This window comes from Hyperolius riggenbachi, chromosome 11, assembly GCF_040937935.1.
Source record: "Hyperolius riggenbachi isolate aHypRig1 chromosome 11, aHypRig1.pri, whole genome shotgun sequence".
Taxonomy (NCBI): domain Eukaryota; kingdom Metazoa; phylum Chordata; class Amphibia; order Anura; family Hyperoliidae; genus Hyperolius; species Hyperolius riggenbachi.
The window spans coordinates 24782706-24854794 of NC_090656.1; the positions used below are offsets into that span (position 1 = coordinate 24782706).

Genomic DNA, 72089 nt, shown 5'->3' on the forward strand with positions numbered 1-72089 from the left:
ACACACACCATTCAATTTTCATTTAAATTGATCAGAAAAAGCCAACACTCCCGATCTTGTTTTATCAAATGAAAAAACAAAACAAAAAAAAACACCCCTTTCGATTTTTCAGGACAACCAATTGTATTTATTGAATTGGTATAAAATTAGATCTTTTAATTGAATGGTGTGTGGCCACCTTTAGGGGGCATTCACACTGGTCTGTCATCTTTCAAAAATTTTGGGCCTCGGGTAATATCAATAGTGGAATATCGGCATATCGATATTTTTCCACAGCCGTCCCCAAGCTATCTCTTAGTCCTTGTTCACATTATAAATCGTCAGCACAATAGGAAGCGCTGAGCGATTTGAGTTTTAAGCGCTGTTCCCTCCACTTTGCGCTTAGAAAAGCGCTTTTGCAGAGCGATTGCATTTTTTTCACTTCCTGATGTCAGTCAGGAAGTGAACTCTTTCACCCGGAAATGAATAAATGCAATGTATTTATTCATAATCATAAAGGTGCTCGGGAAATCGCAATACAAAGCACTTTAACAGGCGCTTTGCGATTTCCCTATACCTTCCATTGAGCCAAAGCGTTCAGAAAATGCTACAGGCAGCGCTTTTGGAAGCAGAACGCAATCAAGCTGCTCATAAGTGATCTCTCTCATAGGGAATCATTACACAAGTGCTTTTGGGGCGGTTTCTGAAATCGCCAGCGCTTACAAAATCCCGCAAACCAGCCCTAACACTAACCCTCCCATCTACACTTAACACTAACATCCCCCTACCTACGCCTAACATCATGGATCCCCTGCCTTCCAGCTAACACTACCCTCTTTTCTTCCCCAGTGCTTGGCTATACAATAGCCAACAGTGTTCTCCCCAGAGTCTTTAAGCCGGGCGCTCTGCCTGGCTAATTTCGGTGAGCGCCCGGCTGTCACTTGACTCGGTCTGGACCTTCCTCCTCACTCTTGTGTGGAGCTTGCTGGTGTCCTCCCGCTGCCGGCACGCCTAACGATACAAATGAGAGACATGCTCAGCTCTCCTGCACAAAGATCCCCTCGCTCGCTCGCTGCATTGCATGTGCAGACTGGCAGATCACTCAGCGGTGCCTTACAGAGGTGAGAACGAGCAGTGGCCAGTGACCATGGCACATACAGGAAGTGACATCACTATTCACTTCCTATATTTGAAGTACATGGCGCGGTCAGTGGACACCGCTCACTCTCGTCACCACTGTGAGCCCCCAGCGATATTGATTATCTTCTGGTCTGCATATGCAGTGCAGCGGGCAAGCAAGGGGACCTCTGTGGAGTAGAGCAAGTCTCTCAGCATTGGCAAGCAAGCAGACAGCTACAGAGAAGAGTCAGCCGGCCGCAGTGCGTCTGCGTACGCTACCCTAGGCCGGTGTTGTCTTGTGGCGTAGCAAAAATAGGCCAGATCAGGTATGAAGTTGCACAGGGGAACAAATTAGCAGCTGCACCCAACCTGAGACTAACCCCTGCCCACCATGCTATATGGCATGGGGAAGGGAGAATCTCCCTTTGGGGGGTGGGGGAGGGACATTCTCAGAGTGCTGCTGGTGGATAGGGGTGAGAGAAATCTTACTATCCACCACCACAAATAATCACCACCCACCCTGCAAGGCACCCAGTGTGACCTTACCCACCCTTTTCATGCCACCCGGAAAAAAATTCTGGGGAGGCCAAGCATTCACTACTAACTATGCACCCGCTGTATGTTAATCCTGGCGCTCAGCTATAGCAGTGTTCTCCCCAGGCTCTTTTAGTCGGTTGCTCCACCCAGCTAATTTTGGTGAGCACCCGGCTGTCATCGGCTCGCCTCCTTATCCCCCTCCTATGCTATGAGCAGAGATTTACCAGCTCTGCGTTCCCCCATCATGCCCCGCCCGGCTACTTTTTCATGCCACCCAGCTGGAAAACAATCCTGGGGAGAACACTGAATAGTATATCCATTCCCGATTCAGCACCGAAGCTAACCCCTGATATTTGGCTATACCACAGCCGAGTGCCCATTCCCCATAGCCGAAAGGTGCTCAGCTATACTATAACCAAGCACCCATTATGGGAAAAAGCCATTAGCCAGGGTTCGGCTACGCTACAAACAAACTTCAGCGTCCAAATTTCACATAGGCACCCATTTTACCTCTTTCAAACCCCCCTCCCCCCAAACAAATCAACCAATGCAATCCCAGTATAAAATTGCATGAACAGCTTTGCTCTCCAACAGACCTGAAATCCTCAAACCTCCATCCATTTTAGGTGCTGGTCCAGTTTAGTGGACCCAGCAGGAAACTTCATAGGGACCAGTTCTCCAATCACTGCACTCTCTACAGCACAAAGCGTTGTGATTGGCCGAATAATGTGGACGTAGTTTACTACAACCTATCTGAAACCTAGCAGCTCGAGACGGTGCCGTCCATCCAATCACATTAGCGGAATTTCCCTATGAGGTTTCCTAAACTAGACTAGCGCCCAATTTTGTAAGAAATTTGATAAAATTCATCCAACACAAGCAAAAAAAACAGTTGAAATGTGTATGGCCACAGTCTTAACCAATCTGAATTCCGGGGTGAGAAGTACAGAGCCATGTGTTTAGAGAATTGCATGCATATTTGCTTCTTATGGTGCCCATACATGGTAAAAATTGCATAATTATTTTCGAGGTACCATACACGAACGTTTGATGTGTTAAAAAAAAAATCCAGAAAAAAAAAATGATAGAATATAAAGATTTCCCCAACATCTCCAATTGGATTCTTATTAAAAATACAAAAAAAAAAAAACAAAAAAAAAAACAAAAAAAAAAACCATGGGATTATTGTTAATTTTTCTTGATCAAAAAAAAAAAAATTCATTTTGATTGTTTTGGTTGAATAAACGGGAAAATCTCATGTTTTTCTTGTATCGTGTATGAGCACTATTACACTCATACTTATCACGACCATGTGCAAACCTGCTGCAAGCAAAGCACAAAATGCACAGAAAATTCACAGGAATGATCAACGCAATTTTCTTAGGAGATGTGCAGTTGGCAGAGAGAACAGGGCCGCATGGCCGGGCAACAATATCACATTTCTCTGCAATGCAGGTGGCCACACTGCTTACATAAAAGGACGGCCCCTGTAGAAGTACACTGAATGGGACGGGGCTGTGTTGCGCACCACATGCATGCAGCTGTGTGTGAACACATTGCTGCACAGTGTGCCCATCACACAGTGCTGTCTATGCCTCATGTCCTTGCGTATCGCACTGATCCACGTTACTGAAATCCGCTTCAGTGTCCAGGCTTACCGTGAAAAGTCTGCCTAGACTAGAGACCGGAAGTAAAGGGCAGTCCACATGGATTTCTGCAGGCAGTTAACCACTGTAAACCACTTTTCTGCAACTGAGCAGAAGAAAAGCGTTTGGCATCGGCTCCCATCGTTCACATGTAAATGCCGAACGCAGGGGGATTTTTTTTTTTTTTTTAAAAAGCCAGATAGATACTTAAGGAGCGGGAAGGCTCTGGGGCCTATAGAGCCTTCCAATTACTCTCCTGGTCCCCGCGTTGCAGCGACAGCTCCTCCGCTGCAGGGGACTTTGGAAGTCTTTGGGAGCCGAGTCCTCCCGAAGACAGGCGGCTTCATACTGCGCAGGGGTGAGTGTGCAGGAGAGGGTGCTCACACGTGCGCAGTATGGAGCAGGCGTCTTTGGGAACACTCGGGCTTCTGAAAACTTCCGAAGCCTCCCTTTGGCGGTGGAGACAGCAGCATTTGACCAAATTGGTTGAATGCTGCTGTGGGGAGCCAGTGCTGCAACGGGAACCCAGAGAGTAGCGGGAAGGCTCTATAAGACCAAGAACCTTACCTCTTTTTTTTAAACCACTTCAGCCCTCAGTCGTTTTTACTTTATGCATGCGAGCAATGTTCACCTCCCATTCAGTAGCCTATAACTTTATCACTACTTATCTCAATGAACTGATCTACATCTTGTTTTTTCCGCCACCAATTAGGCTTTCTTTGGGTGGTACATTTTGCTAAGAGCTACCTTACTGTATATGCATTTTAACAGTAAGAATAAGAAAAAAAAAAAAAAAAAACAGAAACAATCATTATTTCTCAGTTTTCGGCCATTATAGTTTTAAAATAATACATGCCTCCATAATTAAAACCCATGTATTGTATTTGCCCATTTGTCTCGGTTATTACACCGTTTAAATTATGTCCCTATCACAATGTATGGCGACAATATTTTATTTGGAAATAAAAGTGCATTTTTCCGTTTTGCATCCATCACTATTTACAAGCTGATCTTTAAAAAAAAAAAAAAATGAAATATTTCATCTTTACATAGATATTTAAAAAGTTTAGACCCTTAGGTAAATATTTGTGTGTTTTTTTTTTATTCTTAAACATTTTATTTGGGTATTTTTGCGAGGGTGGGATGTAAATAGTAATTTTTTTAATATAAATATATGTTTATTTTTTATTTTTTTTATGTAGATGTAGTTTTACTTTTTGGCCACAAGATGGCAACCTTAGGTTTGTTTACATGACGTCACGCTAAGCGTAACATGTACGCTTAGAGGGACGCAGGGGGGCGTAGGAGGCAGAAAAAGCAAGGCAGACGCTTTTTCTGCGGGGGAGAGGAATCAGTGATCGGGCACTGGTCCTGGGCTAGCTCTACGTCCAGGAGGAGAAAATGGTTTAGGCTGCTTTCTCACCAGAATGTTGCATTTAGGGGACGTTATAAGTCGCATAACGTGCCCCTAACGCAACGCCTGGTGGTGGTGGAGGAGGACGACGCTACCAAGAGCAGCGTTAAAAGCAGCTCTTGGTGCGCCTGCTCTGTCGGATAAGCTGCGGAGACCACGTGAGCGGAGCTCTCCGCATCACGTGGTCCCGCCAGCCAATCAGCGGCCGCTCCAGGAAGTAAACACTGCAAGTGCAGTGAATAATAAGTAGCCATGTGCCTGGCTAAGTAGCGGCCTCTCCCCGCCTTCTCTCCGCCCATAAAATAAAAAAAATTCACCCATACTGAGCATGTGCAAACCGTCTAACGCGGCTTAAGCCGCTAGAACGCACAGTATGCTGCACTTCAAAAGAACGTGCAGCGTTACTGTGTAACACAACGTGGGCACTGCGAACAGCCCATTGATTTATCATTGCTGTGCGTTGGGGGTGCATTACAGGCTGCTCTAACGTGCGCCTGTAACGTCCCACTATGAAAGCAGCCTAAAGGCAAAAAAAAAAAAAAAAAAAAAAAAAAAGCCAAAATGATTCCCATTCACTAAGGTAAAAGGCTTCTGTCTCCCTTTCAAAAATTTGTCAGGCCACTGAGTATACCTTACCTGATTCCACGCCGGCCTGGTTACCGTGGATTCCAATGCCTCGCCTTCCTCCTTTCTGTGGCGAGACGCACACACTGCAGATGCTGCAGCAGCTCTCTCCCCATTGTAGCAGGCATGTGACACCACATCAGTACGTTTGTGCCTGTGAGGAGGGAAAAGGCGCCTTGCCATTGCCATGGTGCGCATCTCACCACCATAAAGAAAGGAGGAAGGTGGGGCATTGGAAAGCATGGCAACCGGGCTGGCATGGAATCAGGTAAAGTACATGCCTCCCTGCTGCAGCTCACCAGCACCACCGCAACTGAAGTCACTACCCTACATTACCCAGCGGCCCATGGCCTGACAAATGTAATCTTTTATGGGGTGACAGAAGCTTGGGGGGGGGGGGGGGGGGGCATTAACTCGTAGCCCCAGCTAAAAAAAAAAAAAACCTGAACTGAAAATGAAAAGTAAAAATAAACATACACAAGTAAGTCATACTTACCTCCCTTGTAGTCTACTCCTCAATCCCTTTCTCCTCTCCTGTGTCCTGTTTGTTCACTGTGATCAAGGGAATTCTCTGTCCCCATTTTGGAAATGGTTATTACTTCATAACAGCTTTCTGGTCAGCACACTGTTAAACTGTAACATCGCCCACTTGAACCATAGGGAAACATAGACATTGCCTGGCACATCAGTTGTCCTCTCAGCAATAACTGACATAACTGACAGCAACTGATATATTTCAGTTCTGACAAAATGTTGTCAGAACTGGAAGGGATCATTGTCAGAAGAGACAAATGAGCTTCTACGAGGAACTGATGGCAAGATAAATATGTAATGTTCATTTGAAGCTACCTCATGTGTTTATTTTAAATCATTTTACTCAGTATAGGTTCCCTTTAAGGCCTCTTGCACACTACATGCGATTCCGATTAATATGATCAAATTTTGATAAAGATAAAAAAAAAAAAAAAAAAAAGTAGCAGCATGCAGTGCTTTTTTTAATTGGAATCAAATCGGAATCGCATGTAGTGTGCAAGAGGCCTACGTTTGCCTTGGGGCCCCTTAAACTCGCCATGTGTGTATGCACGAGTGTGTAACACTGCAATTGTGCAGCCGCTAATTCACTCAGCTTTAAGTAGTTCTCATTGCCTGGAAGCCACAGCAGCTGCTTCAGCCATGCTTTGGAATTCCCGGCAATTCCAAAAAGCCAAACAAAGGGAACCCACAGGAGCGATTGTGATTTTCTTGTGATTTCCTGGCGTCAGTCAGGAAGTGAAGTCTTTCACCCGGAAATGAATGTATTTATTCATGAAAGCGCTGGGGAAATCGCTATACACAGCGCTTTTTCAAGTGCTTTGCGCTTTCCCTATACCTTCCATTGAGCAAAAACGCTCAGAAAATGGTACAGGCAGCGCTTTGCTGAGCGGATCAGAAACTAACCGCTCAGATGTGAACTCTCTCATAGGGGAATCATTGCACAAGCGCTTTCAGGGCGTTTTAGAAAATCGCCGGCGCTTAAAAAAAAAAAAAAACGTCCTAGGTGTAAACAAGCCCAAAAAGTGCTTGGGTAATGAAATCCTTTGTGAGTGTTCTCACATGAGCGATACGCTTTCTTTCCAATCGTAAACGCGGGTCCTGCAACATTTTTTGGGCAATTGTGCTTCAATGCAAGGTATAGGATAAGAAAAGAAAATCACAAATAGCTTTGACCAATGGATTTTGTGAGCATTTTTCAAGCAAATTTGCTTGAAAAGACATTCAGTTCCAGGTCAGAGTGCACTTCCTCTTTGCACACACACACACAAAAAAACCTGCTTGCAAAAAACTGCAAATCGCTCTAAAAATGCCAGAAATTGCTTAACAAAAGTGCTTGTGGTGTGAACTAGGCCCGGCTCTTGTAGAATCACTGCCAAAAAGCGCTAGTGATTTTGGAGTGCTTTTATAGTGATTTGGTGTGAAAAAGCCCATAGGATTTCATTATCCAAGTGCTTTTCAAAACACTGGAAAATTCTGGTGATCAGAAAAGATCTTTAAGGGCCCTTTCACACTATAAGAGCTTTTTAAACGCTAGAGATTTTAAAAGCTCTCGCTAATGCAATGCTATAGGTGATTTTTTACAAAATCACATTGCTCCAGTGTGAACACTCACATAGGATAACATTAGCATGAGCTTTTAAAACCACAAGCGCTCAGATAAGCTCTCATACTGTGAACGAGCCCTAAAAAACAGCACTTGTCTATTGTGCTTAGGTCTGATATGACCTAGGGAAAGGCAATTCACTTTTCTCATCTGAGGCCTGGAACCGACTAGGAATAGCTGTAGCGCTTTAACCACTTAAGGACCAGGGCTTTCTGCAGTGATCGGTGCTGCGTGGGCTCTCCAGCCCGCAGCACCGATCAGGATTGAGCCTTGGCGATCAGACTTACCCCCTTTTTTCCCCACTAGGGGGATGTCCTGCTGGGGCGGGTCTGATCGCCGCCGGCTGCTTGTGATCTGCGGGGGCTCTTCAAAGCCCCTCTCCGCAGCGTTTTCGGCACTCCCTCCTTCCCCTTACCTCCCTCCATGGGCTGCGCAGGACGGATTTCCATCCTGCGCATTGAAGGATGGGCTTCAGCCTATCATATGCCGGCGATCCCCGGCCAATCAGAGGCCGGGGATCGCCGATCTACGTCACGGCGCTGCTGCGCAGCAGCGCCGTGTGATGTAAACAGCGGGGATTTCTTCCCCGCCTGTTTACAGTTCGCTGGCGAGCCGCGATCGGCGGCTCTCCGGCTGTTCATGGAGACAGCCTCCGTGAACTGGCATGGAAAGGCCGCTCGATCGAGCGGCCGTTTCCATGCTATACCACTAACGACCCGCCGACGCCTTTCGGAGTTAGGCGGTCGTTAAGTGGTTAAATTTGCTGAAGCACTGTGTGCAACAATTTCTAGGGCGTTTGCAATAGCAAATACCCGAAGCTTGGAGTCGTACAGCGCTTCCGATTCACAATTTTTTTTTCAATAAAACGCTATTATACTTATCAGGCGTCTTTCTTCCGTCCATAGCCCCGCCCCCTAAGGAAGAGGTCATAGGTGCTCCTTTATAACCAATCAGAGAAGCAAATGTGACCTCTTCCTGTAGGGGGCGGGGCTACTGACAGAAGAAGGAAATACAGAGACGCAGTAAGTTTAACCTCCTTAGCGGTAACCCCGTGTGTGACACGGGGTAAGCCGCCGGAGGGTGCCGCTCAGGCCCTGCTGGGCTGATTTAAGTAATTTTTTTTTTTTTGCTGGACGCAGCTAGCACTTTGCTAGCTGCGCCAGCACCCCGATCACCGCCGCTGCGCGCCCGATTGCCGCTATCCGGTGCGGCGCGCGGCCCCCCCCCAGACCCTGTGCGCTGCCTGGCCAATCAGTGCCAGGCAGCGGCGAGGGGTGGATCGGGTCGCCCAATGACGTCCCGCCCCGTCGCCATGGCGATGGGGGAAGCCCTCCAGGAAATCCCGTTCTTTGAACAGGATTTCCTGATCGGAGATCGCCGAAGGCGATCGAAGCGGGCGGGGGGATGCCGCTGAGCAGCGGCTATCATGTAGCGAGCCCTCGGCTCGCTACATGATTCAAAAATTTTTTTAAAAAAAAACTGCTGCGCTGCCCCCTGGCGGTATTTTTCATACCACCAAGGGGGATAATAAAGTTTTTTTTAAGGCTCACTCGGCCCTTCAAAGTGCTGCATAATCGCTTTAATAAGCAATTTATGCATCGCTTATATACTTTGCATTGAGCGCAAATGCTGCATGTCCTGCGATTGCAACCACCTCTAATTGCAATCACACTAATGGGTTCACCCTCACTCACTTTCATTGGCAAAGTGTCTTTGGGAATTGCCGGCGATTGTCGGCGATCCCAAAACACTGTCGAAAACACCCTGGTGGGTTCCTACCCTAAAGTTTTTTCACAGCCACAATACACAAGTCTCCAAAGTTTCAGCTTCATCACCTCCTCCCCCTCCCATGAGAAGCCAAGAATAGTGGAAGAATATATAAAAAGAAAAAAATAAAATACCTGAATGTTGGTGTAAAGATGCAAACAAGACAAACATGCAGCTGCTGCTCCCTGAAGGCACCACTGACTGTGCTGCACTGACTTGTGGGAGGACAGGCAGGGCCAAACTGCTGCTTACCTCCTTACCCAATCAGGACAAGCAAGGGGAATCTTGAGGCTAATGGGAAGGAATTAGCAGGAGGGGGTGTGGCTCCCACTGCAGGCTCCCCAGATAACTGGCTGCATGCATGAGGAAGCTGCACCAATCACATGACTGTCAATGTTTCCAGAACTGTAGTGAGAGGTATATGGAGGCTGCCATATTGATTTCCTTTTAAGCAATACCGGTTACCCGGCAGCCCCGCTGAGCTATCTGCCTGCAGAATCACACCAGAAACAAGCATGAAGCTAATCTTGTCAGATCTGACAAAAATGTCAGAAACACCTGATCTGCTGTATGCTTGTTCAGGGTCTTATGCTAGGAATACATGGTACGTTTTGTACCGTGTAATTGAGACGCTGGATCGATTCCGGCACATCCCCGCAGGCGCCTGGATCGATTCCCGCTCGTCCCCACGGGCGCTTCTTATCTTCTCGTTTTCTTCTATTGTCCTGCCCGCGGTATCGAGCAGGGAATCGATCTGGCGGGTGATCGGGCACGTCGGATTTTATCAATCGAGCCATCAGCAGCTCGATAACACGGTACAAAACGTACCGTGTATTCCTAGCATAAGGCAAAAAGTATTGGAGGCATAGGATCAGCAGGATAGCCAGGCAACTGGTATTGCTTAAAGAGACTCTGAAGCGAGAATAAATCTCGCTTCAGAGCTCATAGTTAGCAGGGGCACGTGTGCCCCTGCTAAACCGCCGCAATAGCGCCGCTAAACGGGGGACCCTTGACCTCTAAAGCCCCCACTGCGACACTTGGTCGCAGACTTGGTCGCTCCTGGAGGCAGGGCTAACGGCTGCAGCCCTGCCTCCAGTCGCGTCTATCAGCCGCGCATCGCCGCCTCTCCCCCGCCCCTCTCAGTGAAGGAAGACTGAGAGGGGCGGGGGAGAGGCGGAGATACGCGCTGACAGACGCGCGTGGGGCAGGGCTGCGGCGGTTAGCCCTGCCCCAACCAGGAAGCGCTCCCCCGCATTACAGAGGGGGATTTAGGGGGGAAAGGGACCCCCGTTAAGCCACGCTATAGCGGCGTTTTAGCAGGGGCACACATGCCCCTGCTAACTCTGAGGTCTGAAGCGAGATTTATTCTCGCTTCAGTCTCTCTTTAGGAGGAAATCAATATAGCAGCCTCCAGAAACCTCTCACTACAGTTCTCCTTTAAGGCATTTAGCTGCTTTATTCATAATCTTAAAAGGGACTCAGAGCTGTAAAATAACAAAGATTTTATATATACCTGGGGCTTCCTCCAGCCACATCCGCTCCAAACACTTCCACACTGTCGTCCGCCTCCTCTGCTGCCCGCAGCTTCTGGAACTGGGTCCCGTCACTGACATAACTTGCGGCCAGCTACGCAGGAGACACTTCTCTTACGCCAGACTGGCTCCGACTGACGGAAGTGCGGGGACCCGGTTCCCGAAGTTGCGGGCAGCAGAGGAGGCGGACGGCGGCGTGGAAGCGTTTAGAGCGGATGTGGCTGGAGGAAGCCCCAGGTATGTATAAAATCTTTGTTATTTTACAGCTCTGGTACACTTTAAGGTGGCCACACACAATACATTTTTTTAAATATCTGTTCAATTAACTGCTGAAAAGCTTTATGGAGATGAAGATTTTATTTTTCAACACAACCTGGCACCTGCTCACAGTGCCAAAACCACTGGTAAATGGTTTACTGACCATGGTATTACTGTGCTCAATTGGCCTGCCAACTCTCCTGACCTGAACCCCATAGAGAATCTGTGGGATATTGTGAAGAGAAAGTTGAGAGACGCTAGGCCCAACACTTTGGATGAGCTTAAGACCGCTATCGAAGCATCCTGGGCCTCCATAACACCTGAGCAGTGCCACAGGCTGATTGCCTCCATACCACGCCGCATTGAAGCAGTCATTTCTGCAAAAGGATTCCCGACCAAGTTCTGCGATGGAACGCACGGAAGAAGGTATGTATCTGCCCCAGTGCTGGGCCGAAATTACGCATGAGCGTAATTACGCATCGTAATTCAATGTAAATTTACGCGTAAGCGCTACGCGTAAATTACGGTCTTACGCGTAATTATTTACGCGTAAGCAGTAGAGTGGTATCGTAATTACACTGTCTACCGTAATTGCTAGGTATGCGTAATTTTACGAACACTTACGCGTAATTTTACGCGTAATTACTAACGTAAAAACTCCCCTTTTCTAAGAGTAGCCAATCAGTCAACATCCTAAGCAACCAATAGTATCTTCTCCCGCCCTTCAGTATAAGCGTACTTTTTGACGCATACGAATGATATGTACGCAATAACTGTCACATTGACGGCTATTGCATACATATCGTCCGTATGCGTAAAAAAATACGCATTAATGGGTATTACAGCACTACGCGTAACATCGTAGTGTAAGCGCCTACATTACAGTATCCTTACGCGTAACTGCGTAAGTTTACGCGTAATTACAGTGATGTACCGTAGATAATTTCCTACGCCGTAACCGTAATTGCGTAATGCGTAATAGCGTAAAATTACGCGTAATGATCCGTAAGCGTAGATTTTTCCATTACGACCAGCACTGATCTGCCCGCCGCTGCCCGCTGCACACTGCCCACACTATATCTAGCTGGAGGGGAGCGCAGAGGGGAGAGCCCCGAGGTGAGGGAGAGAGGGGGGGAACTTCCCCTCTCCCCGCCGACTGTGGCCAAGGCTTTCCCCTCATGCTGCCACCCCTCCAGCCCCCACAAAACGGCTACGAGGGGGGCGCTCTGAAATTCTGCAGGGGGGCCCGGTGGGGTCTAGTTACGCCCCTGTCCCCTTTTCTTATTTATTTCTGCTTCAAACACAATTAGGAATGACAGCTGAATGAATTCTGCGCCCCCTCCTACACTGCGCCCTGAGGCTGGAGCCTCTCCAGCCTATTCCTCGGCCCGGCCCTGATGCTAATTTTTTGAGATAGGAAATTTGGGTTTTCATGAGCTGTATGCCAAAATTATCAATATTAAAACAATAAAAGGCTTGAACTACTTCAGTTGTGTGTACTTGAATCTAAAATATATGAAAGTCTAATGTTTATCAGTACATTACAGAAAATAATGAACTTTATCACAATATGCTCATTTTTTGAGAAGATCCTGTACTACATGGAAGGGGGTAAAATTGGTCTGTGATCTTTCATTTTCAAAAGACTATGGTTTGATGTGTGTATGTGGCCTTACAATCAGTCAGAAAAATTAAGGGCTCTTCTCTTTTCCACGGACTGTTGATAGGCAATGAAATGCCTCTCAAGCTCTCAGAACTGCTCACTGCTGCCTAGTAACTGCTCACTGCTGCCTGGCAACTGCTCGCTGAGCACACAGTTCAGCAGTCTGTGGAAAAGAGACCTAATTGCTATTCTTGATTTGAACAGCTATTTAAAAAATTGTATGGTGTGTGGCCACTTTTAGGCCTCTTTTCCACAAACTGTTGATAGGCAGTGAAATGCCTCTCAAGCTCTCACAACTGATTGCTGCTGCCTGGCAACTGCTTGCTGCTGCCTGGCAACTGCTTGCTGAGCACACAGCTCAACAGTTCATGGAAAAGAGGCCTTATGCTACGTACACATATGCGACAACGATCGTTCGTTGTGAACGACGAACGAACTTTTGATTGACGAAAGAACGACCTAAGTAAAGTTAGTTTTTAAAGGTGTGTAACGATCTGATCGTTAGAGCGAACGTTACATCACGTAAAGCAACTATTGCGCCTGCGCATAAAAATGAAAAGTTCCGTGGAGAAATAGTGAAATGCGCATGTCAAGCCTAGTACGAACGACCGTTTCCAACGATGTACTACTTTTGTTTCAAACGACTATAGTCGCATGTGTGTACGCACCTTTACTCTATTTTCATTGCCAGACTACTTGGATCACACATGGGGTTGGAAATGACATGCAAATAATTCCAAGTGATGATGCAGCAAAATGCAAATTCTTGAATGCAAATGTATGCAGCTTCAAAATGACCCGAATCCCACTTTGGTTTCACTCGATTGGTCCAACTTCAAGCTGCATGAGTTTGCATGATAAATGTGCATAATAACTGCATCTACATGGAATTATTTGCACCTCATTCATCATCCAAAATCATCGCAGCGCTCAGGTCCCAGTGTGAACTTACCTTAGGAATATAATTGCATCACATAATATTGCCCACTGCGTCAGAGCTCATCGGATGCAGTGTGGGAGGAGCCTCAGGCTGGGACCACACTTACCTCCATTTCCCACTGACGATTTTGCACATTGAGTGACCTTAATGTGCACACTGCACTCCACCCACCATAACCCTCATATTTTGTACTTGCCGGCAGTCTATGGTAATCGCATGCCCTTTGAGATTCAAAGTGAACCTAAACCAAAAGGGAAAAAAAGAGTTTCGCCCTACCTGGGGCTTCCGCCAGCCCCCTGCAGCCGCCCTGTGCCCACACCGGTCCTCAACGATCCTCCGGTCCCCCGACTGGCCAGAGGATGGCCATTGCGCCTGCGCGGCCCTGGTTGCGCGCATCCTCGTTCACGCTCCCGTAGCCCAGCGTGTCTTGCGCAGGCGCAGTATGAAATTTCCGAGTACTGCGTCTACGCAGGACGCTCTCGGTGACAGGAGTGTGAACGAGGACGCGAGTGGCCAGGGCCGTGCAGGCGCAATAGCCATCCTCTGACCAGTTGGGGGAAAACGAAACTTAGCCGCGAATTGTGGTAGAAAAATGGTGGAGTTCTGAACAAATGCATGTGTCGCCAGTGGAAAACATTGCGTTGGAGTACGGCCCCGCCTACACAGTCAGCCGGAGCGCCTTGCTATTGCACAGACGCGGCCCTATGGGTACAGCATGGCCGCACACTCACGCATGAAGAGGGGCGGGTAGGGGCGGAGACATGGGTGGGCCTGGTTCACACCTAAATCTTCACATTTCTGGTCCAGTACTGTCCTGTAAGGTGGATTTGCTATTAACCGTTAAAGTCGGTGGGTTTTTAAATGTGTATTTTTTTACCTTTGAAACTTTAAAATCATTTTTCTCAAAAACTATAAGGTCTTTTTGAAAACTTTTTTTTCCTCTTGTAGCCACTGGGGGCCCCTACAAGCTCTGGGGCAATTGCCCCCTTTGCCTCTATGGTAGCACCGGCCCTGAAGATTGGTCTGTGATCTTGCCTTTTCCAAAGACTATAGTCTGATGTGTGTATGCACTTTAACACTGGCAAGTCCTTCAGTTTATAGAGAATGTCAATGTTGCTGTTCTTCCCTGCTGACAGCTGGCCTGCCCTGGCATCTCTGTGTCCTCACAGCACTATTTCAGGAGGACTCGCCCCTTAGCTGTAGAGAGAACGGAGAGGTTTCCGGAAATATAGGCTGCAGCTGTATTCTCAGTCATGACAGTCAGAGGGGAGAGCAGCTGTCATCAGTGTGTGACTGAGATCTCAAAGTCCTCCCAGCATTCAGACTGCCAGGGGAGGTAAGCGTATAACCTGCTACCCTGTAACTTCTGTCTCTGCATGGAAGTCTACTTAGGCCACATACACAAATCAGACCATAGTCTTTTGAAAATGAAAGATCACAGACCAATTTTACCCCCATCCATGTAGTATGAGAGCCCTACCTACACAGTCTATTCTATGGAGCTGAACTCCCCATCAGAAAAAAATCTTTGCAAGATGCTGCACACACAGATGCTGTACAGACACAAAAGATCAGTATCTGCAAAAGATCTGTTCCTGGCAAAGATCCGTTCCTGCAAATTGCATTCACAGTCTATGATATCTGCAGATCATCATACACACCTTGTTTAACTGACATTCATCTGCAGATCTGAAAATCCATCCTGGTGGATCTGATCTGCAGATGAATGTCTGTTAAACAAGGTGTGTATGAGGATCTGCAGATATCATAGACTATGAATGCATTTTGCAAGAACAGATCTTTTGCAGATACTGATCTGTTACATGTGTACAGCATCTTTGTGTGCAGCATCTTGCAAAGATTTCTATCTGATGGGGAGTTCAGCTCCATAGAATAGACTGTGTAGGTATGGCTCTCATACTACATGGAAGGGGGTAAAATTGGTCTGTGATCTTTCATTTTCCAAAGACTATGGTCTGATGTGTGTATGAGCCTTTAAAGTATGCATGAAGTGAGAGGAATACAGAGGATGCCATCTTCATTTTCTTGTAAACAATGCCAGTTGCAAAGGGCCGGTTCTCTCATGAAGCAAGGTGAAACATTTGCATCAGGCACAGAGATTACAGGGGCAGCATGTTTGTACTGTGTTTACACTGACAGCATGCAGTCAGGCCCAGTGCACACCGAGCGGATTTGGATGCGATCCGCCGGCCGCATCCGCCTGTAAATCTGCTTGGCTAATGTATTTCAATGGGCTGGTGCACACCGGCGGTTTGAGGTTTGTAACAAACCGCAAACGTGCCTCCTGCAGCACGTTCGCGGTTTGCTAAAAACCTTAAACCGCCGGTGTGCACCAGCCCATTCAAATACAATAGCCATGCGGATGCGGCCGGCGGATCGCATCCAAATCCGCTTGGTGTGCACTGGCCAAAATTTCTCTCATCCGCACCCAAAACCGCTAGCGTTTTGTGGATCTGCTAGCGGTTTTGGTGTGCACTGGGCCTCAGAGTAGAGTTGGGCGAACTGTTAGCGCAACTGCAGCCGAACTGTTCGGCTGCCCAACCTGTCATGTGGCTGTGGCTCTTACTACTTCCGGGTCGCAATGACCCGGAGTAGTACGTCTGCGCTGGCCCGGCGGAGCGCGTCCTAGATCGCGCTCCCGTTGCCGGGCACTCTCTGTGCATGTGTGTGACGTCACTCATGCACGGTGGCGTAGTGGTTAGCTCTCTCGCCTTGCAGCGCTGGGTCCCTGGTTCGAATCCCAGCCAGGGCACTATCTGCAAAGAGTTTGTATGGTCTCTCTGTGTCTGCGTGGGTTTCCTCCGGGCACTCCGGTTTCCTCCCACATTCCAAAAACATATGGATACGTTAATTGGCTCCCCCTAAAAAAATTGGCCCTAGACTGCAGTACTTACACTACATAATATAGACATATGGTAATGGTAGGGATAAGATTGTGAGCTCCTTTGAGGAACGATTAGTGACAAGATATATATAAACACTGTACAGCGCTGCGTAAAATGTCGGCACTATATAAATACTAAATAATAATAAAAATAATAATAATTGCGACACGGAAGTAGTAAGAGCCACAGCCACATGACAGGTTGGGCAGCCGAACAGTTCGGCTGCAGTTGCGCTAACAGTTCGCCCAACTCTACCTCAGAGTAGGAAGAGAATAGAGGGGAGAGCAAGGTGAAGAGGTCATCACTGGGGAAAAGCAGCTTGTTGTACTGTGTGAGGAGTCTGAGCCAATGCACACCACAAACCTCTAGCAGATCCGCAAATCGCTAGAGGTTTTTAAAGCAGATTTTCAGAGGGATTCTAGGCACGTTAGAGATATTTTCTAAACATGCCTAGCATTTGTTTAGAGCATTTTTGTGTAGCAGATTACAAATATTGTTACAGTAAAGCTGTTACTGAACAGGTTCCGTAACAAAAACGCTTGAAAAACCGCTCTGATCTAGCATTTTACAGAGCTGTTTTCCACTTTCCTATACTTTAACATTGAGGCAGAAACGCCTCAGAAATCTAAAAAATGCTGCAGGACAGGAGTTTGCGTTTTGGGGGGAAAAACAAACAGCTCAGGTGTGCACCATCCCATTCACTTTCATTAGCCAAGCGGTTTTCCCGCTGCAAGCGTTTTAAAAAACGCTCCAGAACCGCTCTGGTGTGCACTAGTGAGTGAGGAGGGGGGAGGCAGGAGTGCAGCAGTGTTTCGGAGGAGGTGGCACTGCTGTCCTGCCTGAGGAGGAATGGAGGACGGCCGACTGGCTGAGGGTGAGCAGTTTGATTGTCACAGACTCACAGCCAGCCAGCTAATGTGTTATTGTGTTGAGCTGCAGCATGTCATGTCTCCCTTGCTGACTAAAAACATTAAAAGAGGCAGAAACATTACATGACAGAATAGCATTACGTATTAAAACCCGCACCGCAGCTACTGTATAACGTGCTGTGCAAATTGTCGGTGCGATTATTCAAAAATCAGGAAGGGGCGCATCCTCACCAATTTGCCTCAGGCAGCAAAAGGTTTAGAACCGGCCCTGCACTTGTTTGCTGAGCTTTTTTTCTTTAGTTGTGTTTGCGTTACACCTGTAACAAGCATCTACCAGGCATGGGCAAACTTGGCCCTCCAGCTGCTAACAAACTACAAGTCCCACAATGCATTGTAGGAGTCTGACAGCCACAGTCATGACTCATAAAGGCAAATGCATTGTGGGACTTGTAGTTCCGTAACAGCTGGAGGGCCGAGTTTGCCCATGCCTGATGTAGCCACTGGAGTCACGCAGCATCTGATCTGCTCATTCCGGGCCAGTAAAGTATTAAAGGCATAAACATCAGCACAGAAGTCAGGAAACCAGCATTGTTTATAAGAGAAGAAAGATGGCAGCCTTTGTATCTGTTTACCTATACAATCTCCTATATCTGTTTTCCTATACAGTCTCCTATAACTGTTTTCCTATACAGTCTCCTATATCTGTTTTCCTATACAATCTCCTATAACTGTTTTCCTATACAGTCTCCTATAACTGTTTTCCTATACAGTCTCCTATAACTGTTTTCCTATACAGTCTCCTATAACTGTTTTCCTATACAGTCTCCTATATCTGTTTTCCTATACAATCTCCTATAACTGTTTTCCTATACAGTCTCCTATATCTGTTTTCCTATACAATCTCCTATATCTGTTTTCCTATACAGTCTCCTATAACTGTTTTCCTATACAATCTCCTATATCTGTTTTCCTATACAGTCTCCTATATCTGTTTTCCTATACAGTCTCCTATATCTGTTTTCCTATACAATCTCCTATATCTGTTTTCCTATACAGTCTCCTATAACTGTTTTCCTATACAGTCTCCTATAACTGTTTTCCTATACAATCTCCTATATCTGTTTACCTATACAATCTCTTATATCTGTTTACCTATACAGTCTCCTATAACTGTTTTCCTATACAGTCTCCTATATCTGTTTTCCTATACAATCTCCTATATCTGTTTACCTATACAAGCTCTCAATGTTTGTTAACCCTCATAATACATGGAGGTGGTAAAATTTGTCAGTGATTGGCTAATCAAAACTGACATGGGCGATCGACCATCCAATTTGAATAGTATAAATCAGTGCCGGCAAGTTCATGCCCGACAGACAAAGCGACCAATTTTGGGATGGAAATTGGTCGCAATGTCGATCGCGCATGCTGCAAGATGTCGGGCCGAAGTTGGTTGGTCAGGTGCGTGGCGGTACGGCGTCCGATTTCAGAACAAGCGATGAAACCCCAGCCACTGCCGCCGCAATGAATAAATGTGTGTGTGTGCATTTATACATTACCTGTCCGGTGTCGGCCTCCACGTGGTTTCCGTCCATCTCACCAGGTTCCGCATACACTCATACATGCTGGCGGCGCGTAGCGTCTGAAGTCAGACACTATGCGCCGCTAGTGTGTAAGTATGTACCCGGCATGGACGATCACCGCGCGGAAGCTGCTACAGGACAGGTAATGCATAGCCGGCCTTTGACCTGGGCGACTGGAGCGCTCGCTCAGGGCGCCAACCTCCAAGAGGGCACCTACAGCTGGTTACCTATACTGAGGGCACTTATACCTGACTTCCTATACTGTGTGTACCTATAGCTGGCTACCTATACTCAGATAGGGGACCAACACCTGGCTACCTATGGGGGTAGACCTACACCTGACTTCCTATATAGGGGGCACCTATGCTTGGCAACCTATATTGAGGGCACCGACACATGAGATCCTATACCGGGGGCCCCTATACCTGGCTACCTACCTATACTGAGTCTGAGGGCATTTTGTTTTCCCACATGGTGCAAATTATTGGTGCTTTGCTATCATTCCAGATTGGGGGGGGGGGCTAACTGCCCCACTGATTGTTTTTATTAATATTCCTGAAAGGTTCTAGCCTTCATTTTTAAGTATATTCAGCATAATGCACTCTTTCCATCCATTTCGTGGTTATAATTAGTATTTTTCTATTATACATATGTGATGTATCACGGAGATCTGAGCATTTGGCGTGATGTGTCACGACTTCAAAAAAAGGTCCTAGGAGGTAACTCAGGAGAAAAGGTGAACATACATAAAATGATGGTAAAAACATTACATTGAATCTATGTATTGATTTTGCCCAATCATGGTCGGAGGAGACCTCCCAGCAGCAGCCATTCAGTCATGCAGCACCCAAACAACGTCTTTGTGCACCAGGCAGTGAAGCATACCCAGGGGACAACCTGCCGTCCAGTTGGATAGCAGTGTCACCTGATGCAGAATTGGTTTGGAAGCCAGCAAATGACTGCTGGCTTCTACAGTATGTGGATGGGTGGGGCCAGCATGGCTTTTTTATATGTGGGCCGCCGATATTTAAAGGTGCAGTGGGCCATATCTATAAGTTATACATTTTGTATTTGGGGACCAGTGAAAAAGCCTCGAGGGGCCGCATTGGGCCTGCGGGCCTTAGTTTGAGGACCACTGGTATAGATGCACACATGGGGGGGGCACATTTATACATTGGGCAGCGGCGGTGTGGACGCGGCGGGCTCAGAAGATTCCCTGAAGATTTCATGCTGAAATCGGATGGGAATCGGTCTGTAGTATATGGGCGGCTTCAACGAAGAGGCAAATTTATATCTAATCAGATTCGATTACAGATAATTTTGTCTTTGTCAAATCTGCCCATAATCTTCAGGTCTATAGGCACCTAAAGTGTATACCAACTTTAGTAATATGAGGGCCAACAGATTTTTTAAACTATGAACAGACTGACTAGGTACACTCTACTACTACATGGAGGTGGTTAAATTGCCCAATCAAAATTGGATGTGTATACGTACGCTTACATTCTCCAGCTCTTTATGCTAAGTACACTCTTTCAATTATAGTTGGTCAATCACTGACTAATTTACCACTTCCATGTAGTATGAGAGCCAGCAGATTATGTACTGGTTAAAGGGAACCTTAACTCTTCAAAAAATGAGTTTCACTTACCTGGGGCATCTACCAGCCCCCTGCAGCCATCCTGTGCCCTCAACGTCACTCCCGGATCCTCTGGTTCCCTCGCCGCCAGCTAGTTTCATTTTTGCCGATTCGAAGTACACAAACAGGAAGTAATGCGTGGATGTGTTATGGTACTTTCTTAGTTAGGGCTCAGCCACACTATGATGGCAGTCCCCCGCCACCAGCTAGTTTTGTTTTTGCCGACTTTGAGTCGGCGGGCCGCCACACGTACCTTTGTACGCATTCCCGCTGGTGCAGGAAGCTATCGCGGACATTAACACGTACACTTTTACATGTTGCAGGTGCAATGCGTAAAAATGTATGCGTTGTACCTGTAAAAATGTACGTGTTAACGTCCGCGATAGCTTCCTGCACCAGCGGGAATGCGTACAAAGGTACATGTGGCAGCCCGCCGACTCAAAGTCGGCAAAAACAAAACTAGCTGGTGGCGGGGGACTGCCATCATAGTGTGGCTGAGCCCTAACTAAGAAAGTACCATAACACATCCACGCATTACTTCCTGTTTGTGTACTTATAGGACGCTAATAGGAAATAATGTACAAGGACATCTTGTGGCCAAATAGTAAAATTACACCTATTTACATTTTTTTTTTTATTAAATAAAAGACCTACACTTACATTTAAAATTAACCCCTTACCTCCCACACTCTCCTATAGTACCCAAATGAAATTTACGCATTAAAAAAAAACAAAAAAACAGTTAGGCCCGGTGCACACCAAAAACCGCAAGCAGATCCGCAAAACGCTAGCGTTTTTTCAGAATCAGAATCAGAATCCGAATCATTTATTTCGCCAAGTACAACGGGAGTTGTACCCGGAATTATTTTTGGCACTTACAGGGTCGGTGATGGTACGGTACAGTATCAGACATACAGTGAATATACACTTGAGTGGCATAATGCATGCAGTGTAGTATACAATAGGCATATACATGGCAGCACAAAAAAAAAACTAGAGGGGTCCTAGTGCTGTGTGAGCGGAGCTGCCTGCCTCCTTGGCGGCGCTCACTACTCTGTCGCAACTCGGGTGCCCCATAATGTCCGACAGTACTAGAGAAGGAGAGAGAAGAAAGGTAGAAAGCAAGGAATAAAGAGAGAGAGAGATAATGAGAAGAAGAGAAATTGTTAAGCCAGAGAGAGAGAGTGTCCATAGAGTTCCTGCTGTTCAGAGTGTTCCTGCCGTCCAGCTGGTAGGTGGTGTGGCCGGTGGATCCCATGGCTGCCCTCAGAAATCCAGCCCCCAGCTTGCGGCCTAGTGGTACTATGTGTAGTGGGAGGTGGTGGGGAGACCTGTTGGTGGTGGTGTTGGAGGGCGGGAGGTTCCCTGGGTGACCGCTCGGGATTGCCGTGCAGACCTTGTGGGCCAGTGACCCTGCGTATGCTTGAGGTGGCTCCCTGTCTTCCCTCGTAGCGGCGGCGGTGGCGTGGTAGAGGCAGCGGCGTTGTCCTGATGCGGGGGTCTGGTCCACGTGGGTGGCAGCGGAGATCGGACCGGCAGGAGGAAAGCAATCCGTGTGGCAGCTTCAGCGGTGAGCCAGCACCAGTTGGCGAGGAGTCCCCAGGCAGGGGGGGCAAGGACCTGCAGCGGTCGGGTTGTCGGCCGAGCCCGACCACGCAGAGAGCCGGACCTCAGCGTGAGTGCTGGACGCTGGAGCTCTGGCCCCCCGCCAGAGCGTCTCTCAATCCGGTGGTGCGGCAGAGCTGGAGGGAGACACCAAAGCTCTCTCCAGTGCAGGTCGAGTGGAGTTGGCGTGGGCAGTGAGCAGTGCTCGGCCGCATAGTGCCCTTCCTGCCCCCCAGCTGTGAAAGTCCCCGCCGGAGCCCAAAGCGTCTGTCATCCTCAAACCGCTCGGCAGCCTGCGATTCACGCCCGCTCCCCAGATAGATAGGGGAGATCGGGCAAGTGCAGCGAGGGTGGACTAGGAGTAAAAGAAGAAAAAAGTCCGGAGCCCTGTGGCCGTGGCGTCCGCGTCCGGCGCCATCTTGTTTTTCTTATTATTTTGAAGCGTTTTGCTAGCGGTTTGCGGTTTTGTGCTGCGGTTTTTGGTACAGCAGATTACACATATTGTTACAGTAAAGCTGTTAATGAACAGCTTCTGTAACAAAAACGCCTGGCAAACCGCTCTGATGTAGCATTTTTCAGAGCGGTTTGCGTTTTTCCTATACTTTACATTGAGGCAGAAACCCCCTTCGCAATCCAAAATCTGCAGCAGCAGTATGCGTTTCTGCAAAACGCCTCTCGCTCTGGTATGCACCACCCCATTGAAATACATTACCCTAGCGTTTCCACATCCGCAATCGGATCTGAAAACGCTGCCGAACCGCTCTGGTGTGCACTAGGCCTCAGAACAAATACATAAATAGTTACCATATGGACTGATTTTTTTTTAATATGTATGTCAAGAGGGTATATCACTGTTATTTTTTTTAAATATAAGCTTGTAATTAGTGATGGATACAAAACTGAAAAAATACACCTTTATTTCCAAATAAAATATTGGCACCATACACTGTACTAGGGAAATATTTTACGTTGTAATAACCGGGACAAATGGGCAAATAAAATGTGTGTGTTTTATCCACTGTAGACCATTTTATTTTAGAGCTATAATGGCGGAAAACTGAGAAATAAGGATTTTTTTTACATTTTTTTTCTTATTATTCCCATAACAATGCATTTAGAATAAAATAATTCTTAGCATAATGTACTAGGTCAGGTCCGATCGGACAGAAGTTTGTAATGTAATTTACCTGTACTGTACTCGGTTTAGTGCTTCTCATAATGTACCAGCCAAAGAAATCCTAATTGGTGTAAAAAAACAAAAAACGAGATATAGATCATTTCGTTGTGATAAATAGTGACTAAGTTATTGGCGAAAGAAAGGGAGAAGCGCTGAAAGGTGACAATTGCTCTGGTCCTAAAGGGGAAAAATCCCTCAGTGGTCAAATTTCTGGTGAATGAGAGCAGGCACATGATGACTCCATGCCTTAATATTATACCACAGCTGAGAATCCAATGGCTCCACTGCTGTTCCCTACCCTGCTGTACCCATCCCCACCCCAGTATCCAGGCTCCTCCTCAATGTTCTGCAGAGTTCTCAGGCGGTAAGCCTGCTGCATATTCCCTCCTACGTCACCAAGAGAAGACACCATCTCTATTCATGTGATCGTTGCAACAGAAGAACAGTGGTTTTGCTCAGCAGGAACCTATGAGTATGCAGTACGCAACTGCCTGGGAACTCTGCAGAACATTGGGAGGAGGATCTAAGCAGGGAGAACCGCTGGTCAAGGAGATAGTCATTGAGAATGAAAAATACTGCTAGTATGGTCTGCACATTGCCAGTGAGGTACTCATGCATGGATGTTTTTGTCTGCGCACGAGCGGCTTTGTGCTACTGCATATCCCGTACTTGCACCTGCACGGTGCAGACACACTTGTACATGGATGGGCCGTGGCCATGAAGAAGAAGAGAGGGCTGGCGATCATTGGTGGAATGGATAAAGATTGGGCAAGCTTCTGGAGTATCCAGAAGCTTCTGTCTACTGTGGTAAGTATGTAGTTTTTTTTTTGTAAGTACCCGCAATAGCCGTTCGAGCCCGCCTGCACATGCGCAGTATGCAGAGCCCCAAGCTCTGTGCTACATCGTATGCGCAGCAATGCTCGCATGTCAACTGCGTGGCCACGCTGCAAGAAGAGGAGCTGATGTGGCTGCATTCAGCGGCGGAGGACACCGGCCCACCGAGTGAAGCCTAAATAGGATCCTGAGGCTTCCCTCTCTTCAGGTGAGCATCTTATTTTGATCCCGAGCTTCCGCTTGGGATCGCTTTAAGCACTTTAGATTTCCTTTAAATCTGCATATCAGCCCGACTTCTCAACATCTCTGATATAATCTCTGCACACTGAGCAGGGCAATACGGGTATAGCTGATCCAATAACATTCCACGGCGTCCCACTGCCAGCACTGAGAAACAGAAAGTGTGTCCGGCGTTAATGAACTACAACGATACACTTTGCTGCTGAATCCAGTGTGTGCTTCTGAGGCTGTCGTGACCTGACCTAGTTAATATGAACTAAAGGAAAAAAAGCCACAACCTTTGATGCAGACGTCACAACAGAAGGGACTGAGGCCTAGCTACGTAAGGCCCTTCCAGCCCGTGGCCAGACACAGGGTGAGTAAAGGCAGCTGTAGACAAGGGGACAGATATGAAGATATAATATAGCTGTGCAAATAATATAGGTAGCAGGGCCGGTTCAAGTAACAATTGGGCCCTAGGGCAAAATTAGCCTGGGGGCCCCACAACAGACCCCCCTTGACCAAAAAGTCGATTAAAGGCCCTTTGTTGCAGCCAAATTTCCCTCCTGAGCTGGCTGCTGACCCTCCCCCAATCACCTCCCAAATTAACAGACTCTGCAGAGTCCCTGGGGAGCAACAGTTAAGATGGGGAGGGACACCTTGGGGGCCCCTACAGGCCCTGGGGCAATTGCCCATTTTTTCCTATGGTAGCTCCGGCCCTGATAGGTAGTGAAATGTATGGAGACCTTACGTAGTTTTTATTTTCTATTATATTGTACATAAGAGGTGCAGACAAGGTCCTGAGGTGTAGTTTTAGGCTATCAGGCTCTTCTGTCTCCTCTAATCACCTTGTACCAGTAAAAACAACAATAACATATTTGTGCCAGTGTAAAGAGCTATTTTTAAAGCTGTGAAGTCAGATAAAAAGGTAGTTTCCCGTGTAACCCACGCTTCCCATAAAATCTCTTGCAGCCATATTCAGAGGCTTCTTATGGTGATTTTGCATACTCACGTCAAGCAATACCTCCAGCGATAGTCTGTGTGGGTGTGGCTTCCCCGCCATCTATAACACTGGGACCCATTCCCAGGTTCTCGTGGCCACTCCCTGTCCATGTATGGGCGTCCGAGCGAGGTGACATGCGCAATAGCACATTTCTGGGCCATGTATAAGGACATCTGGACTGGGCATGCGTAAATGAGGCCCGCACATGCCCAATAGAAGGCATTTATTTTTGCACAGAATTTTTCCCTTCATGCATGAGCAGATTCGTTCTACTGGGCATGCATGGAGCTTGCTCACACTGGCCCAGTCCAGATGCGCGCATCCACAGCCGGAAACATGGGCGGAAGAAACCTCTTCAACTCGCTTACTCAAACCGGTATAGAGCAGTGATAGGCAAACTTGGCTCTCCAGCTGTTAAGTAACTTGAAGTCCCACAATGCATTGCAGGAGTCTGACAGCCACAGTCATGATTCATAAAGGCAAATGCATTGTGGGACTTGTAGTTCCTTAAAGGGAAGGTTCAGGGAGGGAGAAAAAAAAATAAAAATCCATATCCACTTACCTGGGGCTTCCTCCAGCCCGTGGAAGGCAGGAGGTGCCCTTGCCGCCGCTCCGTAGGCTCCCGGTCGTCTCCAGTGGCCGACCCGACCTGGCCATGCCCGGCTGCCAGGTTGGGCTCTTCTGCGCTCCAATCTGCGCCTCACGGGGCGCGCTGACGTCATCGGACGTCCTCCGGGCTGTACTGCGCAGACGCAGTAGTTCTGCGCCTGCGCAGTACAGCCCGGAGGACGTCCGATGACGTCAGCGCGCCCTCGTGGAGCGCAGAAGAGCCCGACCTGGCAGCCGGCCTGGCCAGGTCAGGTCGGCCACCGGAGACCACCGGGAGCCTGCGGAGTGGCGGCGAGGGCACCTCCTGCCTTCCACGGGCTGGAGGAAGCCCCAGGTAAGTGGATATGGATTTTTATTTTTTTTTTCTCCCTCCCTGAACCTTTCCTTTAACTGCTGGAGAGCCAAGTTTGCCTATCACTGGTATAGAGGGAGCCTTCACTGGAAGTGTGGACTCTATAAGAGGAGCCTCTGCTCCATCCAGAGGCTTCCCACTTCTGAGGTAAGCGTCCAACTTTTTTTTTAAGTCACTTCAGGTATCCTTGAGGGCTCGTTCACACTAGGGGCGTTTTCTGCATTTTTGCCAGTGCAGACGATTTTCAAAATCGCCCCAAAACCGTTTGAGGAATGATTCCCTATGAGAGAGTTCACACCTGAGCGGTTTGTTTCTTATCTGCTCAGCAAAGAGCTGCTTGTACCATTTTTGGGTCAATTTTGCTCTAAAGGAAGGTATAGGAAGAGTGCTAAATGCTCACAAAAATCGTTTTATGCCGCGATTGCGTTCGCTTTTTTAAGAATAAATACAATAATGGGCTTGATTCACAAAGCAGTGGTAACTGTCAGCACGCTTGTGAAAAGCCCCGCTTCACGCCTAAACTCAATTTAGGAGTGATAAAATCAGATCGCGCGCAAAGTCCAGTGCGTGCAAAGTTTTGCGCGTAGGACTTTGCACGCGATCTGATTGTCAAAACGGTGCTGACCTAGTTAGCACCCTACTTATCACGCCCAAAGTCTTTAGGCGTGCTAACTAGGTTAGCACCGCTTTGTGAATTAAGCCCAATGTATTTATTCTTTTCTGGGTCAAAGAATTCAGTTCCTGACTGACGTCAGGAAGTGACAAAACGGAATCGCTCTGCAAAAGCGCTTTGCACAAAATCGTAGCGCTCAAAAAATCGAAAATCGCCAGCGATTCGATTTTTGATGTGAATAAAACCTCAAAGTGAGTCTGAAGTGTTTAAAAAAAAAATACTCACCTAAGAAGAGGGAAGGCTCTGGGTCCTATAGAGCCTTCCCGTTCCTCCTATGGTCCCCTCGTTCCAGCGCTGGATCCTCTGTTCGAATCCCCCCCCCCCCCACTGGAGGCTTTGGAAGTCTTTAGGAGCCCGAGTGCTCCCGAAGATGGGCGGCTCCATACTGCGGGTGCGTGAGAGTGGGCGCTCGCGCATGTGCAGTACAGAGCCGCCCGTTTTCAGGAGCACTCGGGCTCCTAAAGACTTCCAAAGCGGCGGAGAGTAGTCTCCAGGGCAGCCAGCAGTGGAACGCGAGGACCGTAGGAGGAATGCTAAAGCTCTACAGGACTCAGAGCCTTCCCTCTCCTTTGGTGAGTATATGTCTTGTTTTTTTTTTTAAAGGTTTCAGACTCCCTTCAAGAACACTAAAAAAAAAAAGAAGAAAAAAGAAGAAAAAAATACCATAAAGAAACTCAATAATGTTTGTGCAGGAAATAGTTTTAGCTAGCATGCAAATTTCATGTAAACTGGAATTGCATGCTAGCTAAAATTATTTCCTGCACAAACATGCTGGCATACCAGTGAGTTAGGGGGCGGAGCTACAACCCACCAGTATGCCGCCATTCTGTGCACCAGACCAGGAAATGGAAAATTGCTGAAGGTGAGTACACAATTTTCCAGGCTAATCCATTGATTTCCAGCAGTTTTTGACATTCTCATCCAACAGTTTCTATTAGGAGCCCTGTGGAATAGTCAAGGCCAAATTTTTACGTTTTGAGCCCCTAGGCCAAGTATGTTGTTGATCCCCTTTTAATTACAGCAGTGCCCCTCTCATTCCATTGGTAGCCCCCTCTTCCATGTGTATAATTCATGTACTGTAGCCCCTCCCATTCCATGTGCAGCCCCCTCTTTCATGTGTGTATCATCCATGTACTGTAGCCCCTCCCATTCCATGTGCAGCCCCCTCTTTCATGTGTGTATCATCCATGTACTGCAGCCCCTCCCATTCCATGTGCAGCCCCCTCTTTCATGTGTGTATCATCCATGTACTGTAGCCCCTCCCATTCCATGTGCAGCCCCCTCTTCCATGTGTATCATCCATATACAGCAGCCCCTCTCCCATTCCATGTGCAGCCCCCTCTTCCATGTGTGTATCATCCATGTACAGCAGCCCCTCCCATTCTATGTGCAGCCCCCTCTTCCATGTGTATCATCCATGTGCAGCCCCCTCTTCCATGTGCATCATCCATGTACAGCAGCCCCCTCTCATTCCATGTGCAGCCCCCTCTTCCATGTGTATCATCCATATACAGCAGCCCCCTCCCATTCCATGTGCAGCCCTCTCTTCTATGTGTATCATCCATGTACAGCAGCCCCCTCCCATTCCATGTGCAGCACCCTCTTCCATGTGTATCATCCATGTACAGCAATCCCCCTTTAATTCCATGTGCAGCCCCCTCTTCCATGTGTATCATCCATGTACAGCAGCTCCCCCCATTCCATGTGCAGCCCTCTCTTCCATGTGTATCATCCATGTACAGCAGCGCCTCCCATTCCATGTGCAGCCCTCTCTTCCATGTGTATCATTCATGTACTGTAGCCCCTCTTTTTCAATAACAGCTGCCTCTGGCCTCTAGTATCCCTTTTTCATATGTAGCTTATCATTTTCAGCCTCTTCTTTTACATGTAGCAACCCCTCTTTAGGTGCCCCCTTGTGCTGCAGCCAGCCAAGGCCCAGGCCTATATTCAGAAATCTGTGTATATGCACAAAAATATAAAGCAAAGAGAAATAAGGTTTGTTATGAATCCCTGAAATATAGTGCTGAGATGAAGTAACTGATAATAGCTTCCATAAACTGGAACGTTATTTACATGGAGAAAGTCAGTCAGTAATCACTAATCTCAGGCAAGACAACAGACGGGCTAGCTGGGGTCCTTCCAGCCGGACAGAAGCTGAAGTTTGAAATAAGGAGAACACAATTTAATATAAAAAATATCTGTTTCAGTTTGATAAAAACAAATTTTTGTTAGATCAAAATTCAGATTTTTTCTGGTAAAAATCACTTCAAACACAAAACATCCATATTTGTCTGAAGTTATCCTTTAATTTCCTGCTTGTCATTGCAGTTCTTCAGGCCATGAAGTATTTGCAGCTCTTCGGGAGGCTGAAGTCCACCGTCATCGGCATGGTGCACCTGCGAGCATTGCCAGGTAGGGGCCGCCTTATACATGAATGGAATTAAAGGGAACCTGATTGAGAGCATTATGGAGGCTGCCATCTTCATTCTCTAGTAAACAATGCCAGTTGCCCGACTTCTCTGCTGGTCTGCCTCTATTTGACATAAGCATGCAGATCAGATGCTGCGTGACTCCGCTGGCTGCATGCTTGTTACAGGTGTGTGACTCAAACACAACTAAAGCCAAAAGCTCAGTATGACAGCCAGGCAACTGGCATTGTTTATAAGGGCATGAGATGCCAGCCCCTGTGCTCCTTTCAATTCAGGTCCCCTTTGAAGTGGACCTGAACTCTTGCACAGGACAGAAGAAAAACATAAAGAAATGCACCCTGTGTGTGTTTAGAGAGTTTAGCCTCTCTAATTCCCCCTCATCTGTGACTAGTGTTGGGCGAACACCTAGATGTTCGGGTTCGCGAACGTTCGCCGAACATCGCCGCGATGTTCGGGTGTTCGACCCGAACTCCGAACATAATGGAAGTCAATGGGGACCCGAACTTTCGTGCTTTGTAAAGCTTCCTTACATGCTACATACCCCAAATTTGCAGGGTATGTGCACCTTGGGAGTGGGTACAAGAGGAAAAAAATTGAGCAAAAAGAGCTTATAGTTTTTGAGAAAATCGATTTTAAAGTTTCAAAGGGAAAACTGTCTTTTAAATGCGGGAAATGTCTGTTTTCTTTGCACACACAGGTAACATGCTTTTTGTCGGCATGCAGTCATAAATGTAATACATATAAGAGGTTCCAGGAAAAGGGACCGGTAACGCTAACCCAGCAGCAGCACACGTGATGGAACAGGAGGAGGGTGGCGCAGGAGGAGAAGGCCACGCTTTGAGACACAACAACCCAGGCCTTGCATGAGGACAAGAAGCGTGCGGATAGCAATTTGCATTTTGTCGCCATGCAGTCATAAATTTTATACAGATGAGAGGTTCAATAAACAGGGACTGGAAACGCTAACCCATCACAGATGTTCATTGTTCATGTTACTTGGTTGGGGTCCGGGAGTGTTGCGTAGTCGTTTCTAATCCAGGATTGATTCATTTTAATTTGAGTCAGACGGTCTGCATTTTCTGTGGAGAGGCGGATACGCCGATCTGTGACGATGCCTCCGGCAGCACTGAAACAGCGTTCCGACATAACGCTGGCTGCCGGGCAAGCCAGCACCTCTATTGCGTACATTGCCAGTTTGTGCCAGGTGTCTAGCTTCGATACCCAATAGTTGAAGGGTGCAGATGGATTGTTCAACACAGCTATGCCATCTGACATGTAGTCCTTGACCATCTTCTCCAGGCGATCGGTGTTGGAGGTGGATCTGCACGCTTGCTGTTCTGTGTGCTGCTGCATGGGTGTCAGAAAATGTTCCCACTCCAAGGACACTGCCGATACCATTCCCTTTTGGGCACTAGCTGCGGCTTGTGTTGTTTGCTGCCCTCCTGGTCGTCCTGGGTTTGCGGAAGTCAGTCTGTCGGCGTACAACTGGCTAGAGGAGGGGGAGGATGTCAATCTCCTCTTTAAAGTCTCCACAAGGGCCTGCTGGTATTCTTCCATTTTGACCTGTCGGACTCTTTCTTCAAGCAGTTTTGGAACATTGTGTTTGTACCGTGGATCCAGAAGGGTATAAACCCAGTAATTGGTGTTGTCCAGAATGCGCACAATGCGTGGGTCGCGTTCAATGCAGTCCTAGGCTGAAGAGGTCATAGCCTAGGGTCACAAAAACCTGTTTATTTGGGCTATTTCAATGGTAGTGATGGTGACGTACATAAATCTCAGCTATGGCCGTTAGCAACGTCTGAATTTCACGAAATGTCTCATGCAGGTAGAAGACATATTGTTAGACTTGGATTCCAAAGATGGGGTCCCTACATCTCTGCAAACCAGAGTTACAGGGGTCCAAAATTGGTAAAATCCCCCATAGACTTTCATTGCCTCCCTATTTCACTTTCCAAAATCTCACATCTTTTCAAAGGGCAATGGCTCAGCAGTACCAAATTTTCTAGCATTGTAGGGACCCTTAGGGGGAACATGACTGGTGAGTTTCGGGTCCCTAGGCCAAAGAGGTCATAGCCTAGGGTCATAAAAACCTGTTTATTTGGGCTATTTCAATGGTAGTGATGGTGACGTACATAAATCTCAGCCATGGCCGTTAGCAACGTCTGAATTTCACGAAATGTCTCATGCAGGTAGAAGACATATTGTTAGACTTGGATTCCAAAGATGGGGTCCCTACATTATTGCAAACCAGAGTTACAGGGCTCCAAAATTGGTAAAATCCCCCATAGGCTTTCATTGGGCCTACTATTTACCGTTCCAAAATCTCACACCATTTCAAAGGGCAATGGCTCAGCAGTGGCAAAACTCACCAGTCATGATCCCCCTAAGGGTCCCTACAATGCTAGAAAATTTGGTACTGCTGAGCCATTGCCCTTTGAAAAGATGTGAGATTTTGGAACTGTAAATCGGAGGCCCAATGAAAGCCTATGGGGGATTTTACCAATTTTGGACCCCTGTCACTCTGGTTTGCAGAGATGTAGGGACCCCATCTTTGGAATCCAAGTCTAACAATATGTCTTCTACCTGCATGAGACATTTCGTGAAATTCAGACGTTGCTAACGGCCATCGATGAGATTTATGTAAGTCACCATCACTACCATTGAAATAGCCCAAATAAACAGGTTTTTGTGACCCTAGGCTATGACCTCTTCGGCCTAGGACTGCATTGAACGCGACCCACGCATTGTGCGCATTCTGGACAACACCAATTACTGGGTTTATACCCTTCTGGATCCACGGTACAAACACAATGTTCCAAAACTGCTTGAAGAAAGAGTCCGACAGGTCAAAATGGAAGAATACCAGCAGGCCCTTGTGGAGACTTTAAAGAGGAGATTGACATCCTCCCCCTCCTCTAGCCAGTTGTATGCCGACAGACTGACTTCCGCAAACCCAGGACGACCAGGAGGGCAGCAAACAACACAAGCCGCAGCTAGTGCCCAAAAGGGAATGGTATCGGCAGTGTCCTTGGAGTGGGAAAATTTTCTGACACCCATGCAGCAGCACACAGAACAGCAAGCGTGCAGATCCACCTCCAACACCGATCGCCTGGAGAAGATGGTCAAGGACTACATGTCAGATGGCATAGCTGTTGTCACAGGAGCCCTAGTGGCTGACCGCACTTAGCCTTCTAAACGGTGCCAGCGCACAGATCGTGCGAACTCTGGTCGCAGTCAATGCGCAGGAACCGTTAAGAATTAGCCGCAGACAACTCAGAAGGGAGCCTGTGAGACACGGGTGATTACAACTTCACCCACTGGTTCAGAGTAAACTGCCACCACCGCGGTTACCATGGGACCGTGGAGCCCACTAACTGACTAGTCCTGCGAATAAAACGGTTAAACACACGATATTCTGTCTAGCCAACAACAAACAAACAGTAGCGTATCTTCAGAGACCCGGGATCAGTTCTGTGTGTGCTGATAAGCAGGGTAGCGGACAGTGAATGACTTGGAGAAAGTCGTTTATTCACGCAATATAAATAATTAATATATACAGACAATTATTAAAATCACAATTATTAAGACAGTAATAGCCAGTATAAAAAATAAAAGAAGGGAGAAAAATACTTAGTTCTTGGAAAGATGTCCTTTTTGTGGGAAAAATCAGAGTTCTGGGTTTCAATCAAGGTTCAGAGTTCAGACCAGGTGGATGCCAGCATATCCTCAAGCTGGCACCGATGAGTTCAAGATGTTTTCAGGGTGGAGGACACTGAGTTTGGCTCCTCTGCCCTTCTTATGCCCCTGATTCAGTAGGAGGGAGTGAGGGCGGGGAGCCACACACCCCCTTAGAAGATGAGATGAGCCCTCCCCTTGTCCTGGGGACTAGAAATCATATCTACCCATATATGGGCTCTATCTCACAGAACCGTACAGGTCAGGGCAGATTTATTAACATTTTCAGGTCTGTCTCGATTTACCCAGCGCCCTGATACCAGACATGAGGGGTGGGACCCCTGTGGTATCATCAGGGCACTTTCAAACTGCCTAACTGGCAGTCCTTACCTCAGAATGTTCTGAAACTTCCTTAGAACCAGCATCGGGACTCATGCTACACTTCCCCCACGTTTGGCGAAGCTGCCATCTCAGGAACCCCAGAAATATGACAGATCTGGGAAGTTATGGATTATGCTAGGTTATTTAGGATGTGTTCTAGCTGCTAACAGCTGACTTCCCTTTGATCTTTACCAGTGAGCAAGGTGTCAAGACCTCCCGGAGATTCGTAGCCTGCCTGGCTGCACCTAGGCATCCTGATCACCCTTTGGTTAATTAACATCTAAATGAGATCAGCTAGGTGTCACCTGGTTCCCAGACCAGAAAGGGAAATTGTGCCTTCCACAGGGAAGATGTTCAAGCTAATTAACACCTCCCCCCAGGCTTTCACTCAGCTAAGACAGATCCCCCAGCTGTTCCTAGGCAGAGGGATACTACACATCAAATCTTGGTTCTATTGATCTGAAGCGCAATCGATGCAGGGAATCGAGTGCGATCGTTCTTTTCTTCACGGGCGGTTCCAGGACGCGCCTGCGGCCCCGCAACCGTCCGTGACAGCCCTCCCCCTTGTCTGCGGCTTAGCCACCCATCCGCAAGATGTGTGGCGGCCCCGCTAACCTGGCTGACGGGTCTCGAGTTGCCGGTACGGCGGGAAAACCTATTGGAGCCTGTGGCTCGGTTCCCCTGGACCGGTCGCGGTCTGCTACCCTCAGGGTTGATTCGACATGGACCGTTCTGGACAGGGCGTTTGCGCCACTGCAGTCGGATGTGGTGTCTGCCGGGACTGCTGACAACGGGCAGTGGGTTGGTTAGGTCAACAGCCAGCCCACGCAGGGTTCCCCTGCTAAGTGGCTGTGGACCTAAGGGAACCCCGCGGGAATCCCTGGACCTTCCCAGCTCCTGACAGACGGCACATGCCCTGCAGTAGTTTGCTACATCCCTGTTCATCCGGGGCCAATAAAACTGGTTCCGAATACCGGCAAGTGTCTTGCGGACACCCGAGTGCCCTGTCAGAGGATTACCATGTGCGGATTTCAGCACATGTCCCCTAAACGCACTCGGGACCACAAGCCATGTGGTATTCGCGTGGGATCTACCTGTAGGGGGCTGTACAGACTCACTGTACAGTCTCCCACCTTCCCAGTACACCTTGAAAGCGGCCCCGTCTGCGAGGGGCTCAGCGGCTTGCTGCCTAAGCATCTCCAGGCTTGGGTCGCTTTGTAGTGCGGCTGTGAGTACAGCGCTGTCAGTTTCAGCCAACTGGCTCATGTCACACGAGGCCAGCGGCTGAAAGGTCTCATCCCTGCGGTCAGAGGAGGGGGAGGAGGCCGGAACCCCCTCCACCTGTTCTGAGCTCGGGTTCTGAGCAGTGCAGCTGCGCGGTACTGCTAGCACAGGTACACTGTCAGAATGGCACAGACGGACATTACACAAATCATCATTGCATGCAGTAATGACATTGACAGGTATAGACATTTTTTCATTACAGACAGGTTGTACAGTAAACTCAGGTACAGTTACAGCATCATCACAACAGACAGTCTGTACCTCAAACTCAGGTGCCTTTGAAGCAGGCACTATTGAACCTGGTACCCTTGAACTGGGCACATTCAACCCACCTCCCCCTGGTGCTCCCCCAAGTGTATAAAGTACCTGGTGGTGGGTGGAGAGTCCGTCTCCTTCCATGAGCGACAAGGCGGTCGTGGCAGGTTCATAGTAGGACACAAGCTTGCCCAAATCAGTCCCCAGCAACACAGGGACTGGGAGATCCTTCATAACCCCAACAACCCTTTCTTGGATTCCTCCCACTCCCCAATCCAGCTTCACTCTTGCGTGGGCTATGTGAAAAAGGGTGCCCTCTACTCCAGTAAGGGCAAGGGATCGGCTGGAGCTGATGCTCTCCTTTGGCACAAGGTGTGAGTGAACTAACGTGATGTCAGCTCCGGTGTCTCGGAATCCGGTGACAACTTTGCCGTTCACTCTAACAAGTTGCTGCTGGTCGGTTCGGTCGCGGATTTCCTTTCCGCGGGCAAACAGGACAAAATCTGATGATCCAGGCTGTGGTTCGCTGGCGGGTTGCCTCTGCTGTGGGTGAGGTGCAGGTGATGCAGATGATCCAGGTGCTGGTGGTGTCTGTCTCCGCTCCGGGCAGTCGAATTTCATGTGTCCGGGCTGGCGGCAGTAGTGACAGGTGACCTCTCCAGGCGCTGCAGGCCTGGGTGCAGCAGCTGCGCTGGGTGGCCTCTGTGGCGGACGGCTCACAGGGGTAGGAGAGTCTGCCAGAGTATTGGGCTGACCTCCTCTCCAGCTGGATGGGACAGTTCTGCGGGTATCAGCCACCCGGGTAGTTGCAAAAGTCTCAGCAAGGTCTGCAGCGACAGTGGCTGAAGCCGGCCTGCGTTCTAACACAAACTGTCGTACATCAGCAGGGCAAATGTTCAGAAATTGTTCGAGGACTATCAAGTCCTCCAGGACGCCATAAGACCCTTTGGTGAGGCCTAGAGTCCACTGGCGGAGTGTGGTGAGCAAGCTGCTGACCACATCTCGGTACGAATCAGAAGACTTTTTCTGCCAGGCCCTGAACTTTTTCCGATAGGCTTCTGGCGTCAGCTGGTACTTAGTAATGATAGCGTCTTTTATAGCAGCATAATCATTATCCTTCTCCGCAGGCAATTCTGCGAAGGCATCAAGCGCTTTGTAGCGCAGCAAAGGTGTCAGATGTCTGGCCCACTGGTCTTGGGACAGACGATACTGACGGCATGCTTTTTCAAAAGACCGCAAAAACAAGTCAATGTCTGTGTCTTTCTCAATATTAGCAAATTTAAATTTTGCACTTATGGGTGCTGCAGCCCCTTCAGCAGGGAGACTGGGCGGTGAACTCCGGCTGGCCTGTTGCACTTTTGCCATGTTTAGCTCATGCTGTCGTTGGTGCTCCCGTTCTCGCTCAGCGGCATCCCTCTCCGCGTGGCGTTCAGCAGCAGCAGCAGCAGCAGCTTGCCGCTCCCGTTCCTCCCGCATTTGGCGCTCTTCACGCATGTACTGCAGGTACTTGTCCAGGTCAGTGTCCATCAGCTTTTGTAATGCCTGCTGCATTAGCGGATCAGTACAAACGGACAGTCCAGTACTGGCCGGTTCTAGGCGAGTACTTTCAGAAACTCTGGGATTGGGGTCCATACTGACAGTTTCTGGCGTATCTGTTGATGCAGGGCCCTCAGGATGCACAACCTCTGTACGCCTAGGATCTTCAGCCTCTGGTTCCCCTCGATTGTCAGATGGGCTGGTATCCACCTCAGCGGACACTCCCGGCTCCCGCAGTTGCTGGGTATCCCATCTGGACAAGTCTGCTATCAGGTCCTGTTGTTTCCTGCGGCCGACGTCAATGCCTCTCGCTTGGCAAAGATTTTGCAGGTCCGACAGGCACATGTTCTGGTAGTTCCCGGACATTTCCATGCCAAATAAAATAAAACTTTTGGGGAGGGGTACTGGCTACACAGTCTCTCTGTATATATAAAAAATATATTGCCTTCCAGCTACACCAACGAATTAGTTCGTTTCTCGATAGCGCTAGCGCTATCGCAGATACTTTCAGCACAACACAGGTCCCAACCGCTGCCTAACACTGTCACAGGAGCCCTAGTGGCTGACCGCACTTAGCCTTCTAAACGGTGCCAGCGCACAGATCGTGCGAACTCTGGTCACAGTCAATGCGCAGGAACCGTTAAGAATTAGCCGCAGACAACTCAGAAGGGAGCCTGTGAGACACGGGTGATTACAACTTCACCCACTGGTTCAGAGTAAACTGCCACCACCGCGGTTACCATGGGACTGTGGAGCCCACTAACTGACTTGTCCTGCGAATAAAACGGTTAAACACACGATATTCTGTCTAGCCAACAACAAACAGTAGCGTATCTTCAGAGACCCGGGATCAGTTCTGTGTGTGCTGATAAGCAGGGTAGCGGACAGTGAATGACTTGGAGAAAGTCGTTTATTCACGCAATATAAATAATTAATATATACAGACAATTATTAAAATCACAATTATTAAGACAGTAATAGCCAGTATAAAAAATAAAAGAAGGGAGAAAAATACTTAGTTCTTGGAAAGATGTCCTTTTTGTGGGAAAAATCAGAGTTCTGGGTTTCAATCAAGGTTCACAGTTCAGACCAGGTGGATGCCAGCATATCCTCAAGCTGGCACCGATGAGTTCAAGATGTTTTCAGGGTGGAGGACACTGAGTTTGGCTCCTCTGCCCTTCTTATGCCCCTGATTCAGTAGGAGGGAGTGAGGGCGGGGAGCCACACACCCCCTTAGAAGATGAGATGAGCCCTCCCCTTGTCCTGGGGACTAGAAATCATATCTACCCATATATGGGCTCTATCTCACAGAACCGTACAGGTCAGGGCAGATTTATTAACATTTTCAGGTCTGTCTCGATTTACCCAGCGCCCTGATACCAGACATGAGGGGTGGGACCCCTGTGGTATCATCAGGGCACTTTCAAACTGCCTAACTGGCAGTCCTTACCTCAGAATGTTCTAAAACTTCCTCAGAACCAGCATCGGGACTCATGCTACACTTCCCCCACGTTTGGCGAAGCTGCCATCTCAGGAACCCCAGAAATATGACAGATCTGGGAAGTTATGGATTATGCTAGGTTATTCAGGATGTGTTCTAGCTGCTAACAGCTGACTTCCCTTTGATCTTTACCAGTGAGCAAGGTGTCAAGACCTCCCGGAGATTCGTAGCCTGCCTGGCTGCACCTAGGCATCCTGATCACCCTTTGGTTAATTAACATCTAAATGAGATCAGCTAGGTGTCACCTGGTTCCCAGACCAGAAAGGGAAATTGTGCCTTCCACAGGGAAGATGTTCAAGCTAATTAACACCTCCCCCCAGGCTTTCACTCAGCTAAGACAGATCCCCCAGCTGTTCCTAGGCAGAGGGATACTACACATCAAATCTTGGTTCTATTGATCTGAAGCGCAATCGATGCAGGGAATCGAGTGCGATCGTTCTTTTCTTCACGGGCGGTTCCAGGACGCGCCTGCGGCCCCGCAACCGTCCGTGACAGCTGTGTTGAACAATCCATCTGCACCCTTCAACTATTGGGTATCAAAGCTAGACACCTGGCACAAACTGGCAATGTACGCAATAGAGGTGCTGGCTTGCCCGGCAGCCAGCGTTATGTCGGAACGCTGTTTCAGTGCTGCCGGAGGCATCGTCACAGATCGACGTATCCGCCTCTCCACAGAAAATGCAGACCGTCTGACTCAAAATAAAATGAATCAATCAGGGATTGGAAACGACTACGCAACACTCCCGGACCCCAACCAAGTAACATGAACAATGAACATCTGTGATGGGTTAGCGTTTCCGGTCCCTGTTTATTGAACCTCTCATCTGTATTACATTTATGACTGCATGGCGACAAAACGCAAATTGCTATCCGCACGCTTCTTGTCCTCATGCAAGGCCTGGGTTGTTGTGTCTCAAAGCGTGGCCTTCTCCTCCTGCGCCACCCTCCTCCTGTTCCATCACGTGTGCTGCTGCTGGGTTAGCGTTACCGGTCCCTTTTCCTGGAACCTCTTATATGTATTACATTTATGACTGCATGCCGACAAAAAGCATGTTACCTGTGCAAAGAAAACAGACATTTCCCGCATTTAAAAGACAGTTTTCCCTTTGAAACTTTAAAATCGATTTTCTCAAAAACTATAAGCTCTTTTTGCTAAATTTTTTTTCCTCTTGTACCCACTCCCAAGGTGCACATACCCTGTAAATTTGGGGTATGTAGCATATAAGGAGGCTTTACAAAGCACGAAAGTTCGGGTCCCCATTGACTTCTATTATGTTCGGAGTTCGGCTCGAACACCCGAACATCGCGGCCATGTTCGGCCCAAACCCGAACATCTAGATGTTCGCCCAACACTACACGTGACCCGTTCGGCCAATCACAGCGCTAGCCGAACGTTCGGGTAACGTTCGGCCATGCGCTCTTAGTTCGGCCATATGGCCGAACAGTTTGGCCGAACACCATTAGGTGTTCGGCCGAACTCGAACATCACCCGAACAGGGTGATGTTCTGCAGAACCCGAACAGTGGCGAACACTGTTCGCCCAACACTATTTGTGACTAATTGCCATCGTAATTTAAACTCAGCTGTGTCAGCTGGCTGCCTCGGCAGATAAGCTAATTTGTAAACACAGGATGTTAACCCTCTGTTTGCTTCCTTGAAAGCAGGTAGTCGTCACACTGCAGATTTATTGAAGGATTTGTGTCAGCCGTGAGAAAGAAATGTTTTTATTTAAAGGTTATTATGCTGTTGCTTATCTTTTAGAGCAGAGAGGAAGGTTGGAGTTCAGGTCCACTTTAAATCAGCCTCATCTCCCCACTCATGCTAATTCTTCTTTATGACACGATCAGGCACTCCGAATGGCGGCTCCCCTGTGCAGCAGATCCTGGAAGAGGCATGCAGAGAAGGGGAACTCTACAAGAAGGCTGGAATAGTAAGGGTTAATGCATCTGTGCTCTGCTCGTCGTCCTGTGATCGCCATATAGGGCTGCACATTGGGCCACAGACAGCGTTCCACGCACATCAGACTTTGCATAGAAAGCTTTATTGCACAGCCGAACGCATTTCTACCCATTTCAGTTATCAGTCAGATAATTGGTGTCAGCATTATAGGGTACATCAATGCAGGTGGCCATGTATTTGCGCTGTATGGCGCAAACGACACCTCACTACTGGTGAGTCAAGATAGTCAATGAAATGTAAATAATATCAGCTTTCATGCAAATTGTATGAATTTTGAGTGCATTTCTCTTAACATTTTTATTGGCCCAATTTGAAGCTTTATATAATTCTTGGCTTTGGAAGGAGGACGAATCGGAATCATATGGAACGCGCTTTGAAGGACTAGTAAATATACTTTCCCTGACCCTGTCCACAGGTTCAGTGCTGATGTGTGGTGTTCGGGTGCATATCGGCTGTAAAATCAGCAGTGCATCCTCAGCCAGATAAACTGGTTTTGCTTTCTATTTACTTTTTAGGACATGGGGCTACATTTGACTTTCTGTTTGACAAGGTCATTTACATAGATAGCAGTTGATGTAAAACACAGAAAATGTACTGCATGCTCCTCACTGGTTAAAAAGTAAGTAATAAAAAGACTAAATATTGCTAATGTGCAAAGGCATCACAGATCCAAATATGCAGCACGGTGGCATAGTGGGCACCACGGGTACGTATTGGTTAGCTTAGCGCCTGCAGCGCTGGGTCCCCAGTTTAAATCCCAGCCAGGGCAACATCTGCAAGGAGTTTGTATGTTCTCCCCGTGCCTGCGTGGGTTTTCTCCTGGCACTCCGGTTTCCTCCCACATCCCAAAAAATATACATATAAGTTAATTGGCTTTCCCCTAAATTGGCCCTTGACTACGATACATGGCACGATACATACATAGACATGACTATGGTAGGGGACTAGATTGTGAGCTCCTCTGAGGGACAGTTAGTGACAAGACTATATATACTCTGTACAGTGCTGCGTAATACTGTATGTCGGCGCTATATAAATAAATAAATGAAAAATATATCACTGAGAACTTGTCAGCAGTGCCAAAAATTACCTCTTTCTGCTAATGCTCTAAGGTTGGTAACTGTCCAATCATTGAAGTGGACCAACCTCCTCCTGCGATGCCTTCTGGGCGAGGAAGGAAGAGAAGGGTAATGGTGCATGCTGTCATCCCCCCCCCCCCCCTGAATGATGGGGGCATGGCACAAGCTGACCCATACCTTCACACACTGCTTTCAACAAAGGGGTGTGGCAATGGCTGTTATATTCCCTCCCATCTGTGTGATCCTGGTATGTGTGGATGGGGTCCCAGGCCTTACACTGCAAAGCATTCTGGGAGCCGATTATTTAGAGAGCAGTTGGTGGTTCTTTATGAGCCAGAGCCCAGCAACTCCCCTCACAGGCCACTGCCACTATTGAGGCTGACAGTATGCAGCAGTCTGTATATTCTTTCGCTTTCCCAGCCTGAAGCAAATGCAGGGCGTGTAAGTTGGCTGCGCACACAGTCCTGCCTTCTGGATGGCTTCACTATAGTGAATAACGGAAAGTTCATTATGTGACCAGAGGGATGAATACATGTATCTGATTGCTGTATAACAACTGCAATGTGGTTTCATGGATGAGGAATCCAGTTGGTTTATATAAGCATGTGTTTCTGGCTTTTCTAGAGCTAGGGCTTAGCACACAAGATGAGGCGTAACATCTGGATTTCGGCTTTCACACATAAACCTGCAAATTTCCGGTCCAGTCCTGTCCTGTCCCGTCAGTTATGTGTTTTCTCTCAGTTTTACCTGACTGGACTGGACATGTACACTTTTTATGTGTGAACACACCCATAGAAACGCACACAAATCTGATGACAACTGTCAAAACCATACAATTTGGTGAATGATTGTTTACGAATGAGAATTCTCATGAATGATCAGAAATGACCGTTTGGGACCACTAACGGACAAAAATGTCCTAACCAATCCCATCAGGTTGACGGGATTGATCCGAAAATCGGATCGATTTCATTAATGTGATCTGAAATTGTATCATTGGTGGCCATCTGACAACTGACAGGACAGGACTGGACACCTTATTATGTGTGGAGCAAGGCTCCCTCTATATCTTGCAGCACTTTCTAATCATTAGACACTTCGAGCTGACATGAGCCTCGGACTAATCCAAGTGTTGCCCCAGTGCTGGGACTGTGACAGGGACATGATGACACATTCTGCCATTGGTATTTTACACTTTTGACTGGTTGTTAAACTACTAAACCCATTTCTTCTTTTACCAGGATGGCGTAATAGTGGAGAACATGCATGACATCCCGTACAGCCTCTGTCCTGGACCAGAGATTACAGCTGCCATGGCTACAATATGTGCGGCGGTCCGGCAGGCGTGCCCCGGCCTTCCTCTAGGCGTCCAGATTCTTGCCTGTGCCAATCAGCAAGCGCTGGCAGTGGCCCTTGCAGCCGGTACATTACACTGAAAATCTCTCTTTTTCTTCCTTATATAGTATTCCCATGGTCTCTCTACATCAGCTGAAATCTTATTCTAGGCTGAGGATGAGTATAGAAGCTAGCGAAGGTCAATGAGATTCTAAAAATTCTGACCAGTATGGAAATGTGAGAAATTGGGAATGCAGCCTATCCATTCACTAGAGACCAGTGACATCACTGAGAATGCAGCCAATCCATTCACTAGAGACCAGTGACATCACTGAGAATGCAGCCTATCCATTCACTAGAGACCAGTGACCTCACTGAGAATGCAGCCTATCCATTCACTAGAGACCAGTGACATCACCAAGAATGCAGCCTATCCATTCACTACAGACCAGTGACATCACTGAGAATGCAGCTGATCCATTCACTACATACTAGTGACATCCCTGAGAATGCAGCCTATCCCATCAATAGAGACCTGTGACATCACTGAGAATGCAACCTATCCATTCACTACATACCAGTGACATCACTGAGAATGCAGCCTATCCATTCACTAGAGACCAGTGACATCACTGAGAATGCAGCCTATCCATTCACTAGAGACCAGTGACATCACTGAGAATGCAGCCTATCCATTCACTAGAGACCAGAGACATCAGAATGCAGCCTATCCATTCTAATGGTGACACCCGGAGACATCATCTTCAGGCTTCTTAGTAGTCTATGACACACCTAGACATAGCTTTTCACGTGGAATGTTTTCTCAATAGTCTGTTTATGTTTAATAACTTAGGCTTCACCAACACAAAGCAATTCTAAACAAAAAGTATATAATGTGTCTAAAGAACCTGTTAGTCTTGTTTAGCATGCATCCTACACGCTTATCCATGTGGAAGACATTGAACAGAGTCCAGGCATCAGGCAGGAAGACATTGTTCAGAGTACAGGCACCCTCCCTGGTGCCTGAACTCTGTAGATTGCCTTCCTGCTCCCTCCCTAGTGCCTGCGCTCTGTACAATGTCTTCTTGCCTGGTGCTTGTACCCTGTACAATGTTTTCCTGCTCCCTCCCTGGTGCCTTTACCCTGTACAATGTCTTCCTGCTCCCTCACTGGTGCCTGTACGATATACAATGCCTTCCTGCTCCTTCCCTGGTGCCTGAACTCTGTAGAATGCCTTCCTGCTTCCTCCCTAGTGCCTTCACTCTGTACAATGTCTTCCTGCCTGGTGCCTGTACCCTGTACAATGTTTTCCTGCTCCCTCCCTGGTGCCTTTACCCTGTGCAATGTCTTCCTGCCTGGTGCTTGTACCCTGTGCAATGTCTTCCTGCTCCCTCTCTGGTGCCAGTACTCTGTACAATGTCTTCATGCTCCCTCCCTGGTGCCTGTATGATATACAATGCCTTCCTGCTCCTTCCCTGGTGCCTGAACTCTGTACAATGTATTCCTGTTCCCTCTCTGGTGCCTGTACTCTGTACAATGCCTTCCTGCTCCCTCCCTAGTGCCTTCACTCTGTACAATGCCTTCCTGCTCCCTCCCTAGTGCCTTCACTCTGTACAATGCCTTCCTGCTCCCTCCCTAGTGCCTTCACTCTGTACAATGTCTTCCTGCTCCCTCCCTGGTGCCTGAACTCTGTACAATGCCTTCCTGCTCCCTCCCTAGTGCCTGCGCTCTGTACAATGTCTTCCTGCCTGGTGCTTGTACCCTGTACAATGTTTTCCTGCTCCCTCCCTGGTGCCTTTACCCTGTACAATGTCTTCCTGCTCCCTCACTGGTGCCTGTACGATATACAATGCCTTCTTGCTCCTTCCCTGGTGCCTGAACTCTGTAGAATGCCTTCCTGCTCCCTCCCTAGTGCCTTCACTCTGTACAATGTCTTACTGCCTGGTGCCTGTACCCTGTACAATGTTTTCCTGCTCCCTCCCTGGTGCCTTTTACCCTGTGCAATGTCTTCCTGCCTGGTGCTTGTACCCTGTACAATGTTTTCCTGCTCCCTCTCTGGTGCCTGTACTCTGTACAATGTCTTCCTGCTCCCTCCCTGGTGCCTGTATGATATACAATGCCTTCCTGCTCCCTCCCTAGTGCCTTCACTCTGTACAATGTCTTCCTGCCTGGTGCCTGTACCCTGTACAATGTTTTCCTGCTCCCTCTCTGATGCCTGTACTCTGTGCAATGTCTTCCTGCTCCCTCCCTGGTGCCTGTATGATATACAATGCCTTCCTGCTCCTTCCCTGGTGCCTGAACTCTGTACAATGTTTTCCTGCCTGGTGCTTGTACCCTGTGCAATGTCTTCCTGCTCCCTCTCTGATGCCTGTACTCTGTACAATGTCTTCCTGCTCCCTCCCTGGTGCCTGTAAAGGCATTGTACAGAGTACAGGCACCAGGCAGGGAGCAGGAAGATAAAAATACGGGAGAAGCTTGCACATCCCATAAAGTTCTTTATTGTCTCATGTGAAGTAAAAAAAAAAGCCAACGTTCCGGAGCCACGTAGGGCCCCATTATCATGGCACAGTTTGCTCTAGGCAACCATCTGTCCACCGCACAATAATAAAACACATACGTTTGTAATGGGAGTTAGAGCTCCTCTTTGCACTCTCAGAATGTGACGTGCATCCAGCAAGCACTGCAGCCTAGGGTCCATATGCAGTTAACTTTTTCTCCTGAGTTCTCTCATGGGAGATAATTTCCATCTCTTTAATATTTCTTCTCTTATAAAAGTTCTCAGAATTTCACAACTGAAAAAGTACCCAAATGTAGGTGAAAAAGCACTTACAAAACGATTCTGTCTTCTCACTTGCTGGTGGTTTAAAATGCATTTTATAACAAGGTTTGAAACTATCTCTTAGGAGAAAAGTCAGGAGAAAAAATGAATTGCATTGGGCCCAGGTGTTGAATTCATAAAAAATGTTAACATGTCATTGTCATGAATAATACGGAAGTCGAGACCATTATCAATTCCGTATCATTCTGCAGAGCAGAATGTCAGTTCTGTTTTAAATGTACAGCAGATGTATTTTCTTTCCTTCACTCTGACTTAACCTCCTTGCCGGTTATCCCGAGCTCAGCTCGGGGTAACCTGCGCAGGAGGATATCTCAGGCCCCGCTGGGCCGATTTGCATAATTTTTTTTCCCTACACGCAGCTAGCACTTTGCTAGCTGCGTGTAGGTCGCGATCGCCTCCGCTCGCCGCCGATTCGCTGCTACCCGCCGCGCCGAGCCGCCCCCCCCCGCCCCAGACCCCTGCGCAGCCTGGCCAATCAGTGCCAGGCAGCGCTAAGGGGCGGATCGGAGTTCCCTCTGACGTCACGACGTCTATGACGTCGGTGACGTCACCCCGCCCGGTCGCCATGGCGACCGGGGAAGCCCTGCAGGGAATCCCGTTCTCAACGGGATTCCCTGCATACTCTGATCGCCGAAGGCGATTGGAGTAGGTAGGGGGATGCCGCCGCTTAGCGGCTATCATGTAGCGAGCCCTGGGCTCGCTACATGACTTAAAAAAAAAAAAAAAAAAAAGTGCGGCACTGCCTCCTTGCCGGATTTTTTAGACCGGCAAGGAGGTTAAAGGGACTCTGAGCAGTGCAGGAACTATGGAAAGATGCATATCATTTTAAAGCTCTCTTTCTCCTCTTTCCAATGATATATAAATCGCCGCCCTATGTCTTTTAGTTTTCACTATTTTCGCGATTGAAATTGCCGTGGCCGCGATTTCAATCGTGAAAATAGAGAAAACTAAAAGGCATAGGTCGCCCTGTGTAATACATTGTATTACACAGGGCGACTTTTTCCTAGTCAGCAGCCTGCTGACACTGGAGAAAGTGTCGTCCTGTGTAATACAAGTAACTATGGAAAGATGGATATCATTTTGAAGCTCTCTTTCTCCTCTTTCTGGCGACACCTAAACCGCAGCCCCACATGATCGAAATCGCGGCCGCGGCAATTTCAATTGCGAAAATAGCGAAAACTAAAAGGCGTAGGGCGGTGGTTTATATATCATTGGAAAGAGGAGAAAGAGAGCTTTAAAATGATATGCATCTTTCCATAGTTTCTGCACTGCTCGGAGTCCCTTTAAGAGCAGACCCATCACCCCACTTCCTTACTAGCTATTCACATGTAGGTGTGAGGACCAAATGCTGGCCTTGTAGCAAAATAAGCAGATATATTTCCCGCTTCCTAAAAATCAGCCTAATAGCTCATCCCAGCTATAGCTGTCTAGTGGCTATGAAAAACTGAGTTATTCGAGGTTTGCTGAGCGCATATGTTACCTTACTGCTATTTGGTGTTATTTGATCAAACATTGGCCGCAGGTTACAAATCTGTCCTCTGATTCGCTGTGTGCCAATCCAGACAGAAATGGCGCAGGTTATTGGTAAATTGTGTCATTCTGTGCCTGTACAAACTCCTGCCTATCCTGAACGCCCATGTTTTACTAAAGCCAGCCCAAAAACTCAGATGGTATAAAAGTTCAGGCAGAACCGACCCCGCCCAGTTCTCCAAATTCTACCAACCAGAAACTGTCTCCATGCGGCATTCCAAGGAGGACCGGACGCATGCCATATAAGGACTCTGATATCAATGCCTGTATTGACTTTATTTGCTTCTATTCCACACAGACTGCATTCATTTAACAAACTTTTCACCGCTATCCACTTTTTATTTTAAGCTTTGTGTTTGTATGTTAATTAGTGTATATAAATGTGTGTAATGCATAATGTTACCTTGTGTTCTATAGTATCTTGTATCTAAAACCCATATACTTGAATCAGGCACAGATAGCCAGATCTGGCGCCGATCCCTGTATACAGCTAAGGATTACGTTACACTGTTCTCAATGTGCTAATATAGTTACAGTCATGCGCAGACTTGCACGTGGTGGCAAGCATTTGAATTGTATGTGTGTGGTGAATCCTTTGGAGTCAGAACGCTCCTCTCGGCTAGTCGGTTCATAGATTGTGAATCCACATATGGCATCTATGAGCAAAGTGACAGCGAGACCGAGTTTCTGAATCTATGAGCGATTGACCCAATCAAGGATCGGCCCTCGCGGTTCCTGACAGTCATCTCCATTGTGTCTCGTGTTCTGTGATTTTCCCATCTTCCTCTTGTTTTGCTTCAGGCCTGGATTTTATCCGAGCGGAGGGCTTTGTTTTCTCACATATCGCAGATGAAGGGCTGGTGAACGCTTGTGCCGGAGACCTCCTGAGATACCGCAAGGCCATCGGGGCGGAACACATTCAGATATTTACAGACATTAAAAAAAAGCACAGGTAATTGAGAAAGTTGCATCAACTTGAAATATACAGCGCATCATTGATTCTCCCTGACTTAAAGGGAATCTGAAGTGAAAATAAACGTATGATATAATGATTTGTATGTGTAGTACAGCTAACAAATAGAACATTAGGAAACATAAGTCTAATATTGTTTCCAGTACAGGAAGAGATAAGAAACTCCAGATGTTATCTATCCAAAAGAGCCATTGAGCTTCGCAACTTTCAAAGTCGCAGAGAGCTCTGTCTTCTGAAGCTTATTATCTCAAGTGTCTGTCACTGTATTTTGTTTTTTTCTGCAGAGGAAGGTTCAAAAGTTCCTTAGCCTGCTCTGTAAAATCATTTAGATTGCTGAGTAGTGTGTAAACTGCAAATATTGGAGAATGATGCAATGTTATAAAAAAAAGAGATATCACTGAAAATAAAAATCTGAGAATATTTTATTTGCTGCTAATGTTCTAGTAATTATCTGTACTACACAACCAATTTGTTATATCATAATTTTTTTTTTCGCTTCAGTGTCACTTTAAAGTGAATGTGAAGTGAATTTTAAAACAAAAAAACAGATGCTCACCTAAGGAGAGGGAAGGCTCTGGGTCCTATAGAGCCCTCCCGTTCTCCTCCTGGGCTCCTCATTCACCCGCAGGCTTGTCAGTTTAAATCTCCAGCCACAGCAGACTTTGGCAGTCTTTGGAAGCACTCGGGCTTCCATAGACAGGTGGCTTTGTACTGCGCACACACAAATGGGCGAGAGAAGGCGCTCATGCGTGCGCAGTATAAAGCGGCCCATCTTCAGAAGCCCGAGTGCCAGCCAAACCAGGAAGAGAGCAGTCCAAGGCCCATGGGTCGTAGACTGCTAATGGGTTAGCCTGCGGGGGGACGCAGGGACCGGGTGAAGAACAAGAAGCAGGGCCGGAGCTACCATAGGAAAAAATGGGCAATTGCTCCAGGGCCCCAGAGCCTGTAGGGGCCCCCAAGGTGTCCCTCCCCCATCTTAACTGTTGCTCCCCTGGGACTCTGCAGAGTCTGTTAAGTTGGGAGGTGATTGGGGGAGGGTCAGCAGCCAGCTCAGGGGCCCAGGAGGGAAGTTTGGCTGCAACAAAGGGCCTCTGATGATGCTTTTTGGTCGGTGGGGGGCCAATTGGGGGGCCCCCAGGCTAATTTTGCCCTAGGGCCCAATAGTTACTTGAACCGGCCCTGACAAGAAGGCCCCAGACCCTTCCCTCTCCTTAGGTTAGTATCTGTTTTTTGTTTTCAGTTTCCCTTCAGACTCCCTTTCAAAAGTAACTCAGAAACATGTTCTTGCTAAAATAGACTATAGGCTCCCTGCTGGGTGGAGATCGATGGTTTTCTCTCTAATCATTCGCAGTTCTCACGCAGTTACAGCGGATGTTTCCGTGTCAGAGACGGCAAAGGCTGCCGAGTTCTTCTTGTCTGATGGAGTGATATTAACTGGATCAGCTACAGGACAGGAAGCTGATCCCAGAGAACTTCAAGGTAGATAATTCTGTGTATATAGACCTATGGGCTAATTATGTTCTTATTACTGATCGCCATAAATTATATTTTTATACTACCATTTATCATAGACAGCGGCCAGCAACATTCAAATGTCGCTCTTTGCTACCATATTATTATGCACTTACATAGCACTAACATCTTCCACAGCACTTTTATATAACACTGGCAACTTCTGCAGCACTTTACAGAGTACATAGTTATGTCACTGACTGTCCTCAGAGGGGCTCACAATCTAATCCCCACCATAGTCATAGTCTAATGTCCTACCATATTCTTTTTATGTATTTATATAGCATTGTCAGGTTCTGCAGCACTTGACAGATCACATAGTCATGTCACTGACTGTCCTCAGAGGAGCTCACAATCTAATCCCTTCCATCGGCGTACACATCTAATGCAAGTTGTAGGTAGCCTGGAATTGGCCAATCATATGGATAGTTGCATACAATATACATGCAAGGTGGAATTCTTACCAGTGCACTCAGGGCCGGATTACCGACCAGGAAAATGAAACATTAGCTTGGGGCCCCAGTAAGAGTCTAAGGGCCCCATCAGCCAACCGAGAAGCCAGCATCTTACATTCTATCAGCCTCAACTCCTCTCTGAACTCTGCTAGAACTCCAGCCCAGAAGAATGAGCAAGCAAGCAGCGGCCCTTTTCATGGTGATGGGGCCGCGTGCCAGCTCTGCTCACTCCAGCCCAGCCTGTGCAGTCAGACCTAGACAGCCACTGCTTGCTCGCTAGTGCCTAGTTCGTCTGGGCTGGATGACATGCTGCTACACAGGCAGCAGAGTTTAGAGAGGAGTTGCGGCACGGGAGGGGCTTCAGCCAGGGAGTGGCTGATAGTAGCTAAAATGCCGGCTCCTCGGTTGTCTGCATGTCGGGGGGCCCAATCTGTAAGTCCGCTTAGGGCCCCATTCAGCCTTAATCCTGCTCTGAGTGCACTGATCATGTTAGCTGGGAGGTATATGATCACGCCCACACCTGTATCAGGGTGCAAAACCATTCATTCAATGAGGTCACACTGAATTCTCAGCACTCCTCATTGCAGTTTACTGTGCCAAAGTGATGAAATCTGGCTGTGACGGCTCAGAACTATAGTGGGGTGTAACCAGCCTAACTGTAAATCATGCAAAGTGCAGCTTAAAGAGGAACTCCAGTGAACATTTTACTGTTGGCAGGTGATGTAGCTGCTGCATGGTTTTTGACAGTTGGAAACAGCTGTAAACAGCTATTTCCCACAATGCAACAAGGTTCACAGACAGGAAACTGCCGAAAGTTCAAACTTTTCTTGTGGGAGGGGTTTCTTGTGGGAGGGGTTTCACCACAATATCAGTCATACAGCACCCCCTGATGGTCTGTTTGTGAAAAGGAATAGATTTCTCATGTAAAAGGGGGTATCCGCTACTGATTGGGATAAAGTTTAATTTTTGGTCAGAGTTTCTCTTTAAAGCAACCCCAGGAAAATAAAGAAATGCCTGCAGGGAAATCTATCACTTGTCTTCTAAAAAGCAATGCTTAGTGTGGTTTGCCTTCTTAAAACAGAAGGAATGTGTGATAATTCAGCTTTAAAGGGGCACTACAGCGAAAAACTGTAAAAAGTATGTGCAAACATATCCAATAAGAAGTACATTTCTCCCAGAGTAAAATGAGCCATAAATGACTTTTCTCCTATGTTGCTGTCACTTACAGTAGGCAGCAGAAATCTGACAGAAGTGACAGGTTTTGGACTAGTAGAGCCACCTGCAGCTGGTAAGCCTTCAATTGTTATGGCAGTGGGAACTCCGGAGTGATCAAGCATGTGGTGGCTTTTACCATCTATTGCGCTAGTACTTTTAATGACCCTGCAGCAGACTGTGCCAACAGGGTCATATGCATAGGCACGTCCCCGTTCAGTGATGTACTCACTGCTAGACAGTAAATACGTTAACGGGAATCCCATTGGTCCACGTATGAAAGTCTCCACAGACTTTCATTGACTTAGCGGCCTCTTACGGTAAAATTGTTTAGCACAACTTTACTGCAACCTCATAGTGCAAATGGGCTCTTAAAGAAAGCCGGTAAGTTGTTTTTTTTCTGAAAATCAGATACTTACCTCAGTAGAGGGAAACATCTGGATCCCCAGAGGCTTCCCATGTCGCCTTCCAGACCACCGCAGGATTTTCACACTGTGGCGGTGCGGCAACTTGCAGGGCAATTTAAGTCGATGAGGAAAATCACATTACCTGCGGTGCGCCGGTTGTCCTCAATCTAACACACCTCCAAAACGATATTAACGCACCTATCTGTGTCGTACCGGAAGTCATGTAAGCCTGTGGCGACACGTGAATATCCGCTGCAGGTTTTATTCGGCGGGCATGCGTATAAGCGTATTTTTTGCAATACACTTCCGCACACATCGCTTGGCCAGCAGGCCGTGATGCGTACTCTTGGTCCCGCCGGCCAATCGCCGCACAGAGCGGTGCTCCAGGAAGAAAACACTGCACATCACACTGTGCAGTGAATATTAATTAGCCATGTGCCTGGCCGAGGAGGAGGAGGGGGAGACCTCCTCCTCCAATACTACTGAGCATGTGCAAACAGTAGAACGCACAGCATGCAGCACTTTGAAATAACGTGAAGCGTTACAATGTAACGCAACGTGGGCACTGTGAACAGCCCATTGAGTTTTCATTACTATGAATTAGAATGATCGCAAAGCACCTGACAATTTGCACCGCACGTTATAGTTGCGGTGAGCCCCCCCAAAAACACCCTCAGTATAGGTAGGTAGCCAGGTATAGGCGCCCCCAGTGTTGGTAGCTAGGTACAGGTGCCCCCAGTATAGCTTGGCCAGGTTCAGTTGCCCCAGTATAGGTTTGGCCAGGCACTCTCTTTACTTCCTGAGGATGTCACATCACTTGGCATCATGGGTGAACCGGGCCTTTCACCAAATGTCCCTCAGAGGGGCTCACAGTCTATGTACCCATCACAGGAACAGTGCAAGTAATCTATCAGTCAGTTTTTGGATTGTGTAGAGTGACGCCTACTAGGGAAGGTCAATGAGATGCTAATAATGATGCAGGATTATATACATTTTGTAAGCAGTTTTGTTGTGCATCTTGAAATCGCCGCTCATCAAGGTAGAATACCATTGGTCCATTTTCATGCTGCATAAATTTGGATGCAGAATTTGCATTAGCCTGCATTTCCATTGCAATGTACCTTATTCATTTACACACCATTGTGCATCTGGTGCACTCGTATCGCCACCTGCACAGTTACATGCCGACGTTACATTGAGTTCCACTGCTGCTGCTGGCGGGCGGCGGCCACTGCACAGGACTTCATATACAGCGAACCAATAAGAAATCGTGCCTAAGAGGGGGATTCCCATCGGTCTGTTGCAATCTAATTTGCCAGGGTACTGATCGGTATATGCACACTTCCCCCATGCAGTGGGCTCAAGGTGACCAAAGGTGAGTTAGTAGCAAAACACACGCGGTTACCAGCCAAGTGAGAGCAGACACTGTATTCATTGGCTTCCACTCATTCCATGTTGGGCGCAGCACAACTTTCACTTTCACTCATCGGATCCATTCCAGACGGACAGAGTGGATCCGTTCACATGCTAATCCTTTCCAATAAGCAAAACATTTTGTTCCGCCATGTCAACCCAGAGCCTAATGCTACGTACACACTGGCAACTATGGTCGTTTGAAAGAGCAGCTTAACGATCGTTCTGCCGACAATCGGGGAAAGAACTTTACCAAACGACGATCATTAAGTACAATGACAAACGAACGACCTTGGCACGATGAGAAAATCCAACAGGACGGAGCGTATCGAGCGATAGTTACAAAACTATAGTGTGTACAGTTATCTGCCGAGAACGATCGTTACAAGGGCCAATGCGCCTGTGTTGGATTCTGCCCAGCTGCTGTACTTCCTGTGTAGCACCGCCCGTAAAGATAGTTACATTACAAATTTCAAATAAACTTTGTTCTCAAGTTAACTATCATATATTTTTATCTATTGTAACTCCATGTTAGTGTCTTTTTTTTATTTTATATAAATATGTACGCAACATTTCTCTCTGATCGTTCTTTTCTGCGAGAATGATAATTAAAATGTGTATGATGATCGCTGCATCCCATCGTTGTATTCCAATCTTTCCAATATCGTTCGTCTGGTAACTATCGTTCCTTGCAAACGATTGTTATTGCAAGTGTGTACGTAGCATAATCCTGCATCATCTATATTTGTATCTCGCTGACCATCCCTAATAGCCGCAGTGCTGCCCACCGCAAATTAAAATGTAAGCGCATGAATAGGAATAATACATTTCTGTCATCGAGACCTCATTCACAACCAAAATCGTAAACGCAAGTGTATTGCGTTTTTGTGCGCTTTTTTTAATTGATTTTCCAGAGCGTTTTTGTAATTCACTCCGTGGCGCAAGTCAGGAAGTGAACTCTTTGACCCTGAAAAGAATAAATACAATGTATTTATTCTCAAAAATGTGAACGCAATCGCCGCATAAAGCGGTTTTGTGAGCATTTATCACTCTTCCTATACCTGCCATTATAGCAAAAACGCCCCAAAAATGGTACAGGCACCTCACATGAACCGCGCTGAACCTTCTCATAGAGATACATTGCACCAGCGTTTTGTGGGCAATTTTAAAAATCGCCTGTGCTTGGAAAAAAGCTGAAAACGCCCCTAGTGTGAACGAGCACTTAGGGCTCTTTCACATCAGACAACGCGAACAGGAGCCGTTCTCCTGCACGCGTTGTCTGCCTGCGGCGTGTCGTCGGGTATCTGCGGTGCGACGCAATCAGCGGCGGTAGCTGGTAATTCAACCCGACGGAAAACGCCAGCTCGCGGGTGCGTTGGAGGAAAAACTGCGCCCGGGTGCGTCGGAACCGCAACGCATCGAAACGCAGCGTCGAGTGTGAAAGGTAAAATGAAAGTCTATGGACTTTCATCTTACCTTGGTTAACGCAAACGGCTTCCGTTTGCGTTAACGCACAAAATCTGCCCTAATGTGAAAGAGCCCTAAGGGCTCAGCCACACTATAAGGGCTGGAACCCACAGCGCTTTTGGCAGCGTTTTGGCAGCACTGCGATACGCTAGCAGTTTGCCAAAACGCTGGGCTAATGTTAATGGATGGGGCAACTTCCACAGGAGCGTTTGCGTTTCTCAGAAACGCAAACGCAGGACATGCAGCATTTTGGGAGCGTTAGCGCTTCAATGTAAAGTATTGAACCGCTAGCGGAAACGCTCAGCAAAACCTAAACTGAGCGGTTTTGCTAGCGTTTTGCGGTTCAGCACACTGTAACAAAATTAAAAATAATTCACAGGACCAATCAGGATAAAAACGCAAAACGCAAAACGCTAGGCACCCGCTGGGGAAAAAAATACAATGTTGCAAAACACAACCCAAAACGCGCATGAATCCGCTTGCAAACCGCTCAGACAAAACGCTAGCGGTTGCGTTTTGCGTTTGCGTTTTTCAGTGGGTTCCAGGCCTAAGTGCTTTTCTGAGTGCATTGTGATTGATTAGCGCCTTTAAAAAATCGCTCCCTTTCACTTTCATTAAAATTGTGGTAAAAATCGCGTAAAATTTGCCATGATTTTTCGCGGACTCAATTGTGCCAAAAAGTGCTCAGAAAGCGCTAATCAATCAAAGTGCTCATAAAAGAGCTTATTGTGGCTGAGCCCTAAAAGATGAAGATTATAATTTATTTAGAGGCTTGCAAGTGCTCCAGGCCATTTTATTTTGGCATTTTTTTTTTATTTATTTGTTACATTTGGTTGCTACTAAATAGTACTGCTGTAATATGTATTTATGGCCACTTGTCACTAGGGGGCAGTGTGAGACAATAAGAGGACTGCTTTCGGTTTCTATATTTTCTGCTAGTAGAGAGAGATCAAAGCATTCCAAAGAATTTACAGCACAACGAGTTCTGCTGACTGATGTCAAAAGCAGTGCACTTATCTTAAAGACATAACTGATGAAGCTGTAAATGGGTTAAGCATATAATTACAAGTTTTTTACATATAATTAGCATATAATTTCAAGTTGATTTTGTTGCATTCCAGGGGTGCAGCGTGCAGTTCACATTCCGGTGCTTGTAGGATCTGGAGTCACCGAGGACAACGTGGAGAAATTCATTGAGGCCAACGGTTTAATCATCGGATCTCATTTTAAAGATGGCGGAGACTGGAGGAACGGTGTGAATTATGATAAAGTCATCTCGTTTATGGACAAAGTGCGCAGGCTGAGGGAGTGACCTCCTTACCATAGTGTCACCAATGCCATGTCCACCAATCACAACGCACCGCCTCTCTGCTTATTGGTGGTGACCCCATACCTCACGTCACTGACAGCATTCCAGGGTATAGAGGACACCTGAAGTGGGAGGGATACGGAGGCTGCCATATTTATTTCCTTTTAAACAATGTGAATTGCCTGGCTGTCATGCTTATCCTCTGACTCTTTTTAACCATAAGCCTGATACACAAATCCAATTTTGATTGGCCAAATGTACCACTTCCATGTAGCATGAGCGCTTATCTACACAATCTGTTCACAGGATTCAACATCTGTTGACCCTCATGCTACATGGAGGTGGTAAAATTGGTCAGTGATCTGCCAATCAAAATTAGATGTGTGCGTAGACCCTGAACAAACATACAGATCAGATGTTTTTGACTGGATCAGCCACCTGCTCGTTTTAGATGTGTGATTCAGACACTACTGTAGCCAAAGGGATCAGCACGACTGCCAGGCAATTGGTATTGTTTAAATTATTATTATTATTATTATTATTTAGTATTTATATAGCACCGACATATTACGCAGCGCTGTACAGAGTATATATATATCTTGTCACTAACTGTCCCTCAAAGGAGCTCACAATCTAATCCCTACCATTGCCATATGTCTATATTATGTAGTGTAAGTACTGTAGTCTAGGGCCAATTTTAGGGGGAGCCAATTAACTTATCCATATGTTTTTGGAATGTGGGAGGAAACCGGAGTGCCCGGAGGAAACCCACGCAGACACGGAGAGAACATACAAACTCTTTGCAGATAGTGCCCTGGCTGGGATTTGAACCAGGGACCCAGCGCTGCAAGGCGAGAGAGCTAACCACTACGCCACCATGCTGCCCAGTTAAATAGCGATAAATATGGCAGCCTTCATGTACCTCTCACTTCAAATGTCCTTTAACAGGATGAAAAATACACAAGATAAATTATGTAAACTGGCATAACTTATAACCTTCACCAATTGTTTGTACAATATCATGTAAACGTAAAGAAAATAATGAGGTCATGGACATTGCAAATGTGGTGTGTTGTCTTATCTTAAAAAAACCCTCTATGGCAAGGTGTATTTTACTAGGGATCACAATGCTTAAGAGAGCTCATGGAGAAGCATGTGATTAATCTGATCAGCTGATAGATTTGTAAAGTTCTGATTTGCTGTGATGACTCATTAGGGTACCCATACACTTATAGATTTGCAACAGATTTGACCATCAGATAGATTCCTGCAAGATGCCCGTCGGGTCGAATTGCGCAGGAATGTATCTGATGTGTGCAACACAGTAGGAACAGATTTCCAGTAGATTTCGAAATGCAGTGTTGCATTATTCTATCCAATGCAACTCTATGGGCCATCGATCTGCTGCCAGCAACCGATTGACCTAAATTTTCCGTCCAGGCCGATCGATCATGCTTCCTGCTGAATCGATTTCTAGCTGATACGATTGGAGCACCTTTAAAGGGGCACTACAGCGAAAAACTGTAAAATTTAAAACATATACAAATAAAATGTACATTTTTTCCAGAGTAAAGTGAGCCATAAATTACTTTTCTCCTATAAAATACTTTTCTCCTATGTTGCTGTCACTTACAGTAGGTAGTAGAAATCTGACAGAAGTGACAGGTTTTGGACTAGTCCAAAACCAGCAAATCAGAGCCTTACAAATCTATCAGCTGACCAAACTGATCACAAATGCTTCTCCACAAGTTCTCCTAAGCAGGGCCATCCCTATACTTTACTACTGAACATACAGTGATGGCTGTGACTAGAGATGGTCAATCAGATGCAAGTTATTGTGGCTTGCATGCAAATTCAATGCAAATTAGAATTAGGGCAATCAAATGCACCTACTGACCATTCTGATTGGCTCATTTCTAAGCTACCGTACACACAATTTGCATGCATGTGCCAGAACTATCAGTGTCTCATTGGCCATCTGTAAATGTGACATGGCGCCGTAGCCTTCCTTAGAGGGAATCTGAAGTGAAAATAAACTTATGAGATAATGATTTCTATGTGTAATACAGCTAACAAATAGAACATTAGGAGCACAGATATTGTTTCCAGTTTAAGAGGAGTTAAGAAATTTCAGTTGTTATCCATGCAAAAGAGCCTCTCCGAGCTCTCCATTCATTGACACATACATTGACGTATGCCAGAGCTAAAATCATGAACTATTGACCCTTTTTATCTCTTTCCTGCTCTCAGAAGCCATTTTCTGCTAGGAAAGTGTTTTATAGTTGGAATTTCTTATCAGTGAAGGTTACACTGTAGTCACTTCCTGTCTGAGTCAGCCACTTGCATACCTGATATTTAACTCTTTCAGGCAGAGAAAGAAAAAAAAGGAAGACAGCATAGTTATTTGTGTGCTAGGCACTGTACATACACATGTCTATCTCATCATGTCACATGTCACCTCGGGTATCCTTTAAATGTAACTTTTATATTCAAACTAATTACATTTGGAAATGATAAATTTACCATCTTGGTGTGTGTGACTCTGGGAATCATTTAAAGAGGCGCTACCTAGGGGTGAGCGAAAGTAAGTTCCTTCTTGCAACAAAATCATCCTTTCACGCTTACCAAAGTTTCCAGAGAAAAAGGGGCGGTGATTCGGTATGCGGTTGATTCTCACTGAACGAGCAGGGTCAAAACATAGGGGAGGTAATTTTGGTGGGCAGTGCAGAATGGGCGTCTGCTAAACGAATGCCCAGCAGCCAACGAGGCTTGTTTAAATATTTTATTTTTAATTTCTGATGCGGATATTCCTTTAACCACTTGAGTACCAGCTGGTTTCATTGGCTCCTGGCCCTGTGTATACAACAGTATACACTCCCATCCTGATCGGTACCCACTCCTTGACTGTGTTGTCCTTTTCCCATTGCAAGCTTCCGGTCGTCCGCTATCTGTCTCGTACCAGGCCCCCGATTTGCATCGAGTATGTACAATTTTGTTCCTTGCAGCCGCTCTGTCCGCACTCCTGGCAGCTTCCTTATCGCACTTACAGCAGTGTGGATGGAGCAGCTACAAGGAACTAACTGCACATGCACAAGGCTTAGGCTGCGTCCACACTAGGTCCGGAAACGTATCCGTGGCTGTGTTTTTCAAACCTGATGAAAAACGGAGTCCCGGATACTAATGTTTAAAATAGCAGTCAGCCTCACCCAAGTAAAAAACGGATCCGTCTGCGTTTGCGGGGATCCGTTTTCAAAACCTGAACGGAAGGTCTGGACCTGCTGCATTTTCACGCAACGGATCAGGACCACGGATACACGCAGGGGTAGTGAAAGCAATGAGAAAACGCATCTCCAGCTCCACAGGCAAAAAACGGATGTGAAAACGGATAGCCTGAGCTTTATGATTGGCCCAAAAAATCCTCCCACTCCTTCCTAATGATGGAGACGTTTTCTGTCAGGGAAAAACCTGAACGGAAACTGATGCAAAACTGATGCACTTTCATCAGTTTGCAGTACGGTGGGTACTTCCCCTGATCCGGACTGCAGTGTCCGTCCTGCAACCGGGTCTAGTGTGGACCCAGCCTAACTGTATAACAAGCTCACATTTTTATAAAGGTCAAAAGTTCACTCAGGCTCACTCAGCCTTTGTGATGTTTGCAGGGTGGCTGAGTGAACTTTTCACCTTTAAAAAAAATGTGAATATCTCAAAAACTATTAAAGATAGAAAGATGATTTTTGCACAAATGAGCACATGCACAGCACTACCCACCCATACCAATTTCATGTCTTTAGGTTGTTGTACGGGGACCGGGTGATGCTATTGTTTTGGAAATAATAAGTCCTATTATCTTCAAAATGAAAGCAGCACAAATCTTAATTTTTCCAGCACAAACATAGCACTAAAGGTGCGTACACACATGCGACTATGGTCGTTCACGACGATAGTTTAAAAAAAAGCAGCCAACGACCATTAAGTCTAACGACGGACGAGCTGGATCGTTAAAAACGAACTATCTAGCTTGGCGGATTTTTACCAACGACGATCGTTTGCAAAAGTAGTACATCGTTGGAAACGGTCGTTCGTACTAAGCTTGACATGCGCATTTCACTATTTCCCCATGGAACTTTTCATTTTTATGCGCAGACGCAATAGTTGCTTTTACGTGATGTAACGTTCGTTCTAACGATCTGATCATTACACACCTTTTTAAACTAACTTTAATTAGGTCGTTCTTTCATCAATTAAAAGTTCGTTTGTTGTTGACAACGAACGATCGTTTTCGCATGTGTGTACGTAGTGTAACCAAGCATGATGGAATTTTTTATTTGTGCTGATTGTAGGTGTGGGGAGGGAGGGAAGGGGGAGAGGAGTGTCAGCCCTTGTAACATCAGATACATGGTTCCTGACCACTTATAGTCGGGGCCTAGTACAGAATGGATAGCAGATGACTGGAGGCGCGAGTGTGGTGGGGGAGTAAATGAACAACTCAAGGCTAGGTGTGGGTACTGATCTGGATGTAAGGGCTGGTGCACACCGAGCGGCTTTTTGGGCGTTTTCAGATCCGCTTGCGGCTGCGGATCTGCTTGGTCAATGTATCTCAATGGGGTGGTGCACACCAGAGAGGCAGGCGTTTTGAAGAAACGAAAAATGCCTGGGTGAGGCATTTTTTGGATTGCGGGTGCGTTTCTGCCTCAATGTTAAGTATAGGAAAAACGCAAACCGCTCTGAAAAACGGCACTTCAGAGCGGTTTGCCAGGCGTTTTTTGTTACAGTAGCTGTTCAGTAACAGCTTTACTGTAACAATACAGGAAATCTACTATACCAAAACCGCTAGACAAAACCGCAAAACGCTAGCTGAAACGCTACAGAAAAAGAAGAAAAAGCGTTTCAAAATCTGCTAGCAGTTTGCGGATCTGCTTGCGGTTTTTGGTGTGCACCAGCCCTAAGTGTGTAGTGTTTTGTTTTTAATCTCGGGTATCCTAGGGTTTGTTCACTCCTAGGGCGTTTTCGGGATTTTTTAAGCGCCTAAAATCGCTTGTGCAATGATTCTCTCATAGAGTGTTCACATCTGAGCGTTTCCGGTATCAATTTTGGGGCGATTTGCCTCAATGGAAGGTATAGGAAAATCGCAAAACGCTTGAAAAACCGCTTTGTATAGCGATTTCCCCAGCGCTTTTACGAATAAATACATTGTATTTATTCTTTTCCGGGTCAAAGAGTCCACTTCCTGACTTGGGTCAGGAAGTGAAAAAACTAATTGCCTGCTATAGCACTTAAAAAAGCGCTTTACAAAAAATTGCAACACGCAGGTAAGGGCCGGGAGGCGCTAAAAATAATCACGCACAAAATCGCAAAACGATGGCATCAGTGTTTGCGAGTTTAGATGTGAACAAGGCCTTAATAAGGACTGCAGTCATAAAACCCCTTAAGGACCAGAGCCTTTTTTTCCATTCGGACCACTGCAGCTTTCACGGTTTATTGCTCAGTCATACAACCTACCACCTAAATGAATTCTACCTCCTTTTCTTGTCACTAATACAGCTTTCTTTCAGGTCTATTTGATTGCTGCTGCGAGTTTTAGTTTTTATTATATTCATCAAAAAAGACATGAATTTTGTCAAAAAAATGACTTTTTTAACTTTCTGTGCTGACAGTTTTCAAATAAAGTAAAATTTCCTATACATTTGAGCGCGAAAGTTATTCTGCTACATGTCTTTGATAAAAAAAAAACCATTCAGTGTATATTTATTGGATTGGGTAAAAGTTATAGCGTTTACAAACTATGGTGCAAAAAGTGAATTTTCCCATTTTCAAGCATCTCTGACTTTTCTGCGCACCTGTCAGGTTTCATGAGGGGCTAAAATTCCAGGATAGTACAAATACCCCCCAAATGACCCCATTTTGGAAAGAAGACATCCCAAAGTATTCAGTGAGAGGCATGGTGAGTTCATAGAAGATTTTATTTTTTGTCACAAGTTAGCGGAAAATGACACTTTGTAACAAAAAAAAAAAAAAAAAAAAGTTTCCATTTCTTCTAACTTGCGACAAAAAAAAATGAAATCTGCCACGGACTCACTATGCTCCTCTCTGAATACCTTGAAGTGTCTACTTTCCAAAATGGGGTTATTTGTGGGGTGTGTTCACTGTCCTGGCATTTTGGGGGGTGCCTAATTGTAAGCACCCCTGTAAAGCCTAAAGATGCTCATTGGACTTTGGGCCCCTTAGCGCAGTTAGGCTGCAAAAAAGTGCCACACATGTGGTATTGCCGTACTCAGGAGAAGTAGTATAATGTGTTTTGGGGTGTATTTTTACACATACCCATGCTGGGTGGGAGAAATATCTCCGTAAATGACAATTGTTTTCTTTTTTTAACACACAATTGTCAATTTATAGAGATATTTCTCCCACTCAGCATGGGTATGTGGAAAAATACACCCCAAAACACATTATACTACTTCTCCTGAGTACGGCGATACCACATGTGTGGCACTTTTTTGCACCCTAACTGCGCTAAGGGGCCCAAAGTCCAATGAGTACCTTTAGGATTTCACAGGTCATTTTGAGAAATTTCGTTTCAAGACTGCTCCTCACGGTTTAGGGCCCCTAAAATGCCAGGACAGTATAGGAATCCCACAAATTACCCCATTTTAGAAGGAAGACACCCCAAGGTATTCCATTAGGAGGATGGTGAGTTCATAGAAGATTTTTTTTTTTTTGTCACAAGTTAGCGGAAATTGATTTTAATTGTTTTTTTTCACAAAGTGTCATTTTCTGCTAACTTGTGACAAAAATAAAATCTTCTATGAACTCACCATACTCCTAACGGAATACCTTGGGGTGTCTTCTTTCTAAAATGGGGTCATTTGTGGGGTTCCTATACTGCCCTGGCATTTTAGGGGCCCTAAACCGTGAGGAGTAGTCTTGAAACCAAATGTCGCAAAATGACCTGTGAAATCCTAAAGGTACTCATTGGACTTTGGGCCCCTTAGCGCACTTAGGGTGCAAGAAAGTGCCACACATGTGGTACCGCCGTACTCAGGAGAAGTAGTATAATGTGTTTTGGGGTGTATTTTTACACATACAGATGCTAGGTGGGAGAAATATCTCTGTAAATGACAATTATATGATTTTTTTTACACACAATTGTCCATTTACAGAGAGATTTCTCCCACCCAGCATGGGTATGTATAAAAATACACCTCAAAACACATTATACTACTTCTTCTGAGTACGGCGATACCACATGTGTGACACTTTTTTGCAACCTAGGTGCGCTAAGGGGCCTAACGTCCTATTCACAGGTCATTTTGAGGCATTTGGATTCTAGACTACTCCTCACGGTTTAGGGCCCCTAAAATGCCAGGGCAGTATAGGAACCCCACAAGTGACCCCATTTTAGAATGAAGACACCCCAAGGTATTCCGTTAGGGGTATGGTGAGTTCATAGAAGATTTTTTTTTTGTCACAAGTTAGTGGAAAATGACACTTTGTGAAAAAAAAAACAATACATATCAATTTCCGCTAACTTGTGACAAAAAATAAAATCTTCTATGAACTCACCATACTCCTAACGGAATACCTTGGGGTGTCTTCTTTCTAGAATGGGGTCATTTGTGGGGTTCCAATACTGCCCTGGCATTTTAGGGGCCCTAAACCGTGAGTAGTCGTCTTCAACCCAAATGTCTCAAAATGACCTGTGAAATCCTAAAGGTACTCATTGGACTTTGGGCCCCTTAGCACAGTTAGGCTGCAAAAAAGTGTCACACATGTGGTATCGCCGTACTCAGAAGAAGTAGTATAATGTGTTTTGTGGTGTATTTTTACATATAACCATGCTGGGTGGGAGAAATATCTCTGTAAATGACACATTTTTGATTTTTTTTACACACAATTGTCCATTTACAGAGAGATTTCTCCCACCCAGCATGGGTATGTGTAAAAATACACCACAAAACACATTATACTACTTCTCCTGAGTATGGCGATACTACATGTGTGACACTTTTTTGCAGCCTAGGTGCGCTAAGGGGCCCAACGTCCTATTCACAGGTCATTTTGAGGCATTTGTTTTCTAGACTACTCCCCACGGTTTAGGGCCCCTAAAATGCCAGGGCAGTATAGGAACCCCACAAGTGACCCCATTTTAGAAAGACGACACCCCAAGGTATTCCGTTAGGGGTATGGTGAGTTCATAGAAGATTTTATTTTTTGTCACAAGTTAGTGAAAAATGACACTTTGTGAAAAAAAACAATAAAAATCCAATTTCCGCTAACTTGTGACAAAAAATAAAATCTTCTATGAACTCATCATACACCTAACAGAATACCTTGGGGTGTCTTCTTTCTAAAATGGGGTCACTTGTGGGGTTCCTATACTGCCCTGGCATTTTACGGGCCTAAAACTGTGAGTAGTCTGGAAACCAAATTTCTCAAAATGACTGTTCAGGGGTATAAGCATCTGCAAATTTTGATGACAGGTGGTCTATGAGAGGGCAAATTTTGTGGAAACGGTCATAAGCAGGGTGGCCTCTTAGATGACAGGATGTATTGGGCCTGATCTGATGGATAGGAGTGCTAGGGGGGTGACAGGAGGTGATTGATGGGTGTCTCAGGGGGCGGTTAGAGGGGAAAATAGATGCAATCAATGCACTGGGGAGGTGATCGGAAGGGGGTCTGAGGGGGATCTGAGGGTTTGGCCGAGTGATCAGGAGCCCACACGGGGCAAATTAGGGCCTGATCTGATGGGTAGGTGTGCTAGGGGGTGACAGGAGGTGATTTATGGGTGTCTCAAGGTGTGATTAGAGGGGGGAAATAGATGCAAGCAATGCACTAGCGAGGTGATCAGGGCTGGGGTCTGAGGGCGTTCTGAGGTGTGGGCGGGTGATTGGGTGCCCGCAAGGGGCAGATTAGGGTCTAATCTGATGGGTAACAGTGACAGGTGGTGATAGGGGGTGATTGATGGGTAATTAGTGGGTGTTTAGAGGAGAGAATAGATGTAAACGATGGATTTGGGAGGTGATCTGATGTCGGATCTGCGGGCGATCTATTGGTGTGGGTGGGTGATCAGATTGCCCGCAAGGGGCAGGTTAGGGGCTGATTGATGGGTGGCAGTGACAGGGGGTGATTGATGGGTGGCAGTGACAGGGGGTGATTGACAGGTGATCAGTGGGTTATTACAGGGAAGAACGGATGTAAATAATGCACTGGCGAATCGATAAGGGGGGGGGGGGGTTGAGGGCAATCTGAGTGTGTGGGCGGGCGATTGGGTGCCCGCAAGGGTCTAATCTGATGGGTAACAGTGACAGGTGGTGATAGGGGGTGATTGATGGGTAATTAGTGGGTGTTTAGAGGAGAGAATAGATGTAAACGATGGATTTGGGAGGTGATCTGATGTCGGATCTGCGGGCGATCTATTGGTGTGGGTGGGTGATCAGATTGCCCGCAAGGGGCAGGTTAGGGGCTGATTGATGGGTGGCAGTGACAGGGGGTGATTGATGGGTGGCAGTGACAGGGGGTGATTGACAGGTGATCAGTGGGTTATTACAGGGAAGAACGGATGTAAATAATGCACTGGCGAATCGATAAGGGGGGGGGGGGGGGTTGAGGGCAATCTGAGTGTGTGGGCGGGCGATTGGGTGCCCGCAAGGGTCTAATCTGATGGGTAACAGTGACAGGTGGTGATAGGGGGTGATTGATGGGTAATTAGTGGGTGTTTAGAGGAGAGAATAGATGTAAACGATGGATTTGGGAGGTGATCTGATGTCGGATCTGCGGGCGATCTATTGGTGTGGGTGGGTGATCAGATTGCCCGCAAGGGGCAGGTTAGGGGCTGATTGATGGGTGGCAGTGACAGGGGGTGATTGACGGGTGATTGACAGTTGATCAGGGGGGATAGATGCATACAGTACGCAGGGGGGGGGGAGGGTCTGGGGGGGTCTGGGGAGAATCTGAGGGGTGGGGGGGGTGATCAGGAGGGAGCATGGGGCAGTTTAGGGACTAAAAAAAAAAATAGCGTTGACAGATAGTGACAGGGAGTGATTGATGGGTGATTAGGGGGGTGATTGTGTGCAAATGGTGGTCTGGGGGGTGGGCAGGGGGGGGGTCTGAGGGGTACTGTGGGCGATCAGGGGGCAGGGGGGGGCAGATCAGTGTGTTTGGGTGCAGACTAGGGTGGCTGCAGCCTGCCCTGGTGGTCCCTCGGACACTGGGACCACCAGGGCAGGAGGCAGCCTGTATAATACACTTTGTATACATTACAAAGTGTATTATACACTTTGTAGCGGCGATCGCGGGGTTAACAACCCGCCGGCGCTTCCGATTGGCCGGCGGGTTGACGTCGCGGGTGGGCGGAGCCTATTGCCGGTGGATGCGCGCGCATCCCAGCGCGCGATCCCCGGCCAGAGAGTGCCCCAGGACCTGACGCCAATCTGCGTTACGTGGTCCTGGGGCTGCCACTTTGCCGCCGCCAATATGAAGTAGGCGGTCGGCAAGTGGTTAAAGAGTATGTATCACACAAAAAAAATATAAAAATAAATACCATCACAAAGGACACTTTGCGTTGTAAAATATTTGCCTTTATTGTAAAATATTTGCCTAAAATCTTTCATTCAGTTTCTCTATATGGTAAAAATGAAAACAGGTCAGCGCCATTAGCAGCAGAGGGCTGACTACAGCTGCTTACACATGTTTTTCTTTCACAATGAAAGCCACAGAACATTTGTAAAGATGTGTAATCACACTATGTATGCAAAGTAGCACGTAGCTTTTTCTTTTCTCCAAAATATTTTATTAGAATTTGATAAAAAGGAAATACATGAATACACATACCTTGGTTGACTTCGCAACATCATAGCCGTCACTTTTATTGGTGGAATTTCATGCCATGTGCCAAGACGGCTGTTTCTCTACAATTATATTGCAGGCACACTCCACATAATATCAGCAGGCACTTTTTATTGTATGTGTACACTTTATATGGTTTCTCTTTAACTATATTGCGCATGTTGATATTATGTGGCGTGCCGTTTGCCACATTTTATCAGGGTTGCTCGGGTAGTACTTTTTAATACCCGCCCGGATCCGGGTACCCAGATATCCGGTTACCCGGATCCGACCTTGCGGGTATCCGAGTGAATTCGGATATCCGACCAAATTACCCGCGGGTACCTGACCTATTCGGGTACCTGGATAGAAAAACCGGAAGTGCCCTTTAACCACTTCCGGATTCTCGGTGCATATATATACGCCCCTGAATCCTGAAGTGTATTCCATGGAAACCGGTCCATGTCAGTTCACGGAGGGTGTCTCCGTGAACACCCTGCGAGCCGATCGGCGGCTCGCAGGGTAAATGTAAACACACGGGGAAGACCTTCCCCGGTGTTTACATGTATACGGCGCTGCTGTGCAGCAGCGCCGTAGAGGAAATCGGTGATCCCCGGCCTCTGATTGGCCGGGGATCACCGGCATCTGATAGGCTAAAGCCTATCCCATCAGGCGCAGGACGGAAATCCGTCCTGCGCCGCTCACAGGGGGAGGGAGAGGGAGGGAAGGGGAAGGAGGCCAGGAAGCGCTGCGGAGGGGGGCTTTGAAGAGCCCCCCCCCGCAAGCGCAAGCAGCCGGCGGCGATCAGACCCCCCCAGCAGGACATCCCCCTAGTGGGGAAAAAAGGGGGGAAGTCTGATCGGCCTGGCTGCTATCTGATCTGTGCTGTGGGCTGGAGAGCCCACGCAGCACAGATCAGCACAAAATGTAATGGTATAGAAGTGGTTAAATAGCTTTAAAAAGGGTTTTTAGGATAAATGATGCATGTAGCATCATGTTTTTTTTAAAGGGAAACACTAATTTATCAATTTGTTAACATAAATTGAAAAAAAAAAGGGCCTGTAAAGTATTAACATCAGGATAGGTTCCACACAGCGGTCGACAGTCGTGCACATTGTGTCCAAAGTCCAACCGCACAACTGGGACATGACAGTTTTCAGCCCAGACACCTCCAAAAAAATGATACCGCAATTGTGTTTTGGGTTGAATATAGGTGGTGGTATCAGCAGCAGTGGCCTGTGGCACCGTGGCGGTGGGAGCCAGCGCCAGCTTGCTTCAGCCTCATGAACTCCTCATGCTTATCCCTCCTGAAAACCCAAAACATCCTCCTCAAACTCCTTGCGGCTAACAGCCCTGAGTTCAATCGCGGCGCCTGGAGCGAAAAGCTCGCTGACTGAAGGTAGGCTGCCCGCTGGGATCGACACTGACACGGCAGACCTTCTGAGGGTGGCTGTAATGTTGCTCCCTGTCCTCTTGCCCTTGCTGCCCCTCCTCCAGCTGCCAGTGCCAGCAGACATAGTACAACTTATACGTGATGATGTCACCAGATGATGTGGGGTACTTTTACTTTAATAAAATCGGGGTTGGACTTTAAATCAAATCAGCATGGAGTGACAGACCGCAGAGTAGAGGACAGACAGTGCACACTATCTGTCTAATGGTGGGTACACACGGTGCTTTCCCGCACTCGATTTCCCGCTCGATTCCCGTCGACTCGATTATTTCCGACATGTCTGATTTACATTTCAATGGATCGTTAGGTCAGTTTGGCATACTTTACATGCGAATCGACCTAACGATCCATCGAAACGCAAATCGGACATGTCAGAAATAATCGAGTCGACGGGAATCGAGCGGGAAATCGAGTCCGGGAACGCACCGTGTGTACCCGCCAGGCCGCCGCCATAACAACTAACTGCAGTACTAACTACAATACAATAGCACAGTAATCCTCCTATTCCCTATACTGTCCTGCTGGCCTACACAGCACACACAGACACAGACAGGACCTAACTGAGTGAATGAAATCAAACAATTTAAAGCTAGTTAGTTAAAAAAAACTATAGAACAATAGTGTAGTGAAGGTGTTTAGCACTCAAAGCTTTAGGTTTATCACTGTATACAGCACTTGCTAAGCCAACAGCACTGGAGCAAGTCTGTCAGTGAGCAGCCAGCAGCCAGCCAGCCACACAAGCAAGGACGATATGTCTCATCATGCCAGCCCTCCTTACTATACAGGGAGGCTGGCCAGGGTTCCCTTCTGTGATTGGGTGCCAGGGCTTAGACTGGGAGGCTTCTGATTGGCTCAATGAGGTCAGGTGGGGCTGGCCAGGGTTCCCCTGTGATTGGTTGCTAGGGCTTCTGCTGGGAGCCCACTAATTGGCTCAATGACATCATCTCCTTAGTTTCACTACCCGGATCCGGATATCCGCGGGTACCCATAGGTACCCGAGTTATGCGGCCAGATATCTGCAGATAGCTATCTGGATCTGGGCCTAGGTATCCGGATCTGACCCGGATAGCAGAAAACTGGTCGGATACCCGGGTTTACCCAGGTACCCGGATCCTGATGAGCATCCCTGCATTTTATATGGTTTCTCTACAATTATTTTGCACATGCTGATAATATGTGGCCTGCACCTGTTTTTTATTGTGTGTGTACGTTTTATATGGTTGTGCAGCTATTTTTCATTAATAAGTGGTTTCATCCATCAGCCTCGCTCCTTTTGATCCCCTGTATCTTCAACTTCAGATTTGTCAATGGGATGGTGCTTGTCTGATATCTGGCATGTGCTGTATTTTTTGATCTGTCCCTCTACTCCTAGAAATGACTCTTTTAGATATCACAAGGTTTTATTTTATGTTTAAACATTTAAAAAGCAGATTTAATGTTTTATCGTCTCTGCTAAATTGCAGTGTCTCGAGTCCCATAGTGAAAAATACATGAACTATTGACCTTTTTCATCTTTTCCTCTCACAGTAAAAAGCCCAGGTATAAGTTAGCACAGTGTTTTATAGCTGTAATTTATCAGTGAGACGACTGGGGACTGGCAAGAGAAAAAATGTCAGTTCCATAGCTAATTATAAGCTCTTTCAGGCAGGAAAAAAAGAAAAGGAGAACAGCACAAGTGGCTGTATGCTCGCCACTGTATATGCACATGTCTATCTCACCTCTGGGCAACTTTAAACCGCTAGCGATTTCCTTAAAGCGGAACTGAAAACTGTTTAAAAATGAGTTTCACTTACTTGGGGCTTCTGCCAGCCCCCTGCAGCCGACCTGTGCCCACGCAGCCACTCACCGATGCTCTGCTCCCACCCTGCGCCTCACTTTCACTTTATGCAGTTCGAGTGCACTGCGCCTGCATGGCCCTGGCCGCGCGCCTCCTCATTCACACTCCTGTAGCCAGATGCAGTGGAGATTTTCTCGTACTGCACCTGCGCAGGGCGCTCCTGGCTACAGGAATGCATACTAGGTCATGCGTGGCCAGGGCCCAATGGAGGTTGACTTGGAAGTTGACCTCCATTATGGGAAAAAAAAGTGTGCAGCGGCGGGAGAACGGAGGATTGGTCCAGGACTGCGAGGGCACAAGTCGGCTGTAGGGGGCTGGCAGAACCCCCAAGTGAAACTCATTTTTTAAGCAATTTTCTGTTCCGCTTTAAGTCATTTCAGTAGCAGGGCCCCAAAATGCAAAGGAGGCAGTGGAGCGTCTCTCACCTCTCCAGCCGGTCAGTCCCCCTTATTCCTCCGCGCATCACAGCTGCTCACGTGACCTGTCAGCGACATCACATGGCAGCAGGTCATGTGAGTGGTTTGGGCGGAGTCACAAGAGGCCGGAAATGCAGGCTGGAGGAGGGAGCGCAGCAACAGGACAGGTGAGCCCCTCCCTCCATGCTTCACTGTGCTAACTCTGCATTGGGGGAGGAAAGGAGGACATGGGCTGCTAACTAGTGTACATGGCACATCTGCCCGTCATTTTGGCATAGGGTGAGATGAATGACGGCTCTCCCTGCTGCCACACAAATTCCAGCGCCGTTAATTACTATTCACCCTCTGAGTCGTAGCAACTAGGAGAGAGAAGTAATTTGGGGTTCAGTCACTCACTGGATCCCCAAATTACCCGTGCAAGGGGCGTGGACAATAGCATCAAAAAGTCATGCCTAGTGCTAACTGTGGGGGTTAGAGTGGAACTATATGGCTATCTACTGCTACAAGGGTGGGGGATTGGGTGGTGACTTAATATTACGTGGGGTGGATGGGTTATACATGCATACCTAATACTATTACCTGGGGTAGGAGGTGTCATGGAAGAGCTGTGAGAAAACGTAATTGCAATCGGTTTTCTGCACTGATTGTCGTTACCAACCCAGATCAAAATTTTATGTTTAGGGATAGCAGACTGCCGAGCCTGGGGTCTCTGCCCTTTTACAGCTGCTGGCAGAGCTTCTTTTCATGAGATACATTTGCTCTCTTACCTGGTTCACAGAAACTTATCTCTCAGCTAAGTGTGATTCAGTACGATTTGGCCTAAACTACTTTAAGAGGCCCATACACTTACCGATTTTCCTGCCGATATACAGCCGATTCGATCACTGTGATCGAATCAGCTGTGAAATTGTTGCGCAAACGCTGACCGAACGATTGATTTTCGTCTGAAATTGATCATTCCAGACGATTCCTGTCCCGTCCATGCGGAAGATTTCGCTCGATCGCCGGCGGGTCGGGAGTGCGTTGATAGCGGCGTTCAAACGCCCGACGACCGCTAGCGGCAATACATTACCTGCTCCGCCGGCGCAAGTCCCCTGGTCTCCGCTGTCTCTTCTCCTGCTGGGTTCCGGGTGGCTACTTCCTGTCCCGGCAGGAAGTTTAAACAGTAGAGCGCCCTCTACTGTTTAAACTTCCCCGGACAGAGAGAAGTGAAGCTAGAGGAGCTGAGCACGGAGAAGAAGACAGCGGAGACCAGGGGGACTCACGCCGGCGGAGCAGGTAATGTATGCGGGCGGGCGGCGGCAGCTCGATTGTGATGGTTTCATGCTGAAATCGATTCACAATCTGTTTGCAGTAAAGGCAACCATATAATCCCTCTCTGATTAGATTCGATCAGAGAGGGATCTTTCTGTTGGTCGATCTGATGGCAAATCGACCAGTGTATGGCCACCTTTAGAATGCAGGAAGCCCACAGCAGGGGGCCTATTGAGAATTTGGTCTCCAGTAGACACGGCAGAGCCGTGCAACCAGCCTTATGAATACATGGAGTACATGATTTTTGCTTGTTTAAGGAATACTGTTAATATGAGAGGTATGAAAGATATAGCATTCTGCTGGTCCGGGTCTAGTGAATATTTTAATATTAAATTGCTGGTACGGACATCCCCAGAAACCGAAGTATTCAGCTACTTCATGCCAGAACATGTGACACCAACCAAGTTTGATGTCATATGTACTGTCATATTCTGAGGACTCTGAATCTGTGACTGTTATATGTGTGTGTGGGAAGCGTAAGCTGAGATATGTAAAATGTCATATTTGGTGGACACAAATGTCCCACCCAGAAGGTTAACCGCACCCTGTTCAGCCCCTGGGCTGAACCTGAGACCCCACCCAAAAATGTGGGTCATTCAAAAGAACTCGACA

At 47.1% G+C, this 72089-nt stretch overlaps 1 protein-coding gene across 2 annotated transcripts; it reads left to right on the plus strand.

Annotated features, from left to right (window-relative positions):
• The first annotated feature begins 14915 nt into the window (after window positions 1–14915).
• On the plus strand, window positions 14916–56007 carry LOC137538010 (uncharacterized protein F13E9.13, mitochondrial-like). 2 transcript variants are annotated; one of them, XM_068259929.1, is made up of 7 exons: window positions 14916–14952; window positions 29414–29497; window positions 39994–40076; window positions 42426–42606; window positions 47690–47840; window positions 49213–49340; window positions 55449–56007. In XM_068259929.1, the coding sequence occupies exons 2-7, from the start codon at window positions 29425–29427 to the stop codon at window positions 55637–55639; spliced, it is 807 nt and encodes a 268-aa protein (XP_068116030.1). In that variant the 5' UTR covers window positions 14916–14952; window positions 29414–29424; the 3' UTR covers window positions 55640–56007. The 2 variants fall into 2 exon arrangements, with proteins under 2 accessions (XP_068116030.1, XP_068116029.1); XM_068259928.1 differs by lacking the exon at window positions 14916–14952 and adding an exon at window positions 24768–24824.
• Window positions 56008–72089: the final 16082 nt, after the last annotated feature.

Coding starts and splice junctions, on each gene's coding strand:
- LOC137538010 (XM_068259929.1), top strand. CDS start 29,425: ATGAAGTATTTGCAGCTCTTCGGGAGGCTGAAGTCCACCGTCATCGGC. Junction 29,498..39,993: donor GCACCTGCGAGCATTGCCAG/GTAGGGGCCGCC, acceptor TGACACGATCAG/GCACTCCGAATGGCGGCTCC. Junction 49,341..55,448: donor TGATCCCAGAGAACTTCAAG/GTAGATAATTCT, acceptor GTTGCATTCCAG/GGGTGCAGCGTGCAGTTCAC.